This window comes from Euprymna scolopes, chromosome 46 (assembly GCF_053919585.1).
Source record: "Euprymna scolopes isolate OS-2025 chromosome 46, ASM5391958v1, whole genome shotgun sequence".
Taxonomy (NCBI): Eukaryota; Metazoa; Mollusca; class Cephalopoda; order Sepiida; family Sepiolidae; genus Euprymna; species Euprymna scolopes.
The window spans coordinates 112,390,210-112,462,298 of record NC_136527.1 but is presented as its reverse complement, the minus strand read 5'-3'; the positions used below and the strand labels follow the sequence as shown (position 1 = coordinate 112,462,298).

The window sequence follows — 72,089 nt, the reverse complement described above, 5'->3', positions numbered from 1 at the left end:
CTCTTGAATGCGAAATATTCGCCGTGGAATTTCCACGGGTCACGATTATTTCGTTTTATTAATCTTAAGTTTCATAGAATAAAAAGTTCAGACACAACTTTGTCGAGCGATTTATAATCGATTTCATTTAACTTCTGTTTGACCCCGGCACGTACGATCCTTTCTCTCCTTCCCCCACTCTCTCTCTCTTCTTTAGCTTGGTGACAAGCGATATGCTTATGTGTGCGTGCGTGTGTGTGTGTGTGTGTGTGTATGTGTGTACATGCGTGCGTATGTGTGTTGTCGTATTCACCAAAATTAAAAAAAATAAAAACTTTTTTCCCCGACCGACCGGATTAGGGTTGTGAGGTGTGGTTAGAGTTCATGAAAATAAATGTTAGCAATAAAAACTTTTTAAAACCAAGTTAGAAAAAAGAACACAATTTGCTTCCCCCACCAAATTATCATATTATTGGAGCGTCTAAATTAAGATTCTTCTTTTTTTTTTTAGGCGATGTCATAAACCATATTTTAGAGTAGGGTGCCTCCTGTCTTTACTTTGGTTTGTATATTTTTCATGTAGCAAAAATGCTTCCGGGAGATCTTTTTAGGATTCTAAAGGTTTGCCTTTTTTTACACTTTTTATTATCTTCGAAAAATGTACACAAATGTAAACAAGCAGTTTACGATTTGAAAGGCATCGTAAATAGGATATTTTTCGCTAGTTCTTTCAACTTTATATTTTTATTTCATCGTCTTCAAGTCCAATGTAAATAAGTTCTTGATGAGCCGTTCCTCTTAAATAATCCAATTTACCAAATGTACACTTCTAACGATTACTATGATATTGTCCATTGACTACTGTACACACTTTAACCCTTATCCTCGAGTGGCCTCTGGGACTTGATAAGTAGTGATTCCTTTATATAAAAAAAAATTTCACTACTTTGATGGTGAATCTATAGTCAGTCTGTGCTGATTTTCCTTGCGATATTCGTTTTCAGCATACCTGAACACACTGAGGGTTGGCCCCTTTCATATGCCGCCTGTTTAAACATGGTCGCCAGTGATTTACATTTAAAAATACACGCATTAATAAAACTAGCTCCAAAACTAGTAGTCTGTCTGTCTGTGCTAATTTTCCTTGCGATATTCGTTTTCAGCATACCTGAAAAACTGATGGTTGCCCCCGTTCATATATCACCTGTTCAAACATGGTCGCCAAGGATTTGCATTTCAAAATACACGCATTAATAAAACTAGCTCCCAAAATAAACTCTGTCTGTGTGTGCTAATTTTCCTTGCGATGTTCGTTTTCAGCATACCTGAACAAACTGAGGGTTTGCCCCTTTCATATGCCGCCTGTTCAAACATGGTCGCCAGTGATTTACATTTCAAAATATACGCATTAGTATCTCGAAATATACGTATTAGTATCTCGAAAACTATTTGTCTGTGCCTTGCGATATTCGTTTTCAGCATACCCGAACGATTTTAAAATGGACAGTCCGAATGTTAACGAACCACACACACACAAAAAGACGCACACACACACGTAAACTCAGTGAAAGTGTCTACTGTCGATAAGGTAGTTGTAAATTAGATTACTGGCTCTTATGAGTTTTAGTCTAACCATCCTTTACAACTGTGATACAGTAGAACAGTCCGTCTCTGGACAATTAGCAGTGTATCGCATAACTCAATGACAGTGTCGAATGTTGACTAGCTAGTTGTAAGTTAGGTTACTGGCTCTGATGAGTTACACTCTAACAACCCTTAATAACTGTGATACAGCGCAACAGTCCGTTTTTGGACAAGTGGCGGTGATCGCATAACTCATTGAAAGTGCCGAATGTCTATTAGCTAGTTGAAACTTAGATTACTGGCTTTAATGAGTTTCAGTCTAACCACACTTAATAACTTTGATACAGCGGAAGAGTCCGTCTGTTTCGCATAACTCATTGACAGTGTCGCGTGTCGATTAGCTAGTTGTAACTTCGTAGCCGAATGCCCCTTTAAGAAGAGACTTGAAGATAATAATTATTGTTATTTGTATTGTTATTCTTATCGTCCAGCCATGATGCACGTGCAGAAATCCATTTCCAACTCAACTGTGTTAAAAAAAACTTACTTCGAGACAAGAACGCCGACACTCGACTTCGAGACGAGTTTTCCCGGGACAAGTTTTCCGGGCACTGGTATAAGTGCTATGGATTCATCAGAGCACATCTCATTAAAGTACTTGTAAACAGGGATGCAACACTGAGGCGATGGGACAGACTTTGGAGATTGGCCTATAGCACGGGGCCTATTAGATTAGATACTCTTTTTGTTTTTGTTTTCGTGCTCAACGATAAAAACCGACTTCTTCATTTGTGTTTGCTTCTCATTTTAACTTTTGCTCTAATAAGAGTTTCGCTAATGTGAAAAAGAAAACATGTTCGAACGTTTGCTGACATTTATTGGATGTGTTGCTACCAGTATTTTGCTTAATTTTCGAGTTTGGAGCGATTGTCGAGTCTCACAAGATGACTGTAAAATATCAGACACTTCTTTATTGTTCTAACTTAAAACTGTGCGCTACTTTTGTTTGTGTTAAATAAACGTTTTAAAATAAGTTAAAACAACATTTTCTCATATATTTATTTGTTCACTACTTTTTCGTTTTGTTCTTATTGAATGCGAAATATTCGCCGTGGAATTTCCACGGGTCACGATTATTTCGTTTTATTAATCTTAAGTTTCATAGAATAAAAAGTTCAGACACAACTTTGTCGAGCCATTTTTTAAAACTTACGTTTGACCCCGGCACGTGCAGTGCAGAGAACACGACCCTTTCTCTCCTTCCCCCACTTTCTCTCTTCTTTAGCTTGCTGACAAGCGAATGCTTATGTGTGCGTGCGTGCGTGTGTGTGTGTGTGTGTGTGTGTGCGTGCGTCGTGCCAACGTCAAACGAAGTTTAAATTAAAATTCATGTCGTAGGTTTCAACAAAATTTAAAAAAAATAAAAACTTTTTCCCGACCGGCCGGATTAGGGTTGTGAGGTGTGGTTAGAGTTTATGAAAATAAATGTTAGCAATAAAAACTTTTTAAAACCAAGTTAGAAAAAAGAACACAATTTGCTTCCCCACCAAATTATCGTATTATTGGAGGCCCCGATTCTTCTTTTTTTTAAGCGATGTAATAAACCATATTTTTGAGTAGGTTTCCTCCTCTCTTTATTTTGGTTTGTATATTTTTTATGTTGCAAAAATGCTTCCGGGAGATTTTTTTAGGATTCTAAACGTTTACTTTTTTTTACACTTTTTACTATCTTCGAAAAATGTACACAAATGTAAACAATCAGTTTACGAGTTGAAAGGCATCGTTAAAATATTTTTAGCGAGTTCTTTAAATTTTATATTTTTATTTCGTCCTCTTCAAGTCCAATGTAAACAAGTTCTTGATAAGCCGTTCCTCTTAAGTAATCCAATTTACAAAATTTATACTTCTAACGATTACTATGATATTGTCCCATTGACTACTGCACACTCTTTAAACCCTCGAGTGGTCTCTGGGCCTTGATAAGTAGTGATTCCTTTGTAAAACAAAAAATATTTCAATACTTTGATGTGCTAGTTTTCCTTTTCATTTCAAAATGCACGCATTAATAAAACTGTCTTGAAAACTATTTGTCTGTGCTAACTTTCCTTGCGATATTCGTTTTCAGCATACCTGAACAAACTGAGGGTTGGCCCCTTCCATATGCCGCCTGTTTAAACATGGTCGCCAGTGATTTACATTTCAAAATACACGCATTAACTAAAACTAGCTCCAAAACTGGTAGTCTGTCTGTGCTAATTTTACCTGCGATATTCGTTTTCAGCATACCTGAACAAATTTAGGGTTGGCCACTTTCATATGCCGCCTGTTCAAACATGGTCGCCAGTGATTTACATTTCAAAATACACGCATTAATAAAACTAGCTCCGAAACTATTTGTCTCTGCTAATTTTCCTTGCGATATTCGTTTTCAGCATACCTGAACAAACTGAACAGTACGAGTTTTCCGGGTACGGTTATTCCGGAGACGAGTTTTCCTGGACAAGTTTTCCGGACACTGGTATAAATGCTATAGGTTCATCAGAGCACATCCCATTAAAGTACTTGTAAACAGGGATACAACACTGAGGCGATGGGACAGACTTTGGAGATTGACCTATAGCACGGGGCCTATTAGATTAGATACTCTTTTTTTTTTGTTTTTGTGCTCAACGATAAAAACCGACTTCTTCATTTGTGCTTGCTTCTCATTTTCGCTTTTGCTCTGATAAGAGTTTCGCTAATGTGAAAAAGAAAACATGTTCGAACGTTTGCTGACATTTATTGGATGTGTTGCTACCAGTATTTTGCTTAATTTTCGAGTTTGGAGCGATTATCTAGTCTCACAAGATGTCTGTAAAATATCAGACACTTATTTATTGTTCTAACTTAAAACTGTGCGCTACTTTTGTTTGTGTTAAATAAACGTTTTAAAATAAGTTAAAACAACAAAAATGTCATCTAGGTAGGTAGAAGGGTAACTTATCTTGCCTTTGGTAACATTCATTTTCTTATATATTTATTTGTTCACTACTTTTTCGTTTTGTTCTTATTGAATGCGAAATATTCGCCGTGGAATTTCCACGGGTCACGATTATTTCGTTTTATTAATCTTAAGTTTCATAGAATAAAAAGTTCAGACACAACTTTGTGGAGCCATTTTTAATCGATTTCATTTAACTTCTGTTTGACCCCGGCAGTGCAGAGAACACGATTCTTTCTCTCCTTCCCCCACTTTCTCTCTTCTTTAGCTTGCTGACAAGCGATATGCTTATGTGTGAGTGCGTGCGTGCGTTTCACCAAAATTTAAAAAAATAAAAACTTTTTTCCCGACCGGCCGGATTAGGGTTGTGAGGTGTGGTTAGAGTTTATGAAAATAAATGTTAGCAATAAAAACTTTTTAAAACCCAGTTAGAAAAAAGAAAACAATTTACTTCTCCACCAAATTATCGTATTATTGGAGGCCCCGATTCTTCTTTTTTTTTAGGCGATGTAATAAACCATATTTTTGAGTAGGTTTCCTCCTCTCTTTATTTTGGTTTGTATATTTTTCATGTTGCAAAAATGCTCCCGGGAGATCTTTTTAGGATTCTACAGGTTTGCTTTTTTTTTTACAATTTTTAAATGTAAAAAAATGTAAACAGGCAGTTTACGATTTTAAAGGCATCGTTAAAATGGTATTTTTCGCTAGTTCTTTCAACTTTATATTTTTATTTCGTCGGCTTCAAGTCCAATGTAAATAAGTTCTTGATGAGCCGTTCCTCTTAAGTAATCCAATTTACCAAATTGACACTTCTAACGATTACTATGATATTGTCCAATTGACTACTGTACACACTTTAACCCTTATCCTCGAGTGGCCTCTGGGGCTTGATAAGTAGTGATTCCTTTATAAAATAAAAAATATTTCAATACTTTGATGGTGATTCTATAGTCAGTCTGTGATGATTTTCCTTGCGATATTCGTTTTCAGCATACCTGAACAAACTGAGGGTTGGCCCCTTTAATATGCCGCCTGTTCAAACATGGTCGTCTGTGATTTACATTTCAAAATACACGCATTAATCTCTGCTAATTCTCCTTGCGATATTCGTTTTCAGTCTACCTGAACAAACTGAGGGTTTGCCCCTTTCATATGCCGCATGTTTAAACATTGTCGCCAGGGATTTGCATTTCAAAATACACGCATTAATAAAACTATCTCCAAAACTATTTGTCTCTGCTAATTTTCCTTGCGATATTCGTTTTCAGCATACGTGAACAAAGATAGGGTTGGCCCGTTTCATATGCCGCCTGTTCCAATATGGTCGCCAGTAATTTACAATTCAAAATACATGCATTAATACAACTAGCTCGAAAACTATTTGTCTCTGCTAATTTTCCTTGCGATATTCGTTTTCAGCATACCTGAACAAACTGAGGGTTTGCCCATTTCATATGCCGCCTGTTCAACATGGTCGCCAGTTATTTACATTTCAAAATACACGCATTGATAAAACTAGCTCCAAAACTATTTGTCTCTGCTAATTTTCCTTGCGATATTCGTTTTCAGCATACCTGAACAAACTGAGGGTTGGTCCCTTTCATATGCCGCCTGTTCAAACATGGTCGCCAGTGATTTACATTTAAAAATACACGCATTAATATCTCGAAAACTATTTGTCTATCTGTGCTAATTTTCCTTGCGATATTCGTTTTCAGCATACCTGAACAAACTGAGGTTTTGCCCCTTTCATATGCCGTCAGTTCAAACATGGTCGCCAGTGATTTACATTTCACAATACACGCATTGATAAAACTAGCTCCAAAACTATTTTTCTCTGCTAATTTTCCTTGCGATATTCGTTTTCAGCATACCTGAACAAACTGAACAGTACGAGTTTTCCGGGTACGGTTTTTCCGGAGACGAGTTTTTCCGGGACAAGTTTTCCGGGCACTGGTATAAGTGCTATGGATTCATCAGAGCACATCCCATTAAAGTACTTGTAAACAGGGATGCAACACTGAGGCGATGGGACAGACTTTGGAGATTGACCTATAGCACGGGGCCTATTAGATTAGATACTCTTTTTGTTTTTGTGCTCAACGATAAAAACCGACTTCTTCATTTGTGTTTGCTTCTCATTTTCGCTTTTGCTCTAATAAGAGTTTCGCTAATGTGAAAAAGAAAACATGTTCGAACGTTTGCTGACATTTATTGGATGTGTTGCTACCAGTATTTTGCTTAATTTTCGAGTTCGGAGCGATTGTTGAGTCTCACAAGATGACTGTAAAATATCAGACACTTCTTTATTGTTCTAACTTAAAATTGTGCGCTACTTTTGTTTGTGTTAAATATACGTTTTAAAATAAGTTAAAACAACATTTTCTTATATATTTATTTGTTCACTACTTTTTCGTTTTGTTCTTATTGAATGCGAAATATTCGCCGTGGAATTTCCACGGGTCACGATTATTTCGTTTTAATTATCTTAAGTTTCATAGAATAAAAAGTTCAGACACAACTTTGTGGAGCCATTTTTAATCGATTCATTTAACTTCTGTTTGACCCCGGCATGTGCAGAGAATGTGTGACAAGCGATTCTTATCTGTGCGTGGGTGCGTGCGTGCGTGCGTGCGTGTGTGTGTGTGTGTGTGTGTCGGCGTGCGTACGTGCGTATGTGTGTTATCTGCACGTGCCAACGTCAAACGAAGTTTAAATTAAAATTCATTTCGTCGGTTTCAACAAAATTTAAAAAAATAAAAACTTTTTTCCCGACCGGCCGGATTAGGGTTGTGAGGTGTGGTTAGAGTTCATGAAAATAAATGTTAGCAATAAAAACTTTTTAAAACCAAGTTAGAAAAAAGAAAACAATTTACTTCCCCACGAAATTATCGTATTATTGGAGCTCCCGATTCTTCTTTTTTTTTTTTTTGGCGATGTAATAAACCATATTTTTGATTAGGGTTGCCTTTATTTTGTCCTCTTTATTTTGGTTTGGTGATTTACATTTCAAAATATACGCATTAATAAAACTAGCTACAAAACTAGTAGTCTGTCTGTCTCTTCTAATTTTCCTTGCGGTATTCGTTTTCACCATACCTGAACAAATTGAGGGTAGGCCCCTTTCATATGACACCTGTTCAAACATGGTCGCCAGTGATTTACAGTTCAAAATACACGCATTAATAAAACTAGCTCCGAAACTATTTGTCTCTGCTAATTTTCCTTGCGATATTCGTTTTCAGCATACCTGAACAAACTGAGGGTTGGCCCCTTCCATATGCCGCCTGTTCAAACATGGTCTCCAGTTATTTACATTTCAAAATACATTTTTGGATATATTACTATTTTTGACATGACAATTAAGTACGTGATATTGTTTTTGTTTAAAACAAAATTTAAAAAAAATAATATAAAAAAACAGGGTCAATTTTTACGATGTGCCCGAGCATATTATAAACACCCCAACCGCCCCATGTTAAGAACGGTTTTCTATGTTGGGGAGGGGGTGTTTATTCCGAAAGCCGTTCTTAACATGGGGTGATTGGGGTGCTTATAATACGCTGGGGCACGTCGTAAAAATTTAATAAAAAATGTTGGCAAACTCAAAAGCAAGTTCGACAACTCTAGAAAGGGTCGCATCAGTATGTTACACCGTCAAATCACGATATAGTTTTAGAACATATAATGAAAAGTATTTGATTAATATTTAATAAAAAATATTTTGAAAATGTTAAATATTTTTTATCTTCTTTTATTACGCACAGCAAAGTTTCACGGTTTTAAAAAAAATATTTTAATATTTTTTTTAAAATGTAATTTGAGGGTAAAAACGTCAAATCACGATATTACGAATTATTAAAGTTTTATCACGATATTATGAATTATTAATGTTTTCAAAGATTTTTTTAAATATTTTTTTTAAATACTTCATTTCAAGTTTTACACTTTACACACAACAAAGTTTCACAGTTTTTTTTTATTTTGCTTTGTTAAGACCGTAATACACTTTCTGAAAATTGTTTCTTTTTTTCTGTTAAATAAACAGTTATCTATATAATTATAAAACTCAAATGACCTTGTAACGATACAATGTTCCGGTTTACGACATCCGGTTGCGCATGCGCGCATAAACATTAACCCATAACAACGTAAACAAATAAACACAAATCGCTTCTTTTGCAGATTTTGACCTGAAATATTAATGTTATTATTTCGAAATTATTATTTAAACGTAATACAGAAATGAACGATGTAAAAAAAAAAGCAGATATATCAAAATTTGTATTTAACTATAATAAGTATTATGGTATCTGTTCAGTGCACATTTACCGATAAGTATGGCCAACGACTTATAATTCAGTAACTGTATTTTTTTTTCAAAAATAATCAATTATAATAAACAGAACGACTCATAGAAATCTATCTATATTCTTTTTTCATTTTAATATACTTTCATAGAAATGTTTCTGTTATGTCAAAAAAAAAAACATTTTCTTTACGTCACAAGTGTCATAATACATGAATTCCATAGCTAATATAACATACTGACCCAACGGGTCACGGGTAGTCTAGTAAATATATAAAAATGTATATTTTGTTCGTTTACTTTATTTAATCAAATTCGTTCAATATAATTTTCTTTACAAAATAACACATGATTTGACGGTGTAAAATACTGATGTGGTGACCCTTATAGAGTTGTCGAACTTACTTTCGAGTCTGCCGGAAGTGCAAGACTGCCAAAAAGTTTTACCTAAATTAATTTTGATAAAGCATAGAAATAAAAAATACACAATTTTCATAAAATTTTTATTCATGTAAAAATAAAATAAAAACAATGGACATTTATTGGAATGATTTTTTTTTCTGTAAAAACAAAAACAACAAAAATAAATAATAAACATTTTTTTAAAAGAAAGTAAACGTAATTATTGTTCGGAATTTTATTACGTCCACAAAAAAAAGGAGGAATAATGCCTGGAAGGATGGTCTTGAGACAACAAAAGAAACACGACCTCCCTCTCCCACTACAAAAAAAAATTGGTAATCCCTGGGAGTAACATGGCATGACAATAATATTGATACTACATTATCACTATTGCCGGCTTTTGTTAAAATTGGCACTTATTTGTTTACAAAGCCATTTGACGGAAGTGACGTCAGACAAATTTAAAGGTACGGATGGCCAACAGGTACTTGTACAGTTTAATCAAGATATTAAAAAAATGAAAATATCGATAAAAAGTCATAGTTTACGTATCCGTTATGGAATAAAGATCTCCCCGCAAAAATTTCACCAAGTAGTTTTTTTTTTTAATTTTTTTACGGCTAAAAACAATTTGTTATGATACCGAGCAAAAGGTTCGATTTTTAGGAAGAAAAGCTAGTATTAAAGATGCGGAGGGAGTGTCACTGTTGTGCAGAAGTGCCAAATAATCTTTTATTTATACTTCTATAACAAAATTATAATCTTTATAATAAAAATATGGACAATTCTACACTATTGGGACGAAATTTCGGAAATGGTAATATTGAATTTCACATGAAAACAATGGTATCTATGTATTCCTTGTATTTTTAAAATGATTATATCCAAAAATTACGAAAATCGATACGGTAGAAAATTATTTATTAAAGAAAATAAAATAGAATTTGATGAAAATGATCGTAAGACATAGGAGAGTTCAAATAGGAGGTAATTTTCCATTTCTATTTAAACAAGATGGCGGCAATTTTTCACATGCTAAAACGATTAAAGTTTTTTTTTTTATAATTCAGTAATATTCAGGAACTTAACATTCTAATTAATTAAAATTGACAAAAAAAAATCAATAGAAACCATTGTTTTTATCTGAAAACTATTTATCGACTAAAGAATTTTGTTCTGATAGTGTAGAAGTGCCAAAATATGCTTATGCAGTTATTTTTTTTTTAATCTTTAAATTTGTCTGACTTCATTTTCGCCGAATGGCTTTGTAAACAAGGGAGTGCCAATCTTAACAAAAGCCCTATTGCCAAACCAAAAAGGAGGAGATAATATCTAGGAGGATGGTCTCGTGACAAGAAAACGGACGCTACTCTATCAACCCCTCATCCGGAACAATACAACCTGATAGTTTTTATCCTACAAGTGTTATTTTAGTATTCGCTGTAGCCATGGTAGTGATACACGGGCAATTACTGATGGTCATTTTAAAAATGGAGAAGTATAATAAACGTGATGGTGAAAAGAAAATAAATGTTGTTGTTTTTTTGCCATTCATCAGGGGAAAACAGAAGATTTTTATTTCTATGGGGTGCGGGTCAACTTGCTTTTAGTGCCTATTTTCCAAAAAAATGTACAGACATCTTTAATTAGTAAAATTAACACAAACAATTGTAAAAAAAAAAATGTAGTCAAGTGTGTGTCTGTGTCAATCGGCCAGGTTTTATTTCTTCCAGCCAGGTATGGATTTGTGTCAATCAGCCAGGTTTTATTTCTTCCGGCCAGGTGTGTGTCTGTGTCTATCAGTTGGGTTTTATTTGATCTTGTCAAGTGTCAGGCCCAGTACTCAAAACCTGATATTGAACAAATGTCAGAGAAATTATCTTTCTATACGAATGCTCAAAGACATGACTTGATTTCTTACGCTAAAGTAAATAATAAACATTTTGTCCATTTTTATTGGGGGGGGGGGGTAAGAATATTCTACAGATGATGTGTAAGTAATTTCTGGCTTGAATAAAATTTTAAGGACAAAAGCCAAGTATTTATGGTTCTTCTGTCTTTCAAGGGAACCATTAATATTCTCTGGCGGCCCTGTCATATCAAAGACCCTGAACATTTTTACATACCAAACAGATAACATTGGCATAAACTGTAGGAAATGATGTAAAATTCATTTCCAGCTCCCTGTTTCCCTAACAGTACCAACATACAGAATTTAAATGTAATGTGAACAAACATCTTGCTTCTAAACCCCTATAAATCTGGCCCCTACCACAGTAGTCCCTTATGCTTCAGTGGCAATGTGTCTTGTTTAGAGTAAATAAAAGTTAAAAAATGAAAAAGAAAATGATGTTGAAAGTCAGCAATCCCCTGACAGGCTTATCTTCATTCTCATTTGCGATTTGACATAACCTTTTCGAGCATTCTGATGGGCATTTCAAACAGGAGCGACACAATGAACGCGACGCCATAGGAGATCGTAAGATGACCAATGAAAGCATAGATCTGGAATAAAAAGGAAAAAAAATAAAAGTGATTTTAAGGATTTAAAGTTTTGGTAATTTATTCTGGTTAGGCAAAAATCAAATATCGAAAAAAGAATAATTAAAACAGAGATGACCAACGAAAGCGTAGATGTGGAATAAAAACAAAAAATTAAAAGTGATTTTTAACATACTAAGGATTTAATGTTTTGGTAAATCATTCTGGCTAGGCAGAATCAAATATCCAAGACTTTGGAATTCCATTCCATGTCCCTGCTTCCCCAACTGTACTGGCGTGCAGAAGTTCGAGTGCAACGTGAACCGACATCTTGCTGCCCAAATCCCTACATAGTACCCCAGTAGTTGTTGCCCCTGATAGTAGCCCCCTACATCAAAGTGGCAATGTGCCTTGTTTGGGTTGAAAATGTAATTAAAAAAAAATATGATAAAGATGTATAAAAAGTGAAAACTTACAGTCGTTGCATTTGATAGGTAGAGTGGGGTCATGCTCATCCTCATACCAACCATGATGATAATGGGATGGAGGAGATAAGCACAATACGTTAAACGGTTCATTATGATCCAGAACTTCCAGGAAAGGATGTGGCTGATCATTCCTTAAAAGAAAAAAAAAAAGATTTGTGTTAAAGCTGCATTTGAATAAAAACTGGCTAGGCAGAATCAAATATCGATTGCATAAGTCCCCCGATACAAATAAATAAAAAGAAATACACTACCAAATAATGTAAAATAAACTTACGTTAAAAGAAAAGAAATTACTTTTTTAGTGTGCGCAAAGGTGGCTGTCTGCATGAAAGAAGGAAGGGAGGAAAAAGGTGAAGACTTGAGAGCGTGAAAGAAAGAGTCCTACTACGTGTTGTGCTGAAGTAAGAGAAAGAGAGAGTCAAATAATGTTCCTTGGCGTGCAAGAAAATCTGTCATCTCAGCTACTGAATTCACTCGGCGAGCGTTCGCCTTGTGACTTGTCTTTCTGCTGGTGTCTGTTGTCTCTCTCTGACGAGAGAAGTTCTTGCTGTTTTATATTTTTTTAGAGGCTCCCAGAAGCTTGCAAGAATAAGTTTTTTAAATCGAGCCCTGATTGGTCAAAAAATCATATTTTTTATGAAGAAACATGCTTTCAACTACGGCCATTTCTCAAACATTCCGGCTTTTTGACCCAAGAGGTGTGGGTGGATGCTGTAATGCCCACGCAAATGAATTTATAAATTTCAATTTGTGCGTGTGCCTTAGAAAAATAAAAAAAAAGAATAGCACCAAAGGCAATGACAATGAATAAAAGCTGGCTAGGCAAAATCAAATATCAGTTTGTGAGATTCATAGCTAGAAAGGAACAAGGATTTGTATTAAACTTAAATATCTTAGGATAAGAAACAATTGAGGAATAAGTATTGTTTTAAAGAAACTGAATGAGGTACTATTTTTAACTTTAAAGAACATTGTGCAACAACAATGAATACAAACTGGCTAAGCAGAATAAAATATCGATTTCAATACTCATTGCTAGTTGAATTTTACTTTGATTTAAATAGTGATACCTAGAAGCGAACAAGGGTTTGTATTAACCTTAGAAGTCTTAAGATAACACATTTGAGGAATAAGTATTTTTTTGAAAGAAACTGAAGGAAGCAGTTTTTGATGCAAAAAACAGTGGGCAACAACAATGAATAAAAACTGGCTAACCAGAATCAAATATCAATCTGTGAGATTTATTTGTTTCTTGGTCATTACTTACCTCCATTGCCTGATGCACAGATGATTATGACCCAGCTTACTGCCATCGCCCAGAGTGGGTGGGATACTACTTCATAGGCTGTATACTGGCTATTTAACCAGGTGAGTGGGTTTTCCTTATTCATTGTGTATTTGATGTATGACAGAAAAAGGCAAGTGCTGACCGCAAAAGTCCATCCACACAATTGGAGGCACTGGAAAAAAATTAAGAAAGAAAATCATTACATATATATATATATATATATATATATATATATATATATATATATATATATATATACTTAGGGAATAAGAACAAGAGTCTAAAGAGCAGAGTATATTTTAATGTATTAGTAAATTCATTAATACAATCAAAATAAAAAGAAAGAAAACAGTGCTCGTTGTAATGTAGATATATAATAAGCTCGATAGGCATATATATTCTAGAGCTATTTTAATATTGAGTAAGATGATTGATAATTTATAATTAAAATTAAAAGTATCCAATGACGATGGGATTTACATTTTTGGATTTTACCGTCATTGGATACTTTACCTTTCACCAGACTATCCATTCACATGAAATCACCGTTTTCTTCACCATATTCCTTCTGCTTTACTTATCAAGTAAGATCTTTGACTTACTTGCAGTTTCATCAAATACTTTTGTATGCAAAATCAGATCCCGCATTTTGTTAATTCCTACCCTCTGATAGGAAGGAAAGTATTTCTTCGAAATTTCACGGATTAAGGACTATCCACTTATTATTTCCTTTTCAGATTAAATATGTTTTTAACTCTTTTTAAAAGTGCTATTTTTAACATGTTTAATTAACTATTTGCTCTTATTATAAGCTCTATCTCCTATTTGGTTTTATCGAGCTTTTACATCTGGTTGAGATAATTTTATAAATATTAATTCTTTAATATTTATAATATACTTTAATTTTACCATCTTGGATCATTTTGGTAAATTTAATTGTAATTTTTATTTTATATATATATATATATATATATATATACATTAGATAGATCCTATGTTGAGAGAAAAGATATCTGGCTACTAACCTTTGGGAAACTGCGTTTTCTGCTCTTTTGCTGCAAGAAATATCCCAAGATGATTCCGATGAGAAAAGGACTAATTCGGCACCAAGGTTTCGTGTAGATGTCATCATTTATCACGCTACTGGAAACAGAAAAATAAATTGATTTGCAGGTAAGAAAATAAGAATGTGTTCTGATGAACTCTTTTCACTTGTAACCCATCGACGTACATATCCCTGACAAACCCGCTTAGCAATAACATCTCACCCCTTCACTGTTGATGTCCCTAAATGCCAGAAAGCTTTCTATTCTAATAATTTCTTCCCTCGAGCAGCTAAACTTTGGAATTCCCTTCCTGCTACCTGCTTCCTTGGTCGTACTGATATGCAGAAGTTAAAATGTAACATAACCCAACATCTTGGTAATCTTTCCTAGACATGGCCCCAAATAGTAACCCCTTACGCCCAAGTGACTATATGCTTTGTAAGGAGTAAAAAAAAAAGCATAACGAAAAGCTATAAGGTGGAAAATTAATTTTGGCCGACATTTGAATTACCTTCGTCACGTGACGTACGCAACAGAACTTAATTATCTCCCTTGTCTACATCTGTTGTTTTTTCTTTTAGTAAGCGTAATATAGTAATTTCGCTCCATTTGACAAATTTCTTTTTATATTAATAATTATTTTTCTACTCTTTTTTTATGTAGGAGTCACCACTTATCAAGGCCCGGAGGCCATTCGAGGGTAAGTGTTATTGAGTGTACAGTAATCAATGGGATATTATAATAGTAATCGTTAGTAATGGAGATTTGATAAAGTGCCTGACTTGAGAAGGCGGTTCATCAGGAATTTGTTTATGTTGGACTTGAAGACATCCAAGTTGTAGTCAGGTGGGAAACACGCAACCGGAACAGAGTTCCACAGGCGTGCACTTCTAGGAAAGAAGCTTTGTTCATGGAATGTACGTTTTGATTTAGGCACAGATAAAGAGTGGGGAAAATTAATGACAGTGGTTTCAGCTAGACGGGTGCTTTTCGTGAAAGATTATGTAAAACAGAGCTTTCGTGTAAATTATAAAATTCATGGCACAAGCAAAATAAACTTGAAATATTATAATCAAATTCCAAAACTAAAAGCTGGACTTATATTACAATCCACAGAGGTACGAAAAAGTGGCCAAAAAATGAGATATTATACTTTCGTATATTAATTTATGTGATTAAATGAAGTACTCACACACACATCTGTAGAAATATATTTTCTTATAATAAGTGCATCTAAAACCAAGCTCCTATCTTTACATCATCACCGCTGTGAACCTCATCTGGCATCAATTGAAATGAATTTGGAGAGGCTCCATGTTTTGACAAGCTTCTGGGCTTGACCTTTACTCTTGATCTGAAATGGAACTTATGCATCAAATCCATTGCGAAAGCTGCTGGAAAAATGGTTGGATCCTTCTACCGCTCCAGTAGATATCTCACTCCTGATGCAATTCTCTACCTATATAAAAGCCAGGTATAGCCAATGATGGAGCACCGTTGCCACAATTGGGAAGGAGTTGCTAGAAGCAGCTTATCCTGCCTTGACAGAGTTCAAAATAGACTTCGTAGCTTGGTGAGGCATGCTGTTTTCTCTTCCTTGCAACCTCTTTCCCACAGAAGAGACGTTGCGAGCCTGTCTCTGCTTTATCGTTATTTTTATGGCAAGTACTCGTCTGAGCTTCAATCTATGGTCCCCCATCCTCAAACTTTCACGAAAAACACTCGTCTAGCCAAAACCACTATCAATAATTCCCCACATTTATCTGCGCCTAAACCTGGACGTAGATTCTATGAAAAAAGTTTCTTTCTTGGAAGTGCACGCCTGTGGAACTCTCTTTCCAGCTGATTATAATCTGATTGTTTTCGGTCAAGTCCAATGTAAACAAGTTCTTGATTAACCGCCCCCCCCCTAAGTAATCCAATTTACAAAATTTCCATTACTTATGTTTACTACGCTATAATCACATTGACTAACGTATACCCATTAACATTTATCCCTGAGTGGCCTGTAGGCCGTGATAAGTGGTGACGCCTTTGTAGAAAAAAAAACCCAAACAAATACCTTTTTCAATATTTTAATTTTAACACATCTTGTGCTATTCTGAAATTATGTGAGTGTGTATTATATATCGAAATTAAATATATATATATATTAGTGTAAAATTTTGTTGAAATAAACAAAGGTTATAAAAAAGGAAACGTGAGTCTTTGAATTTTTAACAAAATTTTGCACCTATTAAATAGATACATTAAGCTTAACTCAAAATTAACGGGGACTGGTTTTAAAATAACAATCTAGACCCGTTAAACGAAAACGGTATACATTGAAAGTAACCATATTTCAAAAACAAACTTTAATATATATATATATATATATATATATATATGTATATATATATATATATATAACTTACCTTTTCAGAAAACAAGTTTGTTTTTGTCGGTGTTACCTCGTTTCGTCTTTTTTAAAAACGTTTTATTCTTATTAATATTAATATGTTATTTATTTATAATTATTTTATCAAGGTGAATGAAAAGGTTACCGGCGTGGGAATTAAAATAAATAATGATTACAAAAAAAAAAAACCCAGCAAATCTTTAAAAGTATATAAAAAAACAAACAAACAAACAAACAAACAACAACCAAAAAAAAAAAAACGATTTGTTTGTGACGTCACTGTTACCTTGACAACCGCGTAAACATCATCACGTGACTTTTCGCTTTCTTTCAACGATTTCTCTTTTCTGGATTTTTTGTTTTGTGCGTGTCAAGAAAAAAACAAAACAAAAAAGAATTTTCGTTATAAAATATTTATTTCATAAAACGTAGGGTAAGAACACCCTTTTCTCTCTTTTTTTTTTTATCGGTACTTGTATATAGATTAGTGACGTTTTAAACCAACGCATTTCAGGTGAAACCATTCTTACATATTTACATGCCATGTCGAAATTAGTATAAATTCGAAAAATTACGAAAAATAAATGAGCTAGATGTATTTTCAACAAAACAAAATATTGTACTTGTACAGTTTAACCGAGACATTAAAAAATGAAAATATCGAAAATAAAAGGTTATATTGTACGTATCCCTTTTGGACTGAAGATCTCCGAAGTAAAAAAAAAATTCCCTTAATTTTATCAAGTAGTTTTTTTTGCGCACGACCGTTTTTTTTTTGGGGGGGGGGGTGTTTGCTCAATTGTAAGGGTATTCGCCTAGCATGCAAAAGGCACAGGTTTCAAATCCCGAGGTCGTCTGTATCTAACTGATTAGCCCAAATGAGGGCGAAACACGAGTCTTGCACTTCCGGTTTGTTGGCTTTCTTGGCTCTTGTGAGCTGCGACATTGTCTCTCTGTGGAAATAATTATATAATCTCTCACATTCCGAAGATTTTATACATATTTCTGTAGAAATATATTTCTTATTATATATCAATCCTTATATACGAAGCTCAATGTGATTACAGAGCAATATATAGAATAAATGACAAAAACTTATATTCCAAAATTCATGATGTTGACCATCTTATAATTTATTCCTTTAAATCAGTTGACTTATACAATTCTTGACAGTATGTTTCGTAGTGCAAAATCAATAACTTAGTAATTACTTGGTCTTTTTATAAGCTCTATCTCCTATTTGGTTTTATCGAGCTTTTACATCTGGTTGAGATTACTTTATAAATATTAATTGTTGGGTTTGTATTACTGTACACATAGATTCGAAAAAGTTGTCAAAAAACAAATATATAACAAATAAATGTTATCAAAAGCAAGATAAGTTACTTTTCTACAAAACTGGATGTATTTTTCGTGTTTTTATTCAATGTAACATTTATTCAGCTCGAAAAACATACAGTGTTTACCGATGTATTGGAAAATTCAAGATGGCGTCTCACACCCTCTTTAACACCGTAAGTTTGGGAAAAGGTGTTATAAATAAAAAGCTATACAAAATACTATTAAAAACCCACCGAATATATGTCAACCTATGTCACGGTAACATATATTGAGCGAGTTTTTAACAGTATTTTATCTGGTTTTTTATTTATAACACTTTTCCCCAAACTTACCGTGTTAAAGAGAGAATCAGACGCCATCTTGAATGTTCCAATACATCGGTTAACACTGTATGGTTTTCGAGCTGAATAAACATGTTACATGTAATTTAATTGTCATTTTATTTTATTTATATATATATATATATATATGTGTGTGTGTGTGTGTGTGTGAGCACTTTCATTTGATATTACAGATGTGTTTTTATTTTTTATTTGCAGAAAAGCAACTCTATTTGAGAAAACATGTCTGATACCCTGTTCCATTTGAGTTCACAGAGCCGTTACCCGTACTGGATAAATATGCCACCCAGGGTACCTCATTATCCAAACATGGAAGATATGCTAAGGTAAATAATGCAGTTATTATTTTTTTAATGGAAAAGTAAAAATTGCTGAATAATAGAAATTAAACGAACAAAGATTATCCTAAGGACGAAGAATTGGCTACACTGGCAAAGTCACGTAGAAGGGGCACCCTTAATGGGGAGTTGGGTGGCAAGATATTTGTTCACATAACATGCCTCCTATTTTTATTCCACTCTAATAGATCAGAAGCGGTTTAAAAATTGCATTGTTATGATGACTGAACTTATGCATTTATGACCTGAAAGTTTCACTTCTCTGTTGCAGATATTGACAGTGTGAGACTCTAAGAAAGCAACTTCTGTCATGGATGTGTGTCAACTTTTTGTGTTAAAGATAATAGGAGGCTTTACTCTTTTAATAACCCTCATATGACAAATCATACTCCAGACACTCATGCAGAGCCATCGTTCATTGCTGGCAAAAGTGCATTGAGAATGGTGTTGATCATGTAGAAAAATTAATTTCGGAACACAAAAGTTTGCTTTGACGTTTCTGAATTTTTTTAGATGAGGATTGGTTATTCATATTATTTGGATTCATCGGACTACTGTTCTCATCTTGAGTGTCATTTTCACAACGTTTCGGTCGATGTAACCTTCGACAGGTGTATCTTGTCAAAGTTGGGAATGTTTCTGTCAAACTCGGAAAGTTGGACGGAATTTCAAACAGAACCCTTTATTTACTTCATGGGGGTAACGTGCTCTTGTTCCGTCAGCCATGACTGGATAGAGGTCCTAAGTAATTCGCAATTGTATTTTTCGGTCACCCACACCGAGGATTGAACCTTCAACCTTCCGGAGAAGGTCACTTTTACAATTGATTTTTCCCAAGTACTCTAATCACTATGCCACGGGTCCATGCATAAAGTAAATAAAGGGTTCCGCTCGAAATTCCGTCCAAATTCCCGAAACAGAAGCATTCCTGAGTTCAAAAAGATACATCTGAAGAAGGCCAAAGGTTATATCGACCGAAATGTTGTGAAAATCACACTCAAGATGAGAACAGTGGATCCGATGAATCCAAATAATACATATAACCAATCCTCATCTCAAAAATTCAGAAACGTCAAAGCAAACTTTTTCGGTTCCAAAATTAATTTTTCTACATAGTCAACACCATTCTCAATGCGTTTTCGTCAGCATGAACGATGGCTGTGCATGAGTGTCTGGAGCGTGCTTTGTCATACTAGGGTAATTCCAAAAGTAAAGCCTCCCATGTGTTTTTATTTAAGAAGGTCGAAGGTTACATCAACCGAAACGTTGTGAAAATCACATTCAAGATGAGAACAGTAGATAAGATGAATCCAAATAATACGAAAACGTTGCTTATTATGATGATACTCCTCCCGTCTTGGTAGTTCTTTAACTTCAATAAAAAAAATAGGAGGCTTTACTTTAAGAATGACCCTTGTATTTAGAATCGGTACAACAATATCAAATAGTTTTCTCGCTTGTGAAATCAACTTTTTGAAAAATAATAAAATATATATATAGACTGCTTTATCGTGTTGCATCTTATTTTTAGGACCCACCCGATCGGAAGGTTTACAGTTCGGCCCAGGAAAAATTCCCATCAGGTGAGATGATTTACTGTCTTGCATGAAATAAGCCGTAATCGACATTACCTTTACCAGTGACAATATTGTTATTAGTATTTTTTTAATTTTTTTTTTTTTTTTTGAGAGTCATCACATATCAAGCCCCGAAGGCCACTCGAGGATAAGAGTTAATGAATGTAAGGTGGTAGTTTAGTAATGGTTAATGGAGTAAATTGGGTAGAAGTTGATTATTTATGGGGACGGCTCAACAAGAATTTGTTTACATTGGACTTGAAGGCCACCATGTTTTATTCAATCAGGAAACAGGCCAGCAGAAAATTTTCATGATAATTAAATCCTATAGGGCTTCTGGACTCGACATAATCAGATCAAGAGAAAAAAGTCAGTTGTCTTCGATGGCCGTACATCTAAACAACATGGTATTAATGCGGGTGTGCCTCAGGGGTCGATCCTTGGAGTTTTATCAGGTTGACAAGAAAGTTCCTGCAGTTTTTAACTTTTAAATGCAGATGAACATATCGGTTCAAATATAAAATTTTATTGATCGAAATAAGCACGATCAGAATGAACAGACTTTTGCCAACGCAAAACAAGTGTATTTATGCCAGTAACGTAAAAATCTTGCGTTCTGGTGGCGATGAAGTCGCTGAAGGCGTTTTTGATATCGCTTAGGTTTTTGAAGCATTTCTCATGCAGAAAGTTGTCGAGATGCTTGAAAAAGTGGTAGTCGGTAGGGGAGAGATCTAGAGAGTATGGTGGATGAGGTAGAGTTTTGCAGTTGAATTCATTAAACTTCTGCAGGGTCAGTTTAGCAACGTGTGCTCGGGCATTGTCATGGAGGAGAATTGGGCCTTTTCAGTTGACTAATGCTGGGTGTTGTTGTTGAAGTTTCTGATGCATTTCATCCATTTGTTGAGAGTACTTCACCGCCATAATGATTTCACCTGCATTCAAAGAACTGTAATGGATGAGACCGGTCGTGGCAGACCACCAAACAGTCAGCAAGATCTTCTTTTGGTGCAACTCTGGCTTCAAGAAGTGTCGTGGAGCTTCATTGGCATCTAACCACTGAGGTGAGCAGCTCCGGATGTCATAAAGAAGTCACTTTTCATCACAAGTCACAACCCGGTCGAGAAACGAGTTGTTCTTGTTGTGTAAAAGCAGAGAAGCTGACACTTCCTAACTGCGTCTCTTTTGGCTGTGAGGTACCCATTTATCGTTTTTGTGTTTTTCCAATCTGTCTCAAGTGCTTGGAAATCGTTGTATGCGTTACGTCTAATTCAGAAGCAATTTCTCGAACAGTTGTGTGTGGATTGGCTTTGACTAAGGCTTTTAATTGATCGTTGTCAGCATCCGATGGCCGACCACTACACTCATCATCTTTAAGACTCCCGTCACTGCAATGACATTTCTTAAACCACCATTGTGCTGTGTGTTCAATAGTGGTTCCTCGGTCAAACACTTCCTTAATATTGTGAGCTGTTTCAGCAGCTTTTTGGCCTGCCTTGCATTGAAATAAGTAAATTGTGTGAATTTGCTTTTTCCCCATCTTGCATTCAACGTACTGAAAAGAAAACATAATTGTTTTTTTTTGTTTTTTTTATTACACTTTCACCCCAAACAAGGCACGTTGCCACTTTGATGTAGGGGGCTACTATCAGAGACATAAGCTACAGGAGTACTATGTAGGGAGTTGGGCAGCAACATGTTACACTTGAACTTCTGCATGTCAGTACAGTTAGGGAAGCAGGAACCCGGAAGGGGATTCCAAAGTCTAGCGGTTCTGGGGAAGAAACTACTGGAGTAGAAGGCTCTTTTACATCTAGGGATCTCTACTGTGAAGGAGTGGGATTTAGCTGTTTGTCGGGGGTATTTACGTAGAGGGGGTACCAGTGCTTGCAGTTCGTCACAGCATTCACCATTAAAATTCTTGTAGAACAGGCAGAGGGATGCAACATTTCGTCGATGGGACAGAGGCTGAAGCTTAGATGACAGTTCAGGACCTATCAGATTGGCGACTCTTTTGAACCTTGTCTAGGAGCGAGAGACTAGTAGCAGATGCACCAGCCCAAATATGACAACAATACTCCATACATGGGCGAATGGTGGCCTTATAGAGGTACAGGATACTTTTGGGCGTTGGTAGCTTTCTAGCAGGGTAGAGAGAACCTACCTTCTTCGCAGCAGTCCTGCCAATGCTCTCAATGTAATTTTTCCAACTCATATTTCCTGTAAACGTTAGGCCGAGGAGTTTAAAAGATGTACTTTCAGATAAAGAATCATTGGCCATTGCTATTGGTGGTAGAAAAGGTTTCTTGTAATTATTGAAGGAAACAAGATACTACGGCATTTATTCGGTGATTTATTTATTTTTTTTATTTTACCCCAAACAAGGAACAGTGCCACTTTGATGTAGGGTCCTACTATTGGGGACATAAGTTGCAGGGATATTATGTAGCGAGCTGTCAGATTTGTCAGGGGTATTTACGTCAAAGAGGTGCAAGGGCTTGTAGTTTAAAAGATGTACTTACAGATAAAGAGTCTTTGGCCATTGCTATGTGTGGTAGAGAAGGGTTCTTGGAGTTATTGAAGGAAACAAGTTTAGTCTTGGCAGCATTGAATGTGAGCATCCATTTTTGTCCCGATTCCACCACAGATTGAAAGTCTTCCTCTAGTGTTTCTGCCATCTATCCTCTCTTCCTTGAGGCATTCATGAATTCATTATTGCACCTAGGCTAGTCTATAATAATCAATAGATGATTAATTCTATAATAATACATCCGCATAAATTAAAATATCATATTACATGACCGGGCAATGCCGGGCTGCAAGCTAGTCACTCATTAAAGCTTCCTTCATTTTCATTTTCTGTTTCAGAACTGGGTTAACAAACTTTACGACGTTGGTCATGGCGTACCTCAAAGAGACAAGCTCCCAAAGCCGGCTGATTCTCATCAAGTCGGCTGGTTCCGTTGGCAGTTCCAGCCCGGGACTTCAGCTGTACCAGTGTGGACAAGGGCTGGCAAGGACTGGCCTGGGAATAAAAACTTCCAAACAGCTGGTAAATCCATGACAGAACTGATGCGACACAGGGCGAACTATCGTGTGCATGATCAACCTCCGAGTTTTTATTCTCGATCAAATTATATGACGTCGACATATCGTCAACCGATATTATCCGTTTCAGGTCCCTTACAAAGAGACAAATCTTATGGTCTCACCCATCAGCATAAAAGACACGGTTTCATGACGTATGAGGATTATTATTAAACTAGCTGACTCGTATCCTGGCGTTGCCAAGGAATGTAGATTAACTCAAGAAATTCTATGCCTAACCTTGCACAATTTGTCATAACATTAAAGGATTATTATTAAACTAGCTGACCCCTATCCTGGTGTTGCCCAGTAATGTAGAGTAACTCAAGAAATATCTTAACAGAAATAAAATTCGATACTTTAACAATTGCACGTAATTACTAAAATTGCTAGAAGCCATACTTATCAAACGTAATACAGCCCCTTTTAACCGGATCACATTTAACACAGGGACAAATATACTAACAATATATAATAACTAACAAGAAACTAAATAAATCTATATATATAAAAACGAAAATGTGTGTATGTTTGAATGTCTGCTAAACACTTTCGACAGACGCGATGAAAATTCATACACACTAAGCCCAAACAAGAAGGGACGTAGATATAGGTAGATGAGAATCCTATAGACCAAGGCATCTCAACGTGTATTCAATTGAAAATTTCTAAGTCCAAACGATAGGGGACGTAGATATAGGTAGATGAGAATCCTATAGACCAAGGCATCCCAGCATGTATTCAATTGAAAATTTCTAAGTCCAAACAAGAGGGGACGTTGGTATAGGTGGATGAGATTCCTATAGACCAAGGCATCCCAGCATGTATTTAATTGAAAATTTCTAAGTCCAAACAAGAGGGGACGTAGATATAGGGAGATGAGAATCCTTTAGACCAAGTCATCTCAACGTGTATTCGATTGAAAATTTCTAAGTCCAAACAAGAGGGGACGTAGATATAGGGAGATAAGAATCCTGTAGACCAAGTCATCTCAACGTGTATTCAATTGAAAATTTCTAAGTCCAAACAAGAGGGGACGTAGGTATAGGTAGATAAGAATCCTATAGACCAAGTCATCTCAACGTGTATTCAATTGAAAATTTCTAAGTCCAAACAAGAGGGGACGTAGGTATAGGTAGATGAGAATCCTAATTACCAAGTCATCTCAACGTGTATTCAATTGAAAATTTCTAAGTCCAAACAAGAGGGGACGTTGGTATAGGTAGATGAGAATCCTAATGACCAAGTCATCTCAACGTGTATTCAATTGAAAATTTCTAAGTCCAAACAAGAGGGGTCGTTGGTATAGGTAGATAAGAATCCTAATGACCAAGTCATCTCAACGTGTATTCAATTGAAAATTTCTAAGTCCAAACAAGAGGGGGCGTTGGTATAGGTAGATAAGAATCCTAAAGACCAAGTCATCTCAACGTGTATTCAATTGAAAATTTCTAAGTCCAAACAAGAGGGGACGTAGGTATAGGTAGATGAGAATCCTAATGACCAAGTCATCTCAACGTGTATTCAATTGAAAATTTCTAAGTCCAAACAAGAGGGGACGTTGGTATAGGTAGATAAGAATCCTAAAGACCAAGTCATCTCAACGTGTATTCAATTGAAAATTTCTAAGTCCAAACAAGAGGGGACGTTGGTATAGGTAGATAAGAATCCTAAAGACCAAGTCATCTCAACGTGTATTCAATTGAAAATTTCTAAGTCCAAACAAGAGGGGACGTGGGTATAGGTAGATGAGAATCCTAATGACCAAGTCATCTCAACGTGTATTCAATTGAAAATTTCTAAGTCCAAACAAGAGGGGACGTTGGTATAGGTAGATGAGAATCCTATAGACCAAGTCATCTCAACGTGTATTCAATTGAACATTTCTAAGTCCAAACAAGAGGGGACGTAGGTATAGGTAGATGAGAATCCTAATGACCAAGTCATCTCAACGTGTATTCAACTGAAAATTTCTAAGTCAAAACAAGAGGGGACGTAGGTATAGGTAGATGAGAATCCTAATGACCAAGTCATCTCAACGTGTATTCAATTGAAAATTTCTAAGTCCAAACAAGAGGGGACGTAGGTATAGGTAGATGAGAATTCTATAGACCAAGTCATCTCAACGTGTATTCAATTGAACATTTCTAAGTCCAAACAAGAGGGGACGTAGGTATAGGTAGATGAGAATCCTAATGACCAAGTCATCTCAACGTGTATTCAATTGAAAATTTCTAAGTCCAAACAAGAGGGGACGTAGGTATAGGTAGATGAGAATCCTAATGACCAAGTCATCTCAACGTGTATTCAATTGAAAATTTCTAAGTCCAAACAAGAGGGGACGTTGGTATAGGTAGATAAGAATCCTATAGACCAAGTCATCTCAACGTGTATTCAATTGAAAATTTCTAAGTCCAAACAAGAGGGGACGTTGGTATAGGTAGATGAGAATCCTAATGACCAAGTCATCTCAACGTGTATTCAATTGAAAATTTCTAAGTCCAAACAAGAGGGGTCGTTGGTATAGGTAGATAAGAATCCTAAAGACCAAGTCATCTCAACGTGTATTCAATTGAAAATTTCTAAGTCCAAACAAGAGGGGACGTTGGTATAGGTAGATAAGAATCCTAAAGACCAAGTCATCTCAACGTGTATTCAATTGAAAATTTCTAAGTCCAAACAAGAGGGGACGTTGGTATAGGTAGATAAGAATCCTATAGACCAAGTCATCTCAACGTGTATTCAATTGAAAATTTCTAAGTCCAAACAAGAGGGGACGTTGGTATAGGTAGATAAGAATCCTAATGACCAAGTCATCTCAACGTGTATTCAATTGAAAATTTCTAAGTCCAAACAAGAGGGGACGTTGGTATAGGTAGATAACAATCCTAAAGACCAAGTCATCTCAACGTGTATTCAATTGAAAATTTCTAAGTCCAAACAAGAGGGGACGTTGGTATAGGTAGATGAGAATCCTATAGACCAAGTCATCTCAACGTGTATTCAATTGAAAATTTCTAAGTCCAAACAAGAGGGGACGTTGGTATAGGTAGATAAGGATCCTATAGACCAAGTCATCTCAACGTGTATTCAATTGAAAATTTCTAAGTCCAAACAAGAGGGGACGTTGGTATAGGTAGATAAGAATCCTAATGACCAAGTCATCTCAACGTGTATTCAATTGAAAATTTCTAAGTCCAAACAAGAGGGGACGTTGGTATACGTAGATAAGAATCCTATAGACCAAGTCATCTCAACGTGTATTCAATTGAAAATTTCTAAGTCCAAACAAGAGGGGACGTTGGTATAGGTAGATAAGAATCCTAATGACCAAGTCATCTCAACGTGTATTCAATTGAAAATTTCTAAGTCCAAACAAGAGGGGACGTTGGTATAGGTAGATAACAATCCTAAAGACCAAGTCATCTCAACGTGTATTCAATTGAAAATTTCTAAGTCCAAACAAGAGGGGACGTTGGTATAGGTAGATGAGAATCCTATAGACCAAGTCATCTCAACGTGTATTCAATTGAAAATTTCTAAGTCCAAACAAGAGGGGACGTTGGTATAGGTAGATAAGAATCCTAATGACCAAGTCATCTCAACGTGTATTCAATTGAAAATTTCTAAGTCCAAACAAGAGGGGACGTTGGTATAGGAAGATAACAATCCTAAAGACCAAGTCATCTCAACGTGTATTCAATTGAAAATTTCTAAGTCCAAACAAGAGGGGACGTTGGTATAGGTAGATGAGAATCCTATAGACCAAGTCATCTCAACGTGTATTCAATTGAAAATTTCTAAGTCCAAACAAGAGGGGACGTTGGTATAGGTAGATAAGAATCCTATAGACCAAGTCATCTCAACGTGTATTCAATTGAAAATTTCTAAGTCCAAACAAGAGGGGACGTTGGTATAGGTAGATAAGAATCCTATAGACCAAGTCATCTCAACGTGTATTCAATTGAAAATTTCTAAGTCCAAACAAGAGGGGACGTTGGTATAGGTAGATAAGAATCCTAATGACCAAGTCATCTCAACGTGTATTCAATTGAAAATTTCTAAGTCCAAACAAGAGGGGACGTTGGTATAGGTAGATAACAATCCTAAAGACCAAGTCATCTCAACGTGTATTCAATTGAAAATTTCTAAGTCCAAACAAGAGGGGACGTTGGTATAGGTAGATGAGAATCCTATAGACCAAGTCATCTCAACGTGTATTCAATTGAAAATTTCTAAGTCCAAACAAGAGGGGACGTTGGTATAGGTAGATAAGAATCCTATAGACCAAGTCATCTCAACGTGTATTCAATTGAAAATTTCTAAGTCCAAACAAGAGGGGACGTTGGTATAGGTAGATAAGAATCCTATAGACCAAGTCATCTCAACGTGTATTCAATTGAAAATTTCTAAGTCCAAACAAGAGGGGACGTTGGTATAGGTAGATAAGAATCCTAATGACCAAGTCATCTCAACGTGTATTCAATTGAAAATTTCTAAGTCCAAACAAGAGGGGACGTTGGTATAGGTAGATAACAATCCTAAAGACCAAGTCATCTCAACGTGTATTCAATTGAAAATTTCTAAGTCCAAACAAGAGGGGACGTTGGTATAGGTAGATGAGAATCCTATAGACCAAGTCATCTCAACGTGTATTCAATTGAAAATTTCTAAGTCCAAACAAGAGGGGACGTTGGTATAGGTAGATAAGAATCCTATAGACCAAGTCATCTCAACGTGTATTCAATTGAAAATTTCTAAGTCCAAACAAGAGGGGACGTTGGTATAGGTAGATAAGAATCCTATAGACCAAGTCATCTCAACGTGTATTCAATTGAAAATTTCTAAGTCCAAACAAGAGGGGACGTTGGTATAGGTAGATGAGAATCCTAATGACCAAGTCATCTCAACGTGTATTCAATTGAAAATTTCTAAGTCCAAACAAGAGGGGTCGTTGGTATAGGTAGATAAGAATCCTAATGACCAAGTCATCTCAACGTGTATTCAATTGAAAATTTCTAAGTCCAAACAAGAGGGGACGTTGGTATAGGTAGATAAGAATCCTAAAGACCAAGTCATCTCAACGTGTATTCAATTGAAAATTTCTAAGTCCAAACAAGAGGGGACGTTGGTATAGGTAGATAAGAATCCTATAGACCAAGTCATCTCAACGTGTATTCAATTGAAAATTTCTAAGTCCAAACAAGAGGGGTCGTTGGTATAGGTAGATAAGAATCCTAATGACCAAGTCATCTCAACGTGTATTCAATTGAAAATTTCTAAGTCCAAACAAGAGGGGACGTTGGTATAGGTAGATAAGAATCCTAAAGACCAAGTCATCTCAACGTGTATTCAATTGAAAATTTCTAAGTCCAAACAAGAGGGGACGTTGGTATAGGTAGATAAGAATCCTAATGACCAAGTCATCTCAACGTGTATTCAATTGAAAATTTCTAAGTCCAAACAAGAGGGGACGTTGGTATAGGTAGATAAGAATCCTAATGACCAAGTCATCTCAACGTGTATTCAATTGAAAATTTCTAAGTCCAAACAAGAGGGGACGTAGGTATAGGTAGATGAGAATCCTAATGACCAAGTCATCTCAACGTGTATTCAATTGAAAATTTCTAAGTCCAAACAAGAGGAGACGTTGGTATAGGTAGATAAGAATCCTATAGACCAAGTCATCTCAACGTGTATTCAATTGAAAATTTCTAAGTCCAAACAAGAGGGGACGTTGGTATAGGTAGATAAGAATCCTAAAGACCAAGTCATCTCAACGTGTATTCAATTGAAAATTTCTAAGTCCAAACAAGAGGGGACGTTGGTATAGGTAGATAAGAATCCTATAGACCAAGTCATCTCAACGTGTATTCAATTGAAAATTTCTAAGTCCAAACAAGAGGGGACGTTGGTATAGGAAGATAACAATCCTAAAGACCAAGTCATCTCAACGTGTATTCAATTGAAAATTTCTAAGTCCAAACAAGAGGGGACGTTGGTATAGGTAGATAAGAATCCTATAGACCAAGTCATCTCAACGTGTATTCAATTGAAAATTTCTAAGTCCAAACAAGAGGAGACGTTGGTATAGGTAGATAAGAATCCTATAGACCAACTCATCTCAACGTGTATTCAATTGAAAATTTCTAAGTCCAAACAAGAGGGGACGAAGGTATAGGTAGATGAGAATCCTGTAGACCAAGTCAAGTCAACGTGTATTCAATTGAAAATTTCTAAGTCCAAACAAGAGGGGATGTTGGTATAGGTAGATGAGAATCCTGTAAACCAAGTCATCTCAACGTGTATTCAATTGAAAATTTCTAAGTCCAAACAAGAGGGGACGTTGGTATAGGTAGACGAGAATCCTAAAGACCAAGTCATCTCAACGTGTATTCAATTGAAAATTTCTAAGTCCAAACAATAGGGGACGTTGGTATAGGTAGATAAGAATCCTAAAGACCAAGTCATCTCAACGTGTATTCAATTGAAAATTTCTAAGTCCAAACAATAGGGGACGTTGGTATAGGTAGATAAGAATCCTGTAGACCAAGTCATCTCAACGTGTATTCAATTGAAAATTTCTAAGTCCAAATAAGAAGGGACGTTGGTATAGGTAGATAAGAATGCTATAGACCAAGGCATCCCAGCATGTATTCAATTGAAAATTTCTAAGTCCAAACAAGAGGGGACGTTGGTATAGGTAGATAAGAATCCTGCAGACCAAGTCATCTCAACGTGTATTCAATTGAAAATTTCTAAGTCCAAACAAGAGGGGACGTTGGTATAGGTAGATAAGAATCCAACAGACCAAGTCATCTCAACGTGTATTCAATTGAAAATTTCTAAGTCCAAACAAGAGGGGACGTTTGTATAGGTAGATAAGAATCCTGTAGACCAAGTCATCTCAACGTGTATTCAATTGAAAATTTCTAAGTCCAAACAAGAGGGGACGAAGGTATAGGTACATGAGAATCCTAAAGACCAAGTCATCTCAACGTGTATTCAATTGAAAATTTCTAAGTCCAAACAAGAGGGGACGTTGGTATAGGTAGATAAGAATCCTGCAGACCAAGTCATCTCAACGTGTATTCAATTGAAAATTTCTAAGTCCAAACAAGAGGGGACGTTGGTATAGGTAGATAAGAATCCAACAGACCAAGTCATCTCAACGTGTATTCAATTGAAAATTTCTAAGTCCAAACAAGAGGGGACGTTTGTATAGGTAGATAAGAATCCTGTAGACCAAGTCATCTCAACGTGTATTCAATTGAAAATTTCTAAGTCCAAACAAGAGGGGACGTTTGTATAGGTAGATAAGAATCCTGTAGACCAAGTCATCTCAACGTGTATTCAATTGAAAATTTCTAAGTCCAAACAAGAGGGGACGAAGGTATAGGTAAATGAGAATCCTAAAGACCAAGTCATCTCAACGTGTATTCAATTGAAAATTTCTAAGTCCAAACAATAGGGGACGTTGGTATACCTAGATAAGAATCCTATAGACCAAGTCATCTCAACGTGTATTCAATTGAAAATTTCTAAGTCCAAACAAGAGGGGATGTTGGTATAGGTAGATGAAAAGTCTATAGACCAAGCCATCTCAGCATGTATTCAATTGAAAATTTCTAAGTCCAAACAAGAGGGGACGAAGGTATAGGTAGATGAGAATCCTATAGACCAAGTCAAGTCAACGTGTATTCAATTGAAAATTTCTAAGTCCAAACAAGAGGGGACGTTGATATAGGTAGATGAGAATCCTAAAGACCAAGACATCTCAGCATGTATTCAATTGAAAATTTCCAAGTCCAAACAAGAGGGGCCGTTGGTATAGGTACATAAGAATCCTATAGACCAAGGCATCCCAGCATGTATTCAATTGAAAATTTCTAAGTCCAAACAAGAGGGGACGTTGGTATAGGTAGATGAGAATCCTATAGACCAAGTCATCTCAACGTGTATTCAATTGAAAATTTCAAAGTCCAAACAAGAGGGGACGTTGGTATAGGTAGATAAGAATCCTATAGACCAAGGCAAGTCAACGTGTATTCAATTGAAAATTTCTAAGTCCAAACAAGAGGGGACGTAAATATAGGTAGATAAGAATCCTATAGACCAAGTCATCTCAACGTGTATTCAATTGAAAATTTCTAAGTCCAAACAAGAGGGGACGTAGATATAGGTAGATGAGAATCCTATAGACCAAGTCATCTCAACGTGTATTCAATTGAAAATTTCTAAGTCCAAACAAGAGGGGACGTAGATATAGGTAGATAAGAATTCTATAGACCAAGTCATCTCAACGTGTATTCAATTGAAAATTTCTGAGTTCAAACAAGAGGGGACGTTGGTATAGGTAGATAAGAATCCTAAAGACCAAGTCATCTCAACGTGTATTCAATTGAAAATTTCTAAGTCCAAACAAGAGGGGACGTAGATATAGGTAGATAAGAATTCTATAGACCAAGTCATCTCAACGTGTATTCAATTGAAAATTTCTAAGTTCAAACAAGAGGGGACGTTGGTATAGGTAGATAAGAATCCTAAAGACCAAGTCATCTCAACGTGTATTCAATTGAAAATTTCTAAGTCCAAACAAGAGGGGACGTAGATATAGGTAGATAAGAATTGTATAGACCAAGTCATCTCAACGTGTATTCAATTGAAAATTTCTAAGTCCAAACAAGAGGGGACGTTGGTATAGGTAGATAAGAATCCTATAGACCAAGGCAAGTCAACGTGTATTCAATTGAAAATTTCTAAGTCCAAACAAGAGGGGACGTTGGTATAGGTAGATAAGAATCCTATAGACCAAGTCATCTCAACGTGTATTCAATTGAAAATTTCTAAGTTCAAACAAGAGGGGACGTTGGTATAGGTAGATAAGAATCCTAAAGACCAAGTCATCTCAACGTGTATTCAATTGAAAATTTCTAAGTCCAAACAAGAGGGGACGTAGATATAGGTAGATAAGAATTCTATAGACCAAGTCATCTCAACGTGTATTCAATTGAAAATTTCTAAGTCCAAACAAGAGGAGACGTTGGTATAGGTAGATAAGAATCCTAAAGACCAAGTCATCTCAACGTGTATTCAATTGAAAATTTCTAAGTCCAAACAAGAGGGGACGAAGGTATAGGTACATGAGAATCCTAAAGACCAAGTCATCTCAACGTGTATTCAATTGAAAATTTCTAAGTCCAAACAAGAGGAGACGTTGGTATAGGTAGATAAGAATCCTATAGACCAACTCATCTCAACGTGTATTCAATTGAAAATTTCTAAGTCCAAACAAGAGGGGACGAAGGTATAGGTAGATGAGAATCCTGTAGACCAAGTCAAGTCAACGTGTATTCAATTGAAAATTTCTAAGTCCAAACAAGAGGGGATGTTGGTATAGGTAGATGAGAATCCTGTAAACCAAGTCATCTCAACGTGTATTCAATTGAAAATTTCTAAGTCCAAACAAGAGGGGACGTTGGTATAGGTAGACGAGAATCCTAAAGACCAAGTCATCTCAACGTGTATTCAATTGAAAATTTCTAAGTCCAAACAATAGGGGACGTTGGTATAGGTAGATAAGAATCCTAAAGACCAAGTCATCTCAACGTGTATTCAATTGAAAATTTCTAAGTCCAAATAAGAAGGGACGTTGGTATAGGTAGATAAGAATCCTAAAGACCAAGTCATCTCAACGTGTATTCAATTGAAAATTTCTAAGTCCAAACAAGAGGGGACGTTGGTATAGGTAGATAAGAATCCTAAAGACCAAGTCATCTCAACGTGTATTCAATTGAAAATTTCTAAGTCCAAACAAGAGGAGACGTTGGTATAGGTAGATAAGAATCCTAAAGACCAAGTCATCTCAACGTGTATTCAATTGAAAATTTCTAAGTCCAAACAAGAGGAGACGTTGGTATAGGTAGATAAGAATCCTATAGACCAAGTCATCTCAACGTGTATTCAATTGAAAATTTCTAAGTCCAAACAAGAGGGGACGTTGGTATAGGTAGATAAGAATCCTAAAGACCAAGTCATCTCAACGTGTATTCAATTGAAAATTTCTAAGTCCAAACAAGAGGAGACGTTGGTATAGGTAGATAAGAATCCTAAAGACCAAGTCATCTCAACGTGTATTCAATTGAAAATTTCTAAGTCCAAACAAGAGGAGACGTTGGTATAGGTAGATAAGAATCCTAAAGACCAAGTCATCTCAACGTGTATTCAATTGAAAATTTCTAAGTCCAAACAAGAGGAGACGTTGGTATAGGTAGATAAGAATCCTATAGACCAAGTCATCTCAACGTGTATTCAATTGAAAATTTCTAAGTCCAAACAAGAGGGGACGAAGGTATAGGTACATGAGAATCCTAAAGACCAAGTCATCTCAACGTGTATTCAATTGAAAATTTCTAAGTCCAAACAAGAGGAGACGTTGGTATAGGTAGATAAGAATCCTATAGACCAACTCATCTCAACGTGTATTCAATTGAAAATTTCTAAGTCCAAACAAGAGGGGACGAAGGTATAGGTAGATGAGAATCCTGTAGACCAAGTCAAGTCAACGTGTATTCAATTGAAAATTTCTAAGTCCAAACAAGAGGGGATGTTGGTATAGGTAGATGAGAATCCTGTAAACCAAGTCATCTCAACGTGTATTCAATTGAAAATTTCTAAGTCCAAACAAGAGGGGACGTTGGTATAGGTAGATAAGAATCCTAAAGACCAAGTCATCTCAACGTGTATTCAATTGAAAATTTCTAAGTCCAAACAATAGGGGACGTTGGTATAGGTAGATAAGAATCCTGTAGACCAAGTCATCTCAACGTGTATTCAATTGAAAATTTCTAAGTCCAAATAAGAAGGGACGTTGGTATAGGTAGATAAGAATCCTATAGACCAAGGCATCCCAGCATGTATTCAATTGAAAATTTCTAAGTCCAAACAAGAGGGGACGTTGGTATAGGTAGATAAGAATCCTGCAGACCAAGTCATCTCAACGTGTATTCAATTGAAAATTTCTAAGTCCAAACAAGAGGGGACGTTGGTATAGGTAGATAAGAATCCAACAGACCAAGTCATCTCAACGTGTATTCAATTGAAAATTTCTAAGTCCAAACAAGAGGGGACGTTTGTATAGGTAGATAAGAATCCTGTAGACCAAGTCATCTCAACGTGTATTCAATTGAAAATTTCTAAGTCCAAACAAGAGGGGACGAAGGTATAGGTACATGAGAATCCTAAAGACCAAGTCATCTCAACGTGTATTCAATTGAAAATTTCTAAGTCCAAACAAGAGGGGACGTTGGTATAGGTAGATAAGAATCCTGCAGACCAAGTCATCTCAACGTGTATTCAATTGAAAATTTCTAAGTCCAAACAAGAGGGGACGTTGGTATAGGTAGATAAGAATCCAACAGACCAAGTCATCTCAACGTGTATTCAATTGAAAATTTCTAAGTCCAAACAAGAGGGGACGTTTGTATAGGTAGATAAGAATCCTGTAGACCAAGTCATCTCAACGTGTATTCAATTGAAAATTTCTAAGTCCAAACAAGAGGGGACGTTTGTATAGGTAGATAAGAATCCTGTAGACCAAGTCATCTCAACGTGTATTCAATTGAAAATTTCTAAGTCCAAACAAGAGGGGACGAAGGTATAGGTAAATGAGAATCCTAAAGACCAAGTCATCTCAACGTGTATTCAATTGAAAATTTCTAAGTCCAAACAATAGGGGACGTTGGTATACCTAGATAAGAATCCTATAGACCAAGTCATCTCAACGTGTATTCAATTGAAAATTTCTAAGTCCAAACAAGAGGGGATGTTGGTATAGGTAGATGAAAAGTCTATAGACCAAGCCATCTCAGCATGTATTCAATTGAAAATTTCTAAGTCCAAACAAGAGGGGACGAAGGTATAGGTAGATGAGAATCCTATAGACCAAGTCAAGTCAACGTGTATTCAATTGAAAATTTCTAAGTCCAAACAAGAGGGGACGTTGATATAGGTAGATAAGAATCCTAAAGACCAAGTCATCTCAGCATGTATTCAATTGAAAATTTCTAAGTCCAAACAAGAGGGGACGTTGATATAGGTAGATGAGAATCCTAAAGACCAAGACATCTCAGCATGTATTCAATTGAAAATTTCTAAGTCCAAACAAGAGGGGCCGTTGGTATAGGTACATAAGAATCCTATAGACCAAGGCATCCCAGCATGTATTCAATTGAAAATTTCTAAGTCCAAACAAGAGGGGACGTTGGTATAGGTAGATGAGAATCCTATAGACCAAGTCATCTCAACGTGTATTCAATTGAAAATTTCAAAGTCCAAACAAGAGGGGACGTTGGTATAGGTAGATAAGAATCCTATAGACCAAGGCAAGTCAACGTGTATTCAATTGAAAATTTCTAAGTCCAAACAAGAGGGGACGTAGATATAGGTAGATAAGAATCCTATAGACCAAGTCATCTCAACGTGTATTCAATTGAAAATTACTAAGTCCAAACAAGAGGGGACGTAGATATAGGTAGATAAGAATCCTATAGACCAAGTCATCTCAACGTGTATTCAATTGAAAATTTCTAAGTCCAAACAAGAGGGGACGTAGATATAGGTAGATAAGAATTCTATAGACCAAGTCATCTCAACGTGTATTCAATAGAAAATTTCTAAGTCCAAACAAGAGGGGACGTAGATATAGGTAGATGAGAATCCTATAGACCAAGTCATCTCAACGTGTATTCAATTGAAAATTTCTAAGTCCAAACAAGAGGGGACATAGATATAGGTAGATAAGAATTCTATAGACCAAGTCATCTCAACGTGTATTCAATTGAAAATTTCTAAGTTCAAACAAGAGGGGACGTTGGTATAGGTAGATAAGAATCCTAAAGACCAAGTCATCTCAACGTGTATTCAATTGAAAATTTCTAAGTCCAAACAAGAGGGGACGTAGATATAGGTAGATAAGAATTCTATAGACCAAGTCATCTCAACGTGTATTCAATTGAAAATTTCTAAGTTCAAACAAGAGGGGACGTTGGTATAGGTAGATAAGAATCCTAAAGACCAAGTCATCTCAACGTGTATTCAATTGAAAATTTCTAAGTCCAAACAAGAGGGGACGTAGATATAGGTAGATAAGAATTCTATAGACCAAGTCATCTCAACGTGTATTCAATTGAAAATTTCTAAGTCCAAACAAGAGGGGACGTTGGTATAGGTAGATAAGAATCCTATAGACCAAGGCAAGTCAACGTGTATTCAATTGAAAATTTCTAAGTCCAAACAAGAGGGGACGTTGGTATAGGTAGATAAGAATCCTATAGACCAAGTCATCTCAACGTGTATTCAATTGAAAATTTCTAAGTTCAAACAAGAGGGGACGTTGGTATAGGTAGATAAGAATCCTAAAGACCAAGTCATCTCAACGTGTATTCAATTGAAAATTTCTAAGTCCAAACAAGAGGGGACGTAGATATAGGTAGATAAGAATTCTATAGACCAAGTCATCTCAACGTGTATTCAATTGAAAATTTCTAAGTCCAAACAAGAGGGGACGTTGGTATAGGTAGATAAGAATCCTAAAGACCAAGTCATCTCAACGTGTATTCAATTGAAAATTTCTAAGTCCAAACAAGAGGAGACGTTGGTATAGGTAGATAAGAATCCTAAAGACCAAGTCATCTCAACGTGTATTCAATTGAAAATTTCTAAGTCCAAACAAGAGGGGACGAAGGTATAGGTACATGAGAATCCTAAAGACCAAGTCATCTCAACGTGTATTCAATTGAAAATTTCTAAGTCCAAACAAGAGGAGACGTTGGTATAGGTAGATAAGAATCCTATAGACCAACTCATCTCAACGTGTATTCAATTGAAAATTTCTAAGTCCAAACAAGAGGGGACGAAGGTATAGGTAGATGAGAATCCTGTAGACCAAGTCAAGTCAACGTGTATTCAATTGAAAATTTCTAAGTCCAAACAAGAGGGGATGTTGGTATAGGTAGATGAGAATCCTGTAAACCAAGTCATCTCAACGTGTATTCAATTGAAAATTTCTAAGTCCAAACAAGAGGGGACGTTGGTATAGGTAGACGAGAATCCTAAAGACCAAGTCATCTCAACGTGTATTCAATTGAAAATTTCTAAGTCCAAACAATAGGGGACGTTGGTATAGGTAGATAAGAATCCTAAAGACCAAGTCATCTCAACGTGTATTCAATTGAAAATTTCTAAGTCCAAATAAGAAGGGACGTTGGTATAGGTAGATAAGAATCCTAAAGACCAAGTCATCTCAACGTGTATTCAATTGAAAATTTCTAAGTCCAAACAAGAGGGGACGTTGGTATAGGTAGATAAGAATCCTAAAGACCAAGTCATCTCAACGTGTATTCAATTGAAAATTTCTAAGTTCAAACAAGAGGAGACGTTGGTATAGGTAGATAAGAATCCTAAAGACCAAGTCATCTCAACGTGTATTCAATTGAAAATTTCTAAGTCCAAACAAGAGGAGACGTTGGTATAGGTAGATAAGAATCCTATAGACCAAGTCATCTCAACGTGTATTCAATTGAAAATTTCTAAGTCCAAACAAGAGGGGACGTTGGTATAGGTAGATAAGAATCCTAAAGACCAAGTCATCTCAACGTGTATTCAATTGAAAATTTCTAAGTCCAAACAAGAGGAGACGTTGGTATAGGTAGATAAGAATCCTAAAGACCAAGTCATCTCAACGTGTATTCAATTGAAAATTTCTAAGTCCAAACAAGAGGAGACGTTGGTATAGGTAGATAAGAATCCTAAAGACCAAGTCATCTCAACGTGTATTCAATTGAAAATTTCTAAGTCCAAACAAGAGGAGACGTTGGTATAGGTAGATAAGAATCCTATAGACCAAGTCATCTCAACGTGTATTCAATTGAAAATTTCTAAGTCCAAACAAGAGGGGACGAAGGTATAGGTACATGAGAATCCTAAAGACCAAGTCATCTCAACGTGTATTCAATTGAAAATTTCTAAGTCCAAACAAGAGGAGACGTTGGTATAGGTAGATAAGAATCCTATAGACCAACTCATCTCAACGTGTATTCAATTGAAAATTTCTAAGTCCAAACAAGAGGGGACGAAGGTATAGGTAGATGAGAATCCTGTAGACCAAGTCAAGTCAACGTGTATTCAATTGAAAATTTCTAAGTCCAAACAAGAGGGGATGTTGGTATAGGTAGATGAGAATCCTGTAAACCAAGTCATCTCAACGTGTATTCAATTGAAAATTTCTAAGTCCAAACAAGAGGGGACGTTGGTATAGGTAGACGAGAATCCTAAAGACCAAGTCATCTCAACGTGTATTCAATTGAAAATTTCTAAGTCCAAACAATAGGGGACGTTGGTATAGGTAGATAAGAATCCTAAAGACCAAGTCATCTCAACGTGTATTCAATTGAAAATTTCTAAGTCCAAACAATCGGGGACGTTGGTATAGGTAGATAAGAATCCTGTAGACCAAGTCATCTCAACGTGTATTCAATTGAAAATTTCTAAGTCCAAACAATAGGGGACGTTGATATAGGTAGATAAGAATCCTGTAGACCAAGTCATCTCAACATGTATTCAATTGAAAATTTCTAAGTCCAAACAATAGGGGACGTTGATATAGGTAGATAAGAATCCTGTAGACCAAGTCATCTCAACGTGTATTCAATTGAAAATTTCTAAGTCCAAATAAGAAGGGACGTTGGTATAGGTAGATAAGAATCCTATAGACCAAGGCATCCCAGCATGTATTCAATTGAAAATTTCTAAGTCCAAACAAGAGGGGACGTTGGTATAGGTAGATAAGAATCCTGCAGACCAAGTCATCTCAACGTGTATTCAATTGAAAATTTCTAAGTCCAAACAAGAGGGGACGTTGGTATAGGTAGATAAGAATCCAACAGACCAAGTCATCTCAACGTGTATTCAATTGAAAATTTCTAAGTCCAAACAAGAGGGGACGTTTGTATAGGTAGATAAGAATCCTGTAGACCAAGTCATCTCAACGTGTATTCAATTGAAAATTTCTAAGTCCAAACAAGAGGGGACGAAGGTATAGGTACATGAGAATCCTAAAGACCAAGTCATCTCAACGTGTATTCAATTGAAAATTTCTAAGTCCAAACAAGAGGGGACGTTGGTATAGGTAGATAAGAATCCTGCAGACCAAGTCATCTCAACGTGTATTCAATTGAAAATTTCTAAGTCCAAACAAGAGGGGACGTTGGTATAGGTAGATAAGAATCCAACAGACCAAGTCATCTCAACGTGTATTCAATTGAAAATTTCTAAGTCCAAACAAGAGGGGACGTTTGTATAGGTAGATAAGAATCCTGTAGACCAAGTCATCTCAACGTGTATTCAATTGAAAATTTCTAAGTCCAAACAAGAGGGGACGTTTGTATAGGTAGATAAGAATCCTGTAGACCAAGTCATCTCAACGTGTATTCAATTGAAAATTTCTAAGTCCAAACAAGAGGGGACGAAGGTATAGGTAAATGAGAATCCTAAAGACCAAGTCATCTCAACGTGTATTCAATTGAAAATTTCTAAGTCCAAACAATAGGGGACGTTGGTATACCTAGATAAGAATCCTATAGACCAAGTCATCTCAACGTGTATTCAATTGAAAATTTCTAAGTCCAAACAAGAGGGGATGTTGGTATAGGTAGATGAAAAGTCTATAGACCAAGCCATCTCAGCATGTATTCAATTGAAAATTTCTAAGTCCAAACAAGAGGGGACGAAGGTATAGGTAGATGAGAATCCTATAGACCAAGTCAAGTCAACGTGTATTCAATTGAAAATTTCTAAGTCCAAACAAGAGGGGACGTTGATATAGGTAGATGAGAATCCTAAAGACCAAGACATCTCAGCATGTATTCAATTGAAAATTTCTAAGTCCAAACAAGAGGGGCCGTTGGTATAGGTACATAAGAATCCTATAGACCAAGGCATCACAGCATGTATTCAATTGAAAATTTCTAAGTCCAAACAAGAGGGGACGTTGGTATAGGTAGATGAGAATCCTATAGACCAAGTCATCTCAACGTGTATTCAATTGAAAATTTCAAAGTCCAAACAAGAGGGGACGTTGGTATAGGTAGATAAGAATCCTATAGACCAAGGCAAGTCAACGTGTATTCAATTGAAAATTTCTAAGTCCAAACAAGAGGGGACGTAGATATAGGTAGATAAGAATCCTATAGACCAAGTCATCTCAACGTGTATTCAATTGAAAATTACTAAGTCCAAACAAGAGGGGACGTAGATATAGGTAGATAAGAATCCTATAGACCAAGTCATCTCAACGTGTATTCAATTGAAAATTTCTAAGTCCAAACAAGAGGGGACGTAGATATAGGTAGATAAGAATTCTATAGACCAAGTCATCTCAACGTGTATTCAATAGAAAATTTCTAAGTCCAAACAAGAGGGGACGTAGATATAGGTAGATGAGAATCCTATAGACCAAGTCATCTCAACGTGTATTCAATTGAAAATTTCTAAGTCCAAACAAGAGGGGACGTTGGTATAGGTAGACGAGAATCCTAAAGACCAAGTCATCTCAACGTGTATTCAATTGAAAATTTCTAAGTCCAAACAATAGGGGACGTTGGTATAGGTAGATAAGAATCCTATAGACCAACTCATCTCAACGTGTATTCAATTGAAAATTTCTAAGTCCAAACAAGAGGGGACGAAGGTATAGGTAGATGAGAATCCTGTAGACCAAGTCAAGTCAACGTGTATTCAATTGAAAATTTCTAAGTCCAAACAAGAGGGGATGTTGGTATAGGTAGATGAGAATCCTGTAAACCAAGTCATCTCAACGTGTATTCAATTGAAAATTTCTAAGTCCAAACAAGAGGGGACGTTGGTATAGGTAGATAAGAATCCTAAAGACCAAGTCATCTCAACGTGTATTCAATTGAAAATTTCTAAGTCCAAACAATAGGGGACGTTGGTATAGGTAGATAAGAATCCTGTAGACCAAGTCATCTCAACGTGTATTCAATTGAAAATTTCTAAGTCCAAATAAGAAGGGACGTTGGTATAGGTAGATAAGAATCCTATAGACCAAGGCATCCCAGCATGTATTCAATTGAAAATTTCTAAGTCCAAACAAGAGGGGACGTTGGTATAGGTAGATAAGAATCCTGCAGACCAAGTCATCTCAACGTGTATTCAATTGAAAATTTCTAAGTCCAAACAAGAGGGGACGTTGGTATAGGTAGATAAGAATCCAACAGACCAAGTCATCTCAACGTGTATTCAATTGAAAATTTCTAAGTCCAAACAAGAGGGGACGTTTGTATAGGTAGATAAGAATCCTGTAGACCAAGTCATCTCAACGTGTATTCAATTGAAAATTTCTAAGTCCAAACAAGAGGGGACGAAGGTATAGGTACATGAGAATCCTAAAGACCAAGTCATCTCAACGTGTATTCAATTGAAAATTTCTAAGTCCAAACAAGAGGGGACGTTGGTATAGGTAGATAAGAATCCTGCAGACCAAGTCATCTCAACGTGTATTCAATTGAAAATTTCTAAGTCCAAACAAGAGGGGACGTTGGTATAGGTAGATAAGAATCCAACAGACCAAGTCATCTCAACGTGTATTCAATTGAAAATTTCTAAGTCCAAACAAGAGGGGACGTTTGTATAGGTAGATAAGAATCCTGTAGACCAAGTCATCTCAACGTGTATTCAATTGAAAATTTCTAAGTCCAAACAAGAGGGGACGTTTGTATAGGTAGATAAGAATCCTGTAGACCAAGTCATCTCAACGTGTATTCAATTGAAAATTTCTAAGTCCAAACAAGAGGGGACGAAGGTATAGGTAAATGAGAATCCTAAAGACCAAGTCATCTCAACGTGTATTCAATTGAAAATTTCTAAGTCCAAACAATAGGGGACGTTGGTATACCTAGATAAGAATCCTATAGACCAAGTCATCTCAACGTGTATTCAATTGAAAATTTCTAAGTCCAAACAAGAGGGGATGTTGGTATAGGTAGATGAAAAGTCTATAGACCAAGCCATCTCAGCATGTATTCAATTGAAAATTTCTAAGTCCAAACAAGAGGGGACGAAGGTATAGGTAGATGAGAATCCTATAGACCAAGTCAAGTCAACGTGTATTCAATTGAAAATTTCTAAGTCCAAACAAGAGGGGACGTTGATATAGGTAGATAAGAATCCTAAAGACCAAGTCATCTCAGCATGTATTCAATTGAAAATTTCTAAGTCCAAACAAGAGGGGACGTTGATATAGGTAGATGAGAATCCTAAAGACCAAGACATCTCAGCATGTATTCAATTGAAAATTTCTAAGTCCAAACAAGAGGGGCCGTTGGTATAGGTACATAAGAATCCTATAGACCAAGGCATCCCAGCATGTATTCAATTGAAAATTTCTAAGTCCAAACAAGAGGGGACGTTGGTATAGGTAGATGAGAATCCTATAGACCAAGTCATCTCAACGTGTATTCAATTGAAAATTTCAAAGTCCAAACAAGAGGGGACGTTGGTATAGGTAGATAAGAATCCTATAGACCAAGGCAAGTCAACGTGTATTCAATTGAAAATTTCTAAGTCCAAACAAGAGGGGACGTAGATATAGGTAGATAAGAATCCTATAGACCAAGTCATCTCAACGTGTATTCAATTGAAAATTACTAAGTCCAAACAAGAGGGGACGTAGATATAGGTAGATAAGAATCCTATAGACCAAGTCATCTCAACGTGTATTCAATTGAAAATTTCTAAGTCCAAACAAGAGGGGACGTAGATATAGGTAGATAAGAATTCTATAGACCAAGTCATCTCAACGTGTATTCAATAGAAAATTTCTAAGTCCAAACAAGAGGGGACGTAGATATAGGTAGATGAGAATCCTATAGACCAAGTCATCTCAACGTGTATTCAATTGAAAATTTCTAAGTCCAAACAAGAGGGGACATAGATATAGGTAGATAAGAATTCTATAGACCAAGTCATCTCAACGTGTATTCAATTGAAAATTTCTAAGTTCAAACAAGAGGGGACGTTGGTATAGGTAGATAAGAATCCTAAAGACCAAGTCATCTCAACGTGTATTCAATTGAAAATTTCTAAGTCCAAACAAGAGGGGACGTAGATATAGGTAGATAAGAATTCTATAGACCAAGTCATCTCAACGTGTATTCAATTGAAAATTTCTAAGTTCAAACAAGAGGGGACGTTGGTATAGGTAGATAAGAATCCTAAAGACCAAGTCATCTCAACGTGTATTCAATTGAAAATTTCTAAGTCCAAACAAGAGGGGACGTAGATATAGGTAGATAAGAATTCTATAGACCAAGTCATCTCAACGTGTATTCAATTGAAAATTTCTAAGTCCAAACAAGAGGGGACGTTGGTATAGGTAGATAAGAATCCTATAGACCAAGGCAAGTCAACGTGTATTCAATTGAAAATTTCTAAGTCCAAACAAGAGGGGACGTTGGTATAGGTAGATAAGAATCCTATAGACCAAGTCATCTCAACGTGTATTCAATTGAAAATTTCTAAGTTCAAACAAGAGGGGACGTTGGTATAGGTAGATAAGAATCCTAAAGACCAAGTCATCTCAACGTGTATTCAATTGAAAATTTCTAAGTCCAAACAAGAGGGGACGTAGATATAGGTAGATAAGAATTCTATAGACCAAGTCATCTCAACGTGTATTCAATTGAAAATTTCTAAGTCCAAACAAGAGGGGACGTTGGTATAGGTAGATAAGAATCCTAAAGACCAAGTCATCTCAACGTGTATTCAATTGAAAATTTCTAAGTCCAAACAAGAGGAGACGTTGGTATAGGTAGATAAGAATCCTAAAGACCAAGTCATCTCAACGTGTATTCAATTGAAAATTTCTAAGTCCAAACAAGAGGGGACGAAGGTATAGGTACATGAGAATCCTAAAGACCAAGTCATCTCAACGTGTATTCAATTGAAAATTTCTAAGTCCAAACAAGAGGAGACGTTGGTATAGGTAGATAAGAATCCTATAGACCAACTCATCTCAACGTGTATTCAATTGAAAATTTCTAAGTCCAAACAAGAGGGGACGAAGGTATAGGTAGATGAGAATCCTGTAGACCAAGTCAAGTCAACGTGTATTCAATTGAAAATTTCTAAGTCCAAACAAGAGGGGATGTTGGTATAGGTAGATGAGAATCCTGTAAACCAAGTCATCTCAACGTGTATTCAATTGAAAATTTCTAAGTCCAAACAAGAGGGGACGTTGGTATAGGTAGACGAGAATCCTAAAGACCAAGTCATCTCAACGTGTATTCAATTGAAAATTTCTAAGTCCAAACAATAGGGGACGTTGGTATAGGTAGATAAGAATCCTAAAGACCAAGTCATCTCAACGTGTATTCAATTGAAAATTTCTAAGTCCAAATAAGAAGGGACGTTGGTATAGGTAGATAAGAATCCTAAAGACCAAGTCATCTCAACGTGTATTCAATTGAAAATTTCTAAGTCCAAACAAGAGGGGACGTTGGTATAGGTAGATAAGAATCCTAAAGACCAAGTCATCTCAACGTGTATTCAATTGAAAATTTCTAAGTTCAAACAAGAGGAGACGTTGGTATAGGTAGATAAGAATCCTAAAGACCAAGTCATCTCAACGTGTATTCAATTGAAAATTTCTAAGTCCAAACAAGAGGAGACGTTGGTATAGGTAGATAAGAATCCTATAGACCAAGTCATCTCAACGTGTATTCAATTGAAAATTTCTAAGTCCAAACAAGAGGGGACGTTGGTATAGGTAGATAAGAATCCTAAAGACCAAGTCATCTCAACGTGTATTCAATTGAAAATTTCTAAGTCCAAACAAGAGGAGACGTTGGTATAGGTAGATAAGAATCCTAAAGACCAAGTCATCTCAACGTGTATTCAATTGAAAATTTCTAAGTCCAAACAAGAGGAGACGTTGGTATAGGTAGATAAGAATCCTAAAGACCAAGTCATCTCAACGTGTATTCAATTGAAAATTTCTAAGTCCAAACAAGAGGAGACGTTGGTATAGGTAGATAAGAATCCTATAGACCAAGTCATCTCAACGTGTATTCAATTGAAAATTTCTAAGTCCAAACAAGAGGGGACGAAGGTATAGGTACATGAGAATCCTAAAGACCAAGTCATCTCAACGTGTATTCAATTGAAAATTTCTAAGTCCAAACAAGAGGAGACGTTGGTATAGGTAGATAAGAATCCTATAGACCAACTCATCTCAACGTGTATTCAATTGAAAATTTCTAAGTCCAAACAAGAGGGGACGAAGGTATAGGTAGATGAGAATCCTGTAGACCAAGTCAAGTCAACGTGTATTCAATTGAAAATTTCTAAGTCCAAACAAGAGGGGATGTTGGTATAGGTAGATGAGAATCCTGTAAACCAAGTCATCTCAACGTGTATTCAATTGAAAATTTCTAAGTCCAAACAAGAGGGGACGTTGGTATAGGTAGACGAGAATCCTAAAGACCAAGTCATCTCAACGTGTATTCAATTGAAAATTTCTAAGTCCAAACAATAGGGGACGTTGGTATAGGTAGATAAGAATCCTAAAGACCAAGTCATCTCAACGTGTATTCAATTGAAAATTTCTAAGTCCAAACAATCGGGGACGTTGGTATAGGTAGATAAGAATCCTGTAGACCAAGTCATCTCAACGTGTATTCAATTGAAAATTTCTAAGTCCAAACAATAGGGGACGTTGATATAGGTAGATAAGAATCCTGTAGACCAAGTCATCTCAACATGTATTCAATTGAAAATTTCTAAGTCCAAACAATAGGGGACGTTGATATAGGTAGATAAGAATCCTGTAGACCAAGTCATCTCAACGTGTATTCAATTGAAAATTTCTAAGTCCAAATAAGAAGGGACGTTGGTATAGGTAGATAAGAATCCTATAGACCAAGGCATCCCAGCATGTATTCAATTGAAAATTTCTAAGTCCAAACAAGAGGGGACGTTGGTATAGGTAGATAAGAATCCTGCAGACCAAGTCATCTCAACGTGTATTCAATTGAAAATTTCTAAGTCCAAACAAGAGGGGACGTTGGTATAGGTAGATAAGAATCCAACAGACCAAGTCATCTCAACGTGTATTCAATTGAAAATTTCTAAGTCCAAACAAGAGGGGACGTTTGTATAGGTAGATAAGAATCCTGTAGACCAAGTCATCTCAACGTGTATTCAATTGAAAATTTCTAAGTCCAAACAAGAGGGGACGAAGGTATAGGTACATGAGAATCCTAAAGACCAAGTCATCTCAACGTGTATTCAATTGAAAATTTCTAAGTCCAAACAAGAGGGGACGTTGGTATAGGTAGATAAGAATCCTGCAGACCAAGTCATCTCAACGTGTATTCAATTGAAAATTTCTAAGTCCAAACAAGAGGGGACGTTGGTATAGGTAGATAAGAATCCAACAGACCAAGTCATCTCAACGTGTATTCAATTGAAAATTTCTAAGTCCAAACAAGAGGGGACGTTTGTATAGGTAGATAAGAATCCTGTAGACCAAGTCATCTCAACGTGTATTCAATTGAAAATTTCTAAGTCCAAACAAGAGGGGACGTTTGTATAGGTAGATAAGAATCCTGTAGACCAAGTCATCTCAACGTGTATTCAATTGAAAATTTCTAAGTCCAAACAAGAGGGGACGAAGGTATAGGTAAATGAGAATCCTAAAGACCAAGTCATCTCAACGTGTATTCAATTGAAAATTTCTAAGTCCAAACAATAGGGGACGTTGGTATACCTAGATAAGAATCCTATAGACCAAGTCATCTCAACGTGTATTCAATTGAAAATTTCTAAGTCCAAACAAGAGGGGATGTTGGTATAGGTAGATGAAAAGTCTATAGACCAAGCCATCTCAGCATGTATTCAATTGAAAATTTCTAAGTCCAAACAAGAGGGGACGAAGGTATAGGTAGATGAGAATCCTATAGACCAAGTCAAGTCAACGTGTATTCAATTGAAAATTTCTAAGTCCAAACAAGAGGGGACGTTGATATAGGTAGATGAGAATCCTAAAGACCAAGACATCTCAGCATGTATTCAATTGAAAATTTCTAAGTCCAAACAAGAGGGGCCGTTGGTATAGGTACATAAGAATCCTATAGACCAAGGCATCACAGCATGTATTCAATTGAAAATTTCTAAGTCCAAACAAGAGGGGACGTTGGTATAGGTAGATGAGAATCCTATAGACCAAGTCATCTCAACGTGTATTCAATTGAAAATTTCAAAGTCCAAACAAGAGGGGACGTTGGTATAGGTAGATAAGAATCCTATAGACCAAGGCAAGTCAACGTGTATTCAATTGAAAATTTCTAAGTCCAAACAAGAGGGGACGTAGATATAGGTAGATAAGAATCCTATAGACCAAGTCATCTCAACGTGTATTCAATTGAAAATTACTAAGTCCAAACAAGAGGGGACGTAGATATAGGTAGATAAGAATCCTATAGACCAAGTCATCTCAACGTGTATTCAATTGAAAATTTCTAAGTCCAAACAAGAGGGGACGTAGATATAGGTAGATAAGAATTCTATAGACCAAGTCATCTCAACGTGTATTCAATAGAAAATTTCTAAGTCCAAACAAGAGGGGACGTAGATATAGGTAGATGAGAATCCTATAGACCAAGTCATCTCAACGTGTATTCAATTGAAAATTTCTAAGTCCAAACAAGAGGGGACGTAGATATAGGTAGATAAGAATTCTATAGACCAAGTCATCTCAACGTGTATTCAATTGAAAATTTCTAAGTTCAAACAAGAGGGGACGTTGGTATAGGTAGATAAGAATCCTAAAGACCAAGTCATCTCAACGTGTATTCAATTGAAAATTTCTAAGTCCAAACAAGAGGGGACGTAGATATAGGTAGATAAGAATTCTATAGACCAAGTCATCTCAACGTGTATTCAATTGAAAATTTCTAAGTCCAAACAAGAGGAGACGTTGGTATAGGTAGATAAGAATCCTAAAGACCAAGTCATCTCAACGTGTATTCAATTGAAAATTTCTAAGTCCAAACAAGAGGGGACGAAGGTATAGGTACATGAGAATCCTAAAGACCAAGTCATCTCAACGTGTATTCAATTGAAAATTTCTAAGTCCAAACAAGAGGAGACGTTGGTATAGGTAGATAAGAATCCTATAGACCAACTCATCTCAACGTGTATTCAATTGAAAATTTCTAAGTCCAAACAAGAGGGGACGAAGGTATAGGTAGATGAGAATCCTGTAGACCAAGTCAAGTCAACGTGTATTCAATTGAAAATTTCTAAGTCCAAACAAGAGGGGATGTTGGTATAGGTAGATGAGAATCCTGTAAACCAAGTCATCTCAACGTGTATTCAATTGAAAATTTCTAAGTCCAAACAAGAGGGGACGTTGGTATAGGTAGACGAGAATCCTAAAGACCAAGTCATCTCAACGTGTATTCAATTGAAAATTTCTAAGTCCAAACAATAGGGGACGTTGGTATAGGTAGATAAGAATCCTAAAGACCAAGTCATCTCAACGTGTATTCAATTGAAAATTTCTAAGTCCAAATAAGAAGGGACGTTGGTATAGGTAGATAAGAATCCTAAAGACCAAGTCATCTCAACGTGTATTCAATTGAAAATTTCTAAGTCCAAACAAGAGGGGACGTTGGTATAGGTAGATAAGAATCCTAAAGACCAAGTCATCTCAACGTGTATTCAATTGAAAATTTCTAAGTCCAAACAAGAGGAGACGTTGGTATAGGTAGATAAGAATCCTAAAGACCAAGTCATCTCAACGTGTATTCAATTGAAAATTTCTAAGTCCAAACAAGAAGGGACGTTGGTATAGGTAGATAAGAATCCTATAGACCAAGTCATCTCAACGTGTATTCAATTGAAAATTTCTAAGTCCAAACAAGAGGGGACGTTGGTATAGGTAGATAAGAATCCTAAAGACCAAGTCATCTCAACGTGTATTCAATTGAAAATTTCTAAGTCCAAACAAGAGGAGACGTTGGTATAGGTAGATAAGAATCCTAAAGACCAAGTCATCTCAACGTGTATTCAATTGAAAATTTCTAAGTCCAAATAAGAAGGGACGTTGGTATAGGTAGATAAGAATCCTATAGACCAAGGCATCCCAGCATGTATTCAATTGAAAATTTCTAAGTCCAAACAAGAGGGGACGTTGGTATAGGTAGATAAGAATCCTGCAGACCAAGTCATCTCAACGTGTATTCAATTGAAAATTTCTAAGTCCAAACAAGAGGGGACGTTGGTATAGGTAGATAAGAATCCAACAGACCAAGTCATCTCAACGTGTATTCAATTGAAAATTTCTAAGTCCAAACAAGAGGGGACGTTTGTATAGGTAGATAAGAATCCTGTAGACCAAGTCATCTCAACGTGTATTCAATTGAAAATTTCTAAGTCCAAACAAGAGGGGACGAAGGTATAGGTACATGAGAATCCTAAAGACCAAGTCATCTCAACGTGTATTCAATTGAAAATTTCTAAGTCCAAACAAGAGGGGACGTTGGTATAGGTAGATAAGAATCCTGCAGACCAAGTCATCTCAACGTGTATTCAATTGAAAATTTCTAAGTCCAAACAAGAGGGGACGTTGGTATAGGTAGATAAGAATCCTAAAGACCAAGTCATCTCAACGTGTATTCAATTGAAAATTTCTAAGTCCAAATAAGAAGGGACGTTGGTATAGGTAGATAAGAATCCTAAAGACCAAGTCATCTCAACGTGTATTCAATTGAAAATTTCTAAGTCCAAACAAGAGGGGACGTTGGTATAGGTAGATAAGAATCCTAAAGACCAAGTCATCTCAACGTGTATTCAATTGAAAATTTCTAAGTCCAAACAAGAGGAGACGTTGGTATAGGTAGATAAGAATCCTAAAGACCAAGTCATCTCAACGTGTATTCAATTGAAAATTTCTAAGTCCAAACAAGAAGGGACGTTGGTATAGGTAGATAAGAATCCTATAGACCAAGTCATCTCAACGTGTATTCAATTGAAAATTTCTAAGTCCAAACAAGAGGGGACGTTGGTATAGGTAGATAAGAATCCTAAAGACCAAGTCATCTCAACGTGTATTCAATTGAAAATTTCTAAGTCCAAACAAGAGGAGACGTTGGTATAGGTAGATAAGAATCCTAAAGACCAAGTCATCTCAACGTGTATTCAATTGAAAATTTCTAAGTCCAAATAAGAAGGGACGTTGGTATAGGTAGATAAGAATCCTATAGACCAAGGCATCCCAGCATGTATTCAATTGAAAATTTCTAAGTCCAAACAAGAGGAGACGTTGGTATAGGTAGATAAGAATCCAACAGACCAAGTCATCTCAACGTGTATTCAATTGAAAATTTCTAAGTCCAAACAAGAGGGGACGTTTGTATAGGTAGATAAGAATCCTGTAGACCAAGTCATCTCAACGTGTATTCAATTGAAAATTTCTAAGTCCAAACAAGAGGGGACGAAGGTATAGGTACATGAGAATCCTAAAGACCAAGTCATCTCAACGTGTATTCAATTGAAAATTTCTAAGTCCAAACAAGAGGGGACGTTGGTATAGGTAGATAAGAATCCTGCAGACCAAGTCATCTCAACGTGTATTCAATTGAAAATTTCTAAGTCCAAACAAGAGGGGACGTTGGTATAGGTAGATAAGAATCCAACAGACCAAGTCATCTCAACGTGTATTCAATTGAAAATTTCTAAGTCCAAACAAGAGGGGACGTTTGTATAGGTAGATAAGAATCCTGTAGACCAAGTCATCTCAACGTGTATTCAATTGAAAATTTCTAAGTCCAAACAAGAGGGGACGTTTGTATAGGTAGATAAGAATCCTGTAGACCAAGTCATCTCAACGTGTATTCAATTGAAAATTTCTAAGTCCAAACAAGAGGGGACGAAGGTATAGGTACATGAGAATCCTAAAGACCAAGTCATCTCAACGTGTATTCAATTGAAAATTTCTAAGTCCAAACAAGAGGGGACGTTGGTATAGGTAGATAAGAATCCTGCAGACCAAGTCATCTCAACGTGTATTCAATTGAAAATTTCTAAGTCCAAACAAGAGGGGACGTTGGTATAGGTAGATAAGAATCCAACAGACCAAGTCATCTCAACGTGTATTCAATTGAAAATTTCTAAGTCCAAACAAGAGGGGACGTTTGTATAGGTAGATAAGAATCCTGTAGACCAAGTCATCTCAACGTGTATTCAATTGAAAATTTCTAAGTCCAAACAAGAGGGGACGTTTGTATAGGTAGATAAGAATCCTGTAGACCAAGTCATCTCAACGTGTATTCAATTGAAAATTTCTAAGTCCAAACAAGAGGGGACGAAGGTATAGGTAAATGAGAATCCTAAAGACCAAGTCATCTCAACGTGTATTCAATTGAAAATTTCTAAGTCCAAACAATAGGGGACGTTGGTATACCTAGATAAGAATCCTATAGACCAAGTCATCTCAACGTGTATTCAATTGAAAATTTCTAAGTCCAAACAAGAGGGGATGTTGGTATAGGTAGATGAAAAGTCTATAGACCAAGCCATCTCAGCATGTATTCAATTGAAAATTTCTAAGTCCAAACAAGAGGGGACGAAGGTATAGGTAGATGAGAATCCTATAGACCAAGTCAAGTCAACGTGTATTCAATTGAAAATTTCTAAGTCCAAACAAGAGGGGACGTTGATATAGGTAGATGAGAATCCTAAAGACCAAGACATCTCAGCATGTATTCAATTGAAAATTTCTAAGTCCAAACAAGAGGGGCCGTTGGTATAGGTACATAAGAATCCTATAGACCAAGGCATCACAGCATGTATTCAATTGAAAATTTCTAAGTCCAAACAAGAGGGGACGTTGGTATAGGTAGATGAGAATCCTATAGACCAAGTCATCTCAACGTGTATTCAATTGAAAATTTCAAAGTCCAAACAAGAGGGGACGTTGGTATAGGTAGATAAGAATCCTATAGACCAAGGCAAGTCAACGTGTATTCAATTGAAAATTTCTAAGTCCAAACAAGAGGGGACGTAGATATAGGTAGATAAGAATCCTATAGACCAAGTCATCTCAACGTGTATTCAATTGAAAATTACTAAGTCCAAACAAGAGGGGACGTAGATATAGGTAGATAAGAATCCTATAGACCAAGTCATCTCAACGTGTATTCAATTGAAAATTTCTAAGTCCAAACAAGAGGGGACGTAGATATAGGTAGATAAGAATTCTATAGACCAAGTCATCTCAACGTGTATTCAATAGAAAATTTCTAAGTCCAAACAAGAGGGGACGTAGATATAGGTAGATGAGAATCCTATAGACCAAGTCATCTCAACGTGTATTCAATTGAAAATTTCTAAGTCCAAACAAGAGGGGACGTAGATATAGGTAGATAAGAATTCTATAGACCAAGTCATCTCAACGTGTATTCAATTGAAAATTTCTAAGTTCAAACAAGAGGGGACGTTGGTATAGGTAGATAAGAATCCTAAAGACCAAGTCATCTCAACGTGTATTCAATTGAAAATTTCTAAGTCCAAACAAGAGGGGACGTAGATATAGGTAGATAAGAATTCTATAGACCAAGTCATCTCAACGTGTATTCAATTGAAAATTTCTAAGTCCAAACAAGAGGAGACGTTGGTATAGGTAGATAAGAATCCTAAAGACCAAGTCATCTCAACGTGTATTCAATTGAAAATTTCTAAGTCCAAACAAGAGGGGACGAAGGTATAGGTACATGAGAATCCTAAAGACCAAGTCATCTCAACGTGTATTCAATTGAAAATTTCTAAGTCCAAACAAGAGGAGACGTTGGTATAGGTAGATAAGAATCCTATAGACCAACTCATCTCAACGTGTATTCAATTGAAAATTTCTAAGTCCAAACAAGAGGGGACGAAGGTATAGGTAGATGAGAATCCTGTAGACCAAGTCAAGTCAACGTGTATTCAATTGAAAATTTCTAAGTCCAAACAAGAGGGGATGTTGGTATAGGTAGATGAGAATCCTGTAAACCAAGTCATCTCAACGTGTATTCAATTGAAAATTTCTAAGTCCAAACAAGAGGGGACGTTGGTATAGGTAGACGAGAATCCTAAAGACCAAGTCATCTCAACGTGTATTCAATTGAAAATTTCTAAGTCCAAACAATAGGGGACGTTGGTATAGGTAGATAAGAATCCTAAAGACCAAGTCATCTCAACGTGTATTCAATTGAAAATTTCTAAGTCCAAATAAGAAGGGACGTTGGTATAGGTAGATAAGAATCCTAAAGACCAAGTCATCTCAACGTGTATTCAATTGAAAATTTCTAAGTCAAAACAAGAGGGGACGTTGGTATAGGTAGATAAGAATCCTAAAGACCAAGTCATCTCAACGTGTATTCAATTGAAAATTTCTAAGTCCAAACAAGAGGAGACGTTGGTATAGGTAGATAAGAATCCTAAAGACCAAGTCATCTCAACGTGTATTCAATTGAAAATTTCTAAGTCCAAACAAGAAGGGACGTTGGTATAGGTAGATAAGAATCCTATAGACCAAGTCATCTCAACGTGTATTCAATTGAAAATTTCTAAGTCCAAACAAGAGGGGACGTTGGTATAGGTAGATAAGAATCCTAAAGACCAAGTCATCTCAACGTGTATTCAATTGAAAATTTCTAAGTCCAAACAAGAGGAGACGTTGGTATAGGTAGATAAGAATCCTAAAGACCAAGTCATCTCAACGTGTATTCAATTGAAAATTTCTAAGTCCAAACAAGAGGAGACGTTGGTATAGGTAGATAAGAATCCTAAAGACCAAGTCATCTCAACGTGTATTCAATTGAAAATTTCTAAGTCCAAACAAGAGGAGACGTTGGTATAGGTAGATAAGAATCCTAAAGACCAAGTCATCTCAACGTGTATTCAATTGAAAATTTCTAAGTCCAAACAAGAGGAGACGTTGGTATAGGTAGATAAGAATCCTGCAGACCAAGTCATCTCAACGTGTATTCAATTGAAAATTTCTAAGTCCAAACAAGAGGGGACGTTGGTATAGGTAGATAAGAATCCAACAGACCAAGTCATCTCAACGTGTATTCAATTGAAAATTTCTAAGTCCAAACAAGAGGGGACGTTTGTATAGGTAGATAAGAATCCTGTAGACCAAGTAATCTCAACGTGTATTCAATTGAAAATTTCTAAGTCCAAACAAGAGGGGACGAAGGTATAGGTACATGAGAATCCTAAAGACCAAGTCATCTCAACGTGTATTCAATTGAAAATTTCTAAGTCCAAACAAGAGGGGACGTTGGTATAGGTAGATAAGAATCCTGCAGACCAAGTCATCTCAACGTGTATTCAATTGAAAATTTCTAAGTCCAAACAAGAGGGGACGTTGGTATAGGTAGATAAGAATCCAACAGACCAAGTCATCTCAACGTGTATTCAATTGAAAATTTCTAAGTCCAAACAAGAGGGGACGTTTGTATAGGTAGATAAGAATCCTGTAGACCAAGTCATCTCAACGTGTATTCAATTGAAAATTTCTAAGTCCAAACAAGAGGGGACGTTTGTATAGGTAGATAAGAATCCTGTAGACCAAGTCATCTCAACGTGTATTCAATTGAAAATTTCTAAGTCCAAACAAGAGGGGACGAAGGTATAGGTAAATGAAAATCCTAAAGACCAAGTCATCTCAACGTGTATTCAATTGAAAATTTCTAAGTCCAAACAATAGGGGACGTTGGTATACCTAGATAAGAATCCTATAGACCAAGTCATCTCAACGTGTATTCAATTGAAAATTTCTAAGTCCAAACAAGAGGGGATGTTGGTATAGGTAGATGAAAAGTCTATAGACCAAGCCATCTCAGCATGTATTCAATTGAAAATTTCTAAGTCCAAACAAGAGGGGACGAAGGTATAGGTAGATGAGAATCCTATAGACCAAGTCAAGTCAACGTGTATTCAATTGAAAATTTCTAAGTCCAAACAAGAGGGGACGTTGATATAGGTAGATGAGAATCCTAAAGACCAAGACATCTCAGCATGTATTCAATTGAAAATTTCTAAGTCCAAACAAGAGGGGCCGTTGGTATAGGTACATAAGAATCCTATAGACCAAGGCATCCCAGCATGTATTCAATTGAAAATTTCTAAGTCCAAACAAGAGGGGACGTTGGTATAGGTAGATGAGAATCCTATAGACCAAGTCATCTCAACGTGTATTCAATTGAAAATTTCAAAGTCCAAACAAGAGGGGACGTTGGTATAGGTAGATAAGAATCCTATAGACCAAGGCAAGTCAACGTGTATTCAATTGAAAATTTCTAAGTCCAAACAAGAGGGGACGTAGATATAGGTAGATAAGAATCCTATAGACCAAGTCATCTCAACGTGTATTCAATTGAAAATTACTAAGTCCAAACAAGAGGGGACGTAGATATAGGTAGATAAGAATCCTATAGACCAAGTCATCTCAACGTGTATTCAATTGAAAATTTCTAAGTCCAAACAAGAGGGGACGTAGATATAGGTAGATAAGAATTCTATAGACCAAGTCATCTCAACGTGTATTCAATAGAAAATTTCTAAGTCCAAACAAGAGGGGACGTAGATATAGGTAGATGAGAATCCTATAGACCAAGTCATCTCAACGTGTATTCAATTGAAAATTTCTAAGTCCAAACAAGAGGGGACGTAGATATAGGTAGATAAGAATTCTATAGACCAAGTCATCTCAACGTGTATTCAATTGAAAATTTCTAAGTTCAAACAAGAGGGCACGTTGGTATAGGTAGATAAGAATCCTAAAGACCAAGTCATCTCAACGTGTATTCAATTGAAAATTTCTAAGTCCAAACAAGAGGGGACGTAGATATAGGTAGATAAGAATTCTATAGACCAAGTCATCTCAACGTGTATTCAATTGAAAATTTCTAAGTTCAAACAAGAGGGGACGTTGGTATAGGTAGATAAGAATCCTAAAGACCAAGTCATCTCAACGTGTATTCAATTGAAAATTTCTAAGTCCAAACAAGAGGGGACGTAGATATAGGTAGATAAGAATTCTATAGACCAAGTCATCTCAACGTGTATTCAATTGAAAATTTCTAAGTCCAAACAAGAGGGGACGTTGGTATAGGTAGATAAGAATCCTATAGACCAAGGCAAGTCAACGTGTATTCAATTGAAAATTTCTAAGTCCAAACAAGAGGGGACGTTGGTATAGGTAGATAAGAATCCTATAGACCAAGTCATCTCAACGTGTATTCAATTGAAAATTTCTAAGTTCAAACAAGAGGGGACGTTGGTATAGGTAGATAAGAATCCTAAAGACCAAGTCATCTCAACGTGTATTCAATTGAAAATTTCTAAGTCCAAACAAGAGGGGACGTAGATATAGGTAGATAAGAATTCTATAGACCAAGTCATCTCAACGTGTATTCAATTGAAAATTTCTAAGTCCAAACAAGAGGGGACGTTGGTATAGGTAGATAAGAATCCTAAAGACCAAGTCATCTCAACGTGTATTCAATTGAAAATTTCTAAGTCCAAACAAGAGGAGACGTTGGTATAGGTAGATAAGAATCCTAAAGACCAAGTCATCTCAACGTGTATTCAATTGAAAATTTCTAAGTCCAAACAAGAGGGGACGAAGGTATAGGTACATGAGAATCCTAAAGACCAAGTCATCTCAACGTGTATTCAATTGAAAATTTCTAAGTCCAAACAAGAGGAGACGTTGGTATAGGTAGATAAGAATCCTATAGACCAACTCATCTCAACGTGTATTCAATTGAAACTTTCAAAGTCCAAACAAGAGGGGACGTTGGTATAGGTAGATAAGAATCCTATAGACCAAGGCAAGTCAACGTGTATTCAATTGAATATTTCTAAGTCCAAACAAGAGGGGACGTAGATATAGGTAGATAAGAATCCTATAGACCAAGTCATCTCAACGTGTATTCAATTGAAAATTTCTAAGTCCAAACAAGAGGGGACGTTGGTATAGGTAGATAAGAATCCTATAGACCAAGTCATCTCAACGTGTATTCAATTGAAAATTTCTAAGTCCAAACAAGAGGGGACGTTGGTATAGGTAGATAAGAATCCTATAGACCAAGTCATCTCAACGTGTATTCAATTGAAAATTTCTAAGTCCAAACAAGAGGGGACGTTGGTATAGGTAGATAAGAATCCTATAGACCAAGTCATCTCAACGTGTATTCAATTGAAAATTTCTAAGTCCAAACAAGAGGGGACGTTGGTATAGGTAGATAAGAATCCTATAGACCAAGTCATCTCAACGTGTATTCAATTGAAAATTTCTAAGTCCAAACAAGAGGGGACGTTGGTATAGGTAGATAAGAATCCTATAGACCAAGTCATCTCAACGTGTATTCAATTGAAAATTTCTAAGTCCAAACAAGAGGGGACGAAGGTATAGGTACATGAGAATCCTAAAGACCAAGTCATCTCAACGTGTATTCAATTGAAAATTTCTAAGTCCAAACAAGAGGAGACGTTGGTATAGGTAGATAAGAATCCTATAGACCAACTCATCTCAACGTGTATTCAATTGAAAATTTCTAAGTCCAAACAAGAGGGGACGAAGGTATAGGTAGATGAGAATCCTGTAGACCAAGTCAAGTCAACGTGTATTCAATTGAAAATTTCTAAGTCCAAACAAGAGGGGATGTTGGTATAGGTAGATGAGAATCCTGTAAACCAAGTCATCTCAACGTGTATTCAATTGAAAATTTCTAAGTCCAAACAAGAGGGGACGTTGGTATAGGTAGACGAGAATCCTAAAGACCAAGTCATCTCAACGTGTATTCAATTGAAAATTTCTAAGTCCAAACAATAGGGGACGTTGGTATAGGTAGATAAGAATCCTAAAGACCAAGTCATCTCAACGTGTATTCAATTGAAAATTTCTAAGTCCAAATAAGAAGGGACGTTGGTATAGGTAGATAAGAATCCTAAAGACCAAGTCATCTCAACGTGTATTCAATTGAAAATTTCTAAGTCCAAACAAGAGGGGACGTTGGTATAGGTAGATAAGAATCCTAAAGACCAAGTCATCTCAACGTGTATTCAATTGAAAATTTCTAAGTCCAAACAAGAGGAGACGTTGGTATAGGTAGATAAGAATCCTAAAGACCAAGTCATCTCAACGTGTATTCAATTGAAAATTTCTAAGTCCAAACAAGAGGGGACGAAGGTATAGGTACATGAGAATCCTAAAGACCAAGTCATCTCAACGTGTATTCAATTGAAAATTTCTAAGTCCAAACAAGAGGAGACGTTGGTATAGGTAGATAAGAATCCTATAGACCAACTCATCTCAACGTGTATTCAATTGAAAATTTCTAAGTCCAAACAAGAGGGGACGAAGGTATAGGTAGATGAGAATCCTGTAGACCAAGTCAAGTCAACGTGTATTCAATTGAAAATTTCTAAGTCCAAACAAGAGGGGATGTTGGTATAGGTAGATGAGAATCCTGTAAACCAAGTCATCTCAACGTGTATTCAATTGAAAATTTCTAAGTCCAAACAAGAGGGGACGTTGGTATAGGTAGACGAGAATCCTAAAGACCAAGTCATCTCAACGTGTATTCAATTGAAAATTTCTAAGTCCAAACAATAGGGGACGTTGGTATAGGTAGATAAGAATCCTAAAGACCAAGTCATCTCAACGTGTATTCAATTGAAAATTTCTAAGTCCAAACAATAGGGGACGTTGGTATAGGTAGATAAGCATCCTGTAGACCAAGTCATCTCAACGTGTATTCAATTGAAAATTTCTAAGTCCAAATAAGAAGGGACGTTGGTATAGGTAGATAAGAATCCTATAGACCAAGGCATCCCAGCATGTATTCAATTGAAAATTTCTAAGTCCAAACAAGAGGGGACGTTGGTATAGGTAGATAAGAATCCTGCAGACCAAGTCATCTCAACGTGTATTCAATTGAAAATTTCTAAGTCCAAACAAGAGGGGACGTTGGTATAGGTAGATAAGAATCCAACAGACCAAGTCATCTCAACGTGTATTCAATTGAAAATTTCTAAGTCCAAACAAGAGGGGACGTTTGTATAGGTAGATAAGAATCCTGTAGACCAAGTCATCTCAACGTGTATTCAATTGAAAATTTCTAAGTCCAAACAAGAGGGGACGAAGGTATAGGTACATGAGAATCCTAAAGACCAAGTCATCTCAACGTGTATTCAATTGAAAATTTCTAAGTCCAAACAAGAGGGGACGTTGGTATAGGTAGATAAGAATCCTGCAGACCAAGTCATCTCAACGTGTATTCAATTGAAAATTTCTAAGTCCAAACAAGAGGGGACGTTGGTATAGGTAGATAAGAATCCAACAGACCAAGTCATCTCAACGTGTATTCAATTGAAAATTTCTAAGTCCAAACAAGAGGGGACGTTTGTATAGGTAGATAAGAATCCTGTAGACCAAGTCATCTCAACGTGTATTCAATTGAAAATTTCTAAGTCCAAACAAGAGGGGACGTTTGTATAGGTAGATAAGAATCCTGTAGACCAAGTCATCTCAACGTGTATTCAATTGAAAATTTCTAAGTCCAAACAAGAGGGGACGAAGGTATAGGTAAATGAGAATCCTAAAGACCAAGTCATCTCAACGTGTATTCAATTGAAAATTTCTAAGTCCAAACAATAGGGGACGTTGGTATACCTAGATAAGAATCCTATAGACCAAGTCATCTCAACGTGTATTCAATTGAAAATTTCTAAGTCCAAACAAGAGGGGACGTTGGTATAGGTAGATAAGAATCCTATAGACCAAGTCATCTCAACGTGTATTCAATTGAAAATTTCTAAGTCCAAACAAGAGGGGACGTTGGTATAGGTAGATAAGAATCCTATAGACCAAGTCATCTCAACGTGTATTCAATTGAAAATTTCTAAGTCCAAACAAGAGGGGACGTTGGTATAGGTAGATAAGAATCCTATAGACCAAGTCATTTCAACGTGTATTCAATTGAAAATTTCTAAGTCCAAACAAGAGGGGACGTTGGTATAGGTAGATAAGAATCCTATAGACCAAGTCATCTCAACGTGTATTCAATTGAAAATTTCTAAGTCCAAACAAGAGGGGACGTTGGTATAGGTAGATAAGAATCCTATAGACCAAGTCATCTCAACGTGTATTCAATTGAAAATTTCTAAGTCCAAACAAGAGGGGACGTTGGTATAGGTAGATAAGAATCCTATAGACCAAGTCATCTCAACGTGTATTCAATTGAAAATTTCTAAGTCCAAACAAGAGGGGACGTAGATATAGGTAGATAAGAATCCTATAGACCAAGTCATCTCAACGTGTATTCAATTGAAAATTTCTAAGTCCAAACAAGAGGGGACGTAGATATAGGTAGATAAGAATCCTATAGACCAAGTCATCTCAACGTGTATTCAATTGAAAATTTCTAAGTCCAAACAAGAGGGGACGTTGGTATAGGTAGATAAGAATCCTATAGACCAAGTCATCTCAACGTGTATTCAATTGAAAATTTCTAAGTCCAAACAAGAGGGGACGTTGGTATAGGTAGATAAGAATCCTATAGACCAAGTCATCTCAACGTGTATTCAATTGAAAATTTCTAAGTCCAAACAAGAGGGGACGTTGGTATAGGTAGATAAGAATCCTATAGACCAAGTCATTTCAACGTGTATTCAATTGAAAATTTCTAAGTCCAAACAAGAGGGGACGTAGATATAGGTAGATAAGAATCCTATAGACCAAGTCATCTCAACGTGTATTCAATTGAAAATTTCTAAGTCCAAACAAGAGGGGACGTTGGTATAGGTAGATAAGAATCCTATAGACCAAGTCATCTCAACGTGTATTCAATTGAAAATTTCTAAGTCCAAACAAGAGGGGACGTTGGTATAGGTAGATAAGAATCCTATAGACCAAGTCATCTCAACGTGTATTCAATTGAAAATTTCTAAGTCCAAACAAGAGGGGACGTTGGTATAGGTAGATAAGAATCCTATAGACCAAGTCATCTCAACGTGTATTCAATTGAAAATTTCTAAGTCCAAACAAGAGGGGACGATGGTATAGGTAGATAAGAATCCTATAGACCAAGTCATCTCAACGTGTATTCAATTGAAAATTTCTAAGTCCAAACAAGAGGGGACGTTGGTATAGGTAGATAAGAATCCTATAGACCAAGTCATCTCAACGTGTATTCAATTGAAAATTTCTAAGTCCAAACAAGAGGGGACGTTGGTATAGGTAGATAAGAATCCTATAGACCAAGTCATCTCAACGTGTATTCAATTGAAAATTTCTAAGTCCAAACAAGAGGGGACGTTGGTATAGGTAGATAAGAATTCTATAGACCAAGTCATCTCAACGTGTATTCAATTGAAAATTTCTAAGTCCAAACAAGAGGGGACGTTGGTATAGGTAGATAAGAATCCTAAAGACCAACTCATCTCAACGTGTATTCAATTGAAAATTTCTAAGTCCAAACAAGAGGGGACGTTGGTATAGGTAGATAAGAATCCTATAGACCAAGTCATCTCAACGTGTATTCAATTGAAAATTTCTAAGTCCAAACAAGAGGAGACGTTGGTATAGGTAGATAAGAATCCTATAGACCAAGTCATCTCAACGTGTATTCAATTGAAAATTTCTAAGTCCAAACAAGAGGGGTCGTTGGTATAGGTAGATAAGAATCCTATAGACCAAGTCATCTCAACGTGTATTCAATTGAAAATTTCTAAGTCCAAACAAGAGGGGACGTTGGTATAGGTAGATAAGAATCCTATAGACCAAGTCATTTCAACGTGTATTCAATTGAAAATTTCTAAGTCCAAACAAGAGGGGACGTTGGTATAGGTAGATAAGAATCCTAAAGACCAAGTCATCTCAACGTGTATTCAATTGAAAATTTCTAAGTCCAAACAAGAGGGGACGTTGGTATAGGTAGATAAGAATCCTAAAGACCAAGTCATCTCAACGTGTATTCAATTGAAAATTTCTAAGTCCAAACAAGAGGAGACGTTGGTATAGGTAGATAAGAATCCTAAAGACCAAGTCATCTCAACGTGTATTCAATTGAAAATTTCTAAGTCCAAACAAGAGGGGACGAAGGTATAGGTACATGAGAATCCTAAAGACCAAGTCATCTCAACGTGTATTCAATTGAAAATTTCTAAGTCCAAACAAGAGGAGACGTTGGTATAGGTAGATAAGAATCCTATAGACCAACTCATCTCAACGTGTATTCAATTGAAAATTTCTAAGTCCAAACAAGAGGGGACGAAGGTATAGGTAGATGAGAATCCTGTAGACCAAGTCAAGTCAACGTGTATTCAATTGAAAATTTCTAAGTCCAAACAAGAGGGGATGTTGGTATAGGTAGATGAGAATCCTGTAAACCAAGTCATCTCAACGTGTATTCAATTGAAAATTTCTAAGTCCAAACAAGAGGGGACGTTGGTATAGGTAGACGAGAATCCTAAAGACCAAGTCATCTCAACGTGTATTCAATTGAAAATTTCTAAGTCCAAACAATAGGGGACGTTGGTATAGGTAGATAAGAATCCTAAAGACCAAGTCATCTCAACGTGTATTCAATTGAAAATTTCTAAGTCCAAATAAGAAGGGACGTTGGTATAGGTAGATAAGAATCCTAAAGACCAAGTCATCTCAACGTGTATTCAATTGAAAATTTCTAAGTCCAAACAAGAGGGGACGTTGGTATAGGTAGATAAGAATCCTAAAGACCAAGTCATCTCAACGTGTATTCAATTGAAAATTTCTAAGTCCAAACAAGAGGAGACGTTGGTATAGGTAGATAAGAATCCTAAAGACCAAGTCATCTCAACGTGTATTCAATTGAAAATTTCTAAGTCCAAACAAGAGGGGACGAAGGTATAGGTACATGAGAATCCTAAAGACCAAGTCATCTCAACGTGTATTCAATTGAAAATTTCTAAGTCCAAACAAGAGGAGACGTTGGTATAGGTAGATAAGAATCCTATAGACCAACTCATCTCAACGTGTATTCAATTGAAAATTTCTAAGTCCAAACAAGAGGGGACGAAGGTATAGGTAGATGAGAATCCTGTAGACCAAGTCAAGTCAACGTGTATTCAATTGAAAATTTCTAAGTCCAAACAAGAGGGGATGTTGGTATAGGTAGATGAGAATCCTGTAAACCAAGTCATCTCAACGTGTATTCAATTGAAAATTTCTAAGTCCAAACAAGAGGGGACGTTGGTATAGGTAGACGAGAATCCTAAAGACCAAGTCATCTCAACGTGTATTCAATTGAAAATTTCTAAGTCCAAACAATAGGGGACGTTGGTATAGGTAGATAAGAATCCTAAAGACCAAGTCATCTCAACGTGTATTCAATTGAAAATTTCTAAGTCCAAACAATAGGGGACGTTGGTATAGGTAGATAAGAATCCTGTAGACCAAGTCATCTCAACGTGTATTCAATTGAAAATTTCTAAGTCCAAATAAGAAGGGACGTTGGTATAGGTAGATAAGAATCCTATAGACCAAGGCATCCCAGCATGTATTCAATTGAAAATTTCTAAGTCCAAACAAGAGGGGACGTTGGTATAGGTAGATAAGAATCCTGCAGACCAAGTCATCTCAACGTGTATTCAATTGAAAATTTCTAAGTCCAAACAAGAGGGGACGTTGGTATAGGTAGATAAGAATCCAACAGACCAAGTCATCTCAACGTGTATTCAATTGAAAATTTCTAAGTCCAAACAAGAGGGGACGTTTGTATAGGTAGATAAGAATCCTGTAGACCAAGTCATCTCAACGTGTATTCAATTGAAAATTTCTAAGTCCAAACAAGAGGGGACGAAGGTATAGGTACATGAGAATCCTAAAGACCAAGTCATCTCAACGTGTATTCAATTGAAAATTTCTAAGTCCAAACAAGAGGGGACGTTGGTATAGGTAGATAAGAATCCTGCAGACCAAGTCATCTCAACGTGTATTCAATTGAAAATTTCTAAGTCCAAACAAGAGGGGACGTTGGTATAGGTAGATAAGAATCCAACAGACCAAGTCATCTCAACGTGTATTCAATTGAAAATTTCTAAGTCCAAACAAGAGGGGACGTTTGTATAGGTAGATAAGAATCCTGTAGACCAAGTCATCTCAACGTGTATTCAATTGAAAATTTCTAAGTCCAAACAAGAGGGGACGTTTGTATAGGTAGATAAGAATCCTGTAGACCAAGTCATCTCAACGTGTATTCAATTGAAAATTTCTAAGTCCAAACAAGAGGGGACGAAGGTATAGGTAAATGAGAATCCTAAAGACCAAGTCATCTCAACGTGTATTCAATTGAAAATTTCTAAGTCCAAACAATAGGGGACGTTGGTATACCTAGATAAGAATCCTATAGACCAAGTCATCTCAACGTGTATTCAATTGAAAATTTCTAAGTCCAAACAAGAGGGGATGTTTGTATAGGTAGATGAAAAGTCTATAGACCAAGCCATCTCAGCATGTATTCAATTGAAAATTTCTAAGTCCAAACAAGAGGGGACGAAGGTATAGGTAGATGAGAATCCTATAGACCAAGTCAAGTCAACGTGTATTCAATTGAAAATTTCTAAGTCCAAACAAGAGGGGACGTTGATATAGGTAGATGAGAATCCTAAAGACCAAGACATCTCAGCATGTATTCAATTGAAAATTTCCAAGTCCAAACAAGAGGGGCCGTTGGTATAGGTACATAAGAATCCTATAGACCAAGGCATCCCAGCATGTATTCAATTGAAAATTTCTAAGTCCAAACAAGAGGGGACGTTGGTATAGGTAGATGAGAATCCTATAGACCAAGTCATCTCAACGTGTATTCAATTGAAAATTTCAAAGTCCAAACAAGAGGGGACGTTGGTATAGGTAGATAAGAATCCTATAGACCAAGGCAAGTCAACGTGTATTCAATTGAAAATTTCTAAGTCCAAACAAGAGGGGACGTAAATATAGGTAGATAAGAATCCTATAGACCAAGTCATCTCAACGTGTATTCAATTGAAAATTTCTAAGTCCAAACAAGAGGGGACGTAGATATAGGTAGATGAGAATCCTATAGACCAAGTCATCTCAACGTGTATTCAATTGAAAATTTCTAAGTCCAAACAAGAGGGGACGTAGATATAGGTAGATAAGAATTCTATAGACCAAGTCATCTCAACGTGTATTCAATTGAAAATTTCTGAGTTCAAACAAGAGGGGACGTTGGTATAGGTAGATAAGAATCCTAAAGACCAAGTCATCTCAACGTGTATTCAATTGAAAATTTCTAAGTCCAAACAAGAGGGGACGTAGATATAGGTAGATAAGAATTCTATAGACCAAGTCATCTCAGCGTGTATTCAATTGAAAATTTCTAAGTTCAAACAAGAGGGGACGTTGGTATAGGTAGATAAGAATCCTAAAGACCAAGTCATCTCAACGTGTATTCAATTGAAAATTTCTAAGTCCAAACAAGAGGGGACGTAGATATAGGTAGATAAGAATTGTATAGACCAAGTCATCTCAACGTGTATTCAATTGAAAATTTCTAAGTCCAAACAAGAGGGGACGTTGGTATAGGTAGATAAGAATCCTATAGACCAAGGCAAGTCAACGTGTATTCAATTGAAAATTTCTAAGTCCAAACAAGAGGGGACGTTGGTATAGGTAGATAAGAATCCTATAGACCAAGTCATCTCAACGTGTATTCAATTGAAAATTTCTAAGTTCAAACAAGAGGGGACGTTGGTATAGGTAGATAAGAATCCTAAAGACCAAGTCATCTCAACGTGTATTCAATTGAAAATTTCTAAGTCCAAACAAGAGGGGACGTAGATATAGGTAGATAAGAATTCTATAGACCAAGTCATCTCAACGTGTATTCAATTGAAAATTTCTAAGTCCAAACAAGAGGAGACGTTGGTATAGGTAGATAAGAATCCTAAAGACCAAGTCATCTCAACGTGTATTCAATTGAAAATTTCTAAGTCCAAACAAGAGGGGACGAAGGTATAGGTACATGAGAATCCTAAAGACCAAGTCATCTCAACGTGTATTCAATTGAAAATTTCTAAGTCCAAACAAGAGGAGACGTTGGTATAGGTAGATAAGAATCCTATAGACCAACTCATCTCAACGTGTATTCAATTGAAAATTTCTAAGTCCAAACAAGAGGGGACGAAGGTATAGGTAGATGAGAATCCTGTAGACCAAGTCAAGTCAACGTGTATTCAATTGAAAATTTCTAAGTCCAAACAAGAGGGGATGTTGGTATAGGTAGATGAGAATCCTGTAAACCAAGTCATCTCAACGTGTATTCAATTGAAAATTTCTAAGTCCAAACAAGAGGGGACGTTGGTATAGGTAGACGAGAATCCTAAAGACCAAGTCATCTCAACGTGTATTCAATTGAAAATTTCTAAGTCCAAACAATAGGGGACGTTGGTATAGGTAGATAAGAATCCTAAAGACCAAGTCATCTCAACGTGTATTCAATTGAAAATTTCTAAGTCCAAATAAGAAGGGACGTTGGTATAGGTAGATAAGAATCCTAAAGACCAAGTCATCTCAACGTGTATTCAATTGAAAATTTCTAAGTCCAAACAAGAGGGGACGTTGGTATAGGTAGATAAGAATCCTAAAGACCAAGTCATCTCAACGTGTATTCAATTGAAAATTTCTAAGTCCAAACAAGAGGAGACGTTGGTATAGGTAGATAAGAATCCTAAAGACCAAGTCATCTCAACGTGTATTCAATTGAAAATTTCTAAGTCCAAACAAGAGGAGACGTTGGTATAGGTAGATAAGAATCCTATAGACCAAGTCATCTCAACGTGTATTCAATTGAAAATTTCTAAGTCCAAACAAGAGGGGACGTTGGTATAGGTAGATAAGAATCCTAAAGACCAAGTCATCTCAACGTGTATTCAATTGAAAATTTCTAAGTCCAAACAAGAGGAGACGTTGGTATAGGTAGATAAGAATCCTAAAGACCAAGTCATCTCAACGTGTATTCAATTGAAAATTTCTAAGTCCAAACAAGAGGAGACGTTGGTATAGGTAGATAAGAATCCTAAAGACCAAGTCATCTCAACGTGTATTCAATTGAAAATTTCTAAGTCCAAACAAGAGGGGACGTAGATATAGGTAGATAAGAATCCTATAGACCAAGGCATCCCAGCATGTATTCAATTGAAAATTTCTAAGTCCAAACAAGAGGGGACGTTGGTATAGGTAGATAAGAATCCTGCAGACCAAGTCATCTCAACGTGTATTCAATTGAAAATTTCTAAGTCCAAACAAGAGGGGACGTTGGTATAGGTAGATAAGAATCCAACAGACCAAGTCATCTCAACGTGTATTCAATTGAAAATTTCTAAGTCCAAACAAGAGGGGACGTTTGTATAGGTAGATAAGAATCCTGTAGACCAAGTCATCTCAACGTGTATTCAATTGAAAATTTCTAAGTCCAAACAAGAGGGGACGAAGGTATAGGTACATGAGAATCCTAAAGACCAAGTCATCTCAACGTGTATTCAATTGAAAATTTCTAAGTCCAAACAAGAGGGGACGTTGGTATAGGTAGATAAGAATCCTGCAGACCAAGTCATCTCAACGTGTATTCAATTGAAAATTTCTAAGTCCAAACAAGAGGGGACGTTGGTATAGGTAGATAAGAATCCAACAGACCAAGTCATCTCAACGTGTATTCAATTGAAAATTTCTAAGTCCAAACAAGAGGGGACGTTTGTATAGGTAGATAAGAATCCTGTAGACCAAGTCATCTCAACGTGTATTCAATTGAAAATTTCTAAGTCCAAACAAGAGGGGACGTTTGTATAGGTAGATAAGAATCCTGTAGACCAAGTCATCTCAACGTGTATTCAATTGAAAATTTCTAAGTCCAAACAAGAGGGGACGAAGGTATAGGTAAATGAGAATCCTAAAGACCAAGTCATCTCAACGTGTATTCAATTGAAAATTTCTAAGTCCAAACAATAGGGGACGTTGGTATACCTAGATAAGAATCCTATAGACCAAGTCATCTCAACGTGTATTCAATTGAAAATTTCTAAGTCCAAACAAGAGGGGATGTTGGTATAGGTAGATGAAAAGTCTATAGACCAAGCCATCTCAGCATGTATTCAATTGAAAATTTCTAAGTCCAAACAAGAGGGGACGAAGGTATAGGTAGATGAGAATCCTATAGACCAAGTCAAGTCAACGTGTATTCAATTGAAAATTTCTAAGTCCAAACAAGAGGGGACGTTGATATAGGTAGATAAGAATCCTAAAGACCAAGTCATCTCAGCATGTATTCAATTGAAAATTTCTAAGTCCAAACAAGAGGGGACGTTGATATAGGTAGATGAGAATCCTAAAGACCAAGACATCTCAGCATGTATTCAATTGAAAATTTCTAAGTCCAAACAAGAGGGGCCGTTGGTATAGGTACATAAGAATCCTATAGACCAAGGCATCCCAGCATGTATTCAATTGAAAATTTCTAAGTCCAAACAAGAGGGGACGTTGGTATAGGTAGATGAGAATCCTATAGACCAAGTCATCTCAACGTGTATTCAATTGAAAATTTCAAAGTCCAAACAAGAGGGGACGTTGGTATAGGTAGATAAGAATCCTATAGACCAAGGCAAGTCAACGTGTATTCAATTGAAAATTTCTAAGTCCAAACAAGAGGGGACGTAGATATAGGTAGATAAGAATCCTATAGACCAAGTCATCTCAACGTGTATTCAATTGAAAATTACTAAGTCCAAACAAGAGGGGACGTAGATATAGGTAGATAAGAATCCTATAGACCAAGTCATCTCAACGTGTATTCAATTGAAAATTTCTAAGTCCAAACAAGAGGGGACGTAGATATAGGTAGATAAGAATTCTATAGACCAAGTCATCTCAACGTGTATTCAATAGAAAATTTCTAAGTCCAAACAAGAGGGGACGTAGATATAGGTAGATGAGAATCCTATAGACCAAGTCATCTCAACGTGTATTCAATTGAAAATTTCTAAGTCCAAACAAGAGGGGACATAGATATAGGTAGATAAGAATTCTATAGACCAAGTCATCTCAACGTGTATTCAATTGAAAATTTCTAAGTTCAAACAAGAGGGGACGTTGGTATAGGTAGATAAGAATCCTAAAGACCAAGTCATCTCAACGTGTATTCAATTGAAAATTTCTAAGTCCAAACAAGAGGGGACGTTGGTATAGGTAGATAAGAATCCTAAAGACCAAGTCATCTCAACGTGTATTCAATTGAAAATTTCTAAGTCCAAACAAGAGGGGACGTAGATATAGGTAGATAAGAATTCTATAGACCAAGTCATCTCAACGTGTATTCAATTGAAAATTTCTAAGTCCAAACAAGAGGGGACGTTGGTATAGGTAGATAAGAATCCTATAGACCAAGGCAAGTCAACGTGTATTCAATTGAAAATTTCTAAGTCCAAACAAGAGGGGACGTTGGTATAGGTAGATAAGAATCCTATAGACCAAGTCATCTCAACGTGTATTCAATTGAAAATTTCTAAGTTCAAACAAGAGGGGACGTTGGTATAGGTAGATAAGAATCCTAAAGACCAAGTCATCTCAACGTGTATTCAATTGAAAATTTCTAAGTCCAAACAAGAGGGGACGTAGATATAGGTAGATAAGAATTCTATAGACCAAGTCATCTCAACGTGTATTCAATTGAAAATTTCTAAGTCCAAACAAGAGGGGACGTTGGTATAGGTAGATAAGAATCCTAAAGACCAAGTCATCTCAACGTGTATTCAATTGAAAATTTCTAAGTCCAAACAAGAGGAGACGTTGGTATAGGTAGATAAGAATCCTAAAGACCAAGTCATCTCAACGTGTATTCAATTGAAAATTTCTAAGTCCAAACAAGAGGGGACGAAGGTATAGGTACATGAGAATCCTAAAGACCAAGTCATCTCAACGTGTATTCAATTGAAAATTTCTAAGTCCAAACAAGAGGAGACGTTGGTATAGGTAGATAAGAATCCTATAGACCAACTCATCTCAACGTGTATTCAATTGAAAATTTCTAAGTCCAAACAAGAGGGGACGAAGGTATAGGTAGATGAGAATCCTGTAGACCAAGTCAAGTCAACGTGTATTCAATTGAAAATTTCTAAGTCCAAACAAGAGGGGATGTTGGTATAGGTAGATGAGAATCCTGTAAACCAAGTCATCTCAACGTGTATTCAATTGAAAATTTCTAAGTCCAAACAAGAGGGGACGTTGGTATAGGTAGACGAGAATCCTAAAGACCAAGTCATCTCAACGTGTATTCAATTGAAAATTTCTAAGTCCAAACAATAGGGGACGTTGGTATAGGTAGATAAGAATCCTAAAGACCAAGTCATCTCAACGTGTATTCAATTGAAAATTTCTAAGTCCAAATAAGAAGGGACGTTGGTATAGGTAGATAAGAATCCTAAAGACCAAGTCATCTCAACGTGTATTCAATTGAAAATTTCTAAGTCCAAACAAGAGGGGACGTTGGTATAGGTAGATAAGAATCCTAAAGACCAAGTCATCTCAACGTGTATTCAATTGAAAATTTCTAAGTCCAAACAAGAGGAGACGTTGGTATAGGTAGATAAGAATCCTAAAGACCAAGTCATCTCAACGTGTATTCAATTGAAAATTTCTAAGTCCAAACAAGAGGAGACGTTGGTATAGGTAGATAAGAATCCTATAGACCAAGTCATCTCAACGTGTATTCAATTGAAAATTTCTAAGTCCAAACAAGAGGGGACGTTGGTATAGGTAGATAAGAATCCTAAAGACCAAGTCATCTCAACGTGTATTCAATTGAAAATTTCTAAGTCCAAACAAGAGGAGACGTTGGTATAGGTAGATAAGAATCCTAAAGACCAAGTCATCTCAACGTGTATTCAATTGAAAATTTCTAAGTCCAAACAAGAGGAGACGTTGGTATAGGTAGATAAGAATCCTAAAGACCAAGTCATCTCAACGTGTATTCAATTGAAAATTTCTAAGTCCAAACAAGAGGAGACGTTGGTATAGGTAGATAAGAATCCTATAGACCAAGTCATCTCAACGTGTATTCAATTGAAAATTTCTAAGTCCAAACAAGAGGGGACGAAGGTATAGGTACATGAGAATCCTAAAGACCAAGTAATCTCAACGTGTATTCAATTGAAAATTTCTAAGTCCAAACAAGAGGAGACGTTGGTATAGGTAGATAAGAATCCTATAGACCAACTCATCTCAACGTGTATTCAATTGAAAATTTCTAAGTCCAAACAAGAGGGGAC

General features: G+C 36.3%; 1 protein-coding gene across 2 annotated transcripts; it reads left to right on the top strand.

Moving 5' to 3' along the window:
• Window positions 1–17,232: 17,232 nt before the first annotated feature.
• LOC145270582 (uncharacterized) lies at window positions 17,233–24,156 on the top strand. Of its 2 annotated transcripts, none has more exons than XM_080126211.1 (4): window positions 17,233–17,388; window positions 18,836–18,963; window positions 20,507–20,558; window positions 23,418–24,156. In XM_080126211.1, exons 2-4 carry the CDS (start codon window positions 18,860–18,862, stop codon window positions 23,808–23,810), a joined length of 549 nt encoding a protein of 182 aa, XP_079982337.1. In that variant the 5' UTR covers window positions 17,233–17,388; window positions 18,836–18,859; the 3' UTR covers window positions 23,811–24,156. The 2 variants fall into 2 exon arrangements, with proteins under 2 accessions (XP_079982337.1, XP_079982338.1); XM_080126212.1 differs by having other exon boundaries at window positions 17,237–17,383.
• Window positions 24,157–72,089: the final 47,933 nt, after the last annotated feature.

Bases quoted from the DNA above. Each gene is read 5' to 3' on its own strand.
- LOC145270582 (XM_080126211.1), top strand. From the start codon at position 18,860: ATGTCTGATACCCTGTTCCATTTGAGTTCACAGAGCCGTTACCCGTAC. The intron at 18,964-20,506 runs GTAAATAATGCA...TCTTATTTTTAG, and splicing joins AACATGGAAGATATGCTAAG to GACCCACCCGATCGGAAGGT. The intron at 20,559-23,417 runs GTGAGATGATTT...TTTCTGTTTCAG, and splicing joins CCAGGAAAAATTCCCATCAG to AACTGGGTTAACAAACTTTA.